General features: G+C 37.0%; 5 protein-coding genes across 5 annotated transcripts; 4 read left to right on the top strand and 1 right to left on the bottom strand.

Annotated features, from left to right (window-relative positions):
• The first annotated feature begins 24,178 nt into the window (after nt 1-24,178).
• Nucleotides 24,179-25,056, top strand: LOC133790954 (histone H2A.1-like). Its single transcript, XM_062228811.1, has 2 exons — nt 24,179-24,475; nt 24,602-25,056. The coding sequence occupies exons 1-2, from the start codon at nt 24,272-24,274 to the stop codon at nt 24,827-24,829; spliced, it is 432 nt and encodes a 143-aa protein (XP_062084795.1). The 5' UTR covers nt 24,179-24,271; the 3' UTR covers nt 24,830-25,056.
• A 1,278-nt stretch (nt 25,057-26,334) lies between these two features.
• On the top strand, nt 26,335-36,223 carry LOC133791494 (uncharacterized). Its single transcript, XM_062229419.1, has 3 exons — nt 26,335-27,455; nt 27,542-28,473; nt 36,157-36,223. The coding sequence occupies exons 1-3, from the start codon at nt 26,613-26,615 to the stop codon at nt 36,221-36,223; spliced, it is 1,842 nt and encodes a 613-aa protein (XP_062085403.1). The 5' UTR covers nt 26,335-26,612.
• An 18,960-nt stretch (nt 36,224-55,183) lies between these two features.
• LOC133790953 (histone H2A.1-like) lies at nt 55,184-56,048 on the top strand. The gene is made up of 2 exons (XM_062228810.1): nt 55,184-55,488; nt 55,627-56,048. Exons 1-2 carry the CDS (start codon nt 55,285-55,287, stop codon nt 55,852-55,854), a joined length of 432 nt encoding a protein of 143 aa, XP_062084794.1. The 5' UTR covers nt 55,184-55,284; the 3' UTR covers nt 55,855-56,048.
• A 136-nt stretch (nt 56,049-56,184) lies between these two features.
• Nucleotides 56,185-60,973, top strand: LOC133790951 (putative protease Do-like 14). Its single transcript, XM_062228808.1, has 11 exons — nt 56,185-56,517; nt 56,610-56,706; nt 56,877-56,996; nt 57,104-57,271; nt 57,375-57,502; nt 58,086-58,297; nt 58,632-58,713; nt 58,827-58,969; nt 59,077-59,197; nt 59,963-60,055; nt 60,442-60,973. The coding sequence occupies exons 1-11, from the start codon at nt 56,515-56,517 to the stop codon at nt 60,556-60,558; spliced, it is 1,284 nt and encodes a 427-aa protein (XP_062084792.1). The 5' UTR covers nt 56,185-56,514; the 3' UTR covers nt 60,559-60,973.
• Nucleotides 60,974-63,335: 2,362 nt separating this feature from the next.
• Nucleotides 63,336-66,506, bottom strand: LOC133790952 (autophagy-related protein 18a). Its single transcript, XM_062228809.1, has 4 exons — nt 65,605-66,506; nt 65,101-65,308; nt 64,477-64,603; nt 63,336-63,700 (listed from the first exon to the last, which is right to left on the bottom strand). Exons 1-4 carry the CDS (start codon nt 66,388-66,390, stop codon nt 63,610-63,612), a joined length of 1,212 nt encoding a protein of 403 aa, XP_062084793.1. The 5' UTR covers nt 66,391-66,506; the 3' UTR covers nt 63,336-63,609.
• Nucleotides 66,507-70,184: the final 3,678 nt, after the last annotated feature.

Below are 70,184 nucleotides of genomic sequence, written 5' to 3'. Positions count from 1 at the left end.
AAGCGACGAATGATCTTCAAAGTTTCTGAGCTCTGAGATGAAGTTCTTGAGGGTTCTTGGCAAGAAAATGGCAAGTAAAAAGTGAAAAGGAAAATTTGGGGATTATTTATAGCAGCTGAAATATGATAAAAAAGGGTAATCATGAGTTACCTTTTCAAGGCATGGGGGAGTGTAATAGCCGTCAGAAGGATTACTTAGAAACTGAAAAGGTGTGATTGGACGTGATTAGGTCACCTTTTTCGAGGAAGCACGAGTGACTCTGACAGATTTCGTGGGGCATACGAAAGGTTAGTTTCCTAAGTTTACTTATTGCTGGTCGCAATAAATAAACTTAGGGGGCAAATGTTTATCCAAAAAACAATTGTGGATGACGTGGCAAGAATTGTCAACACATGGCTGACACGTGGCAGAGATGTTGCTCGCCTATCGACCAGAGATACTTCCGTATGCGAGGTTCAAGTTTTGTATACGACCAGCCTGGCCGTATACTCCATTTATTTATGTATAAATTTGTAATGATATCCGAGAATATCTCTTCATTATAACATGAATATCCGTTTATTAAGGAAAGATATGATTAATTGACTCATGTAATCCTCCTTAAGCCTATAAATAGTCAAGAAATAGCTCAAGGGGGGATCCTTTTGATCTTTTTTCGAATTGTATTGCTATTATCCATCATCTGTATTGTTTCTCCTTCTAAGGTCTGTGAAACTCAGGAACCCTAGTTCTTTGATCAAACCTTTGAAGCTCAATATTAATAATAGTATCAAGTGGACGTAGGTCATTACCAATCACTGGGGCCGAACCATTATAATTCTTGGTGTTCTTTACTTTCCATTAGATTGTATTCTCAAGCATCATACTAATTTCCTGTCGTATACTTGACTCCGTATCGTTGGCCAAAACAAGGGTCAACAGAGTACAACATAGCTGTTAGGAAAATATATGTTGTATCAATGGAAATTGGTAAGAAATATTACAACTCTAGACAAAATAATACAAATAAACTTTAGATTGACTAAATAGTGTTACAACTCTATAACTAAAAATACAAATAAATAAGAAAAGGATTAGAAGAAGAGAATGGTGAAATACAACTCTATGCAAAATGATACAAATAAAGTAAAACAGTTTGTAACAAAAGAAATGAGAGGATTACAAATCTAAACAAAAATACAAGTAAACAGAACAAGAAGAATAAGAAGAAAATCAAATGTAGAAAATATAAGAACAAGAACAAATAACAAGAAACTCTCACTCATACAACCAAAGTGAAGAGTGTTGGGGATCACCAACTTGAACAAGGTTTGAAACCTTTGTCCAAAAGCTTATTTCCCCATAACTAAAGCACTAAGGGATCTCTCACTGATTTTGGAAATGCTTTCTGGAATAATCAAGCCTCTAGGTGTTTTCTAGCAAAGTGCTTTAATGGATAGAAAAGTTGTGTCTTACAAGTGAGCAATAGACTCCTATTTATAGAGTTTAGAGACACCCTTTGAATTTCAAATTCCACAAATCCCCATGGTTGTTACCAATGATTAATTGGATGTTTATGGAATTAAAAATGAGATTTGGGAGTTATTTTGGTTTTTGGAGCCGTTAAAAAAGGTTGGAAAAAACTGAAGAAAAAAAATTGGTCAATCAAGCACCTGTGGCCGTGGCTAGGAGTATCAGTGGCCGCGGCCACTAACCAATTTCAGCGCACAAAAATGTGATGTTTTCCCAAACGGTTCCAATCCACTCCCAATTGATTTTGTAGCCCCCAAAACACATTATTAGGGTTAAAATCATGTTATAGCAACCATTTGACATATGACTTTAAGAAATTCATCTCAATATTGTGTAACATCAAATCTACACAATAATTGGCAATATTTGGAAGTTACAAATTTGTGACTGAATTTGTAACACCAAATATGTTACATATTTGGATATTCACACATATCTAAATATTGTAACTCTCTATTATATGTTACAATATGTGACACTCTTTGTAATGCCCTGGTAACCTCAAGAACGTTACGGTAAACTTTGAACAGTGAATTTAACTCCCTAACCGAGTTCTTTGGTTAAAAACGTGATTCTAGGTGTTATTAATAGGTTAAGGTGGAAACCCAATAAAAAATAAAGGATATATTTTATTTAAAACATAAAACTGTTCATGGGACCATAAAAACGTTTACAGGTTATTTACAATGCAAAATGGTCAATTGTTTAACGCTCAAACGTGACTTCCACTTAGCGGTAGTCGTAGTATAGATGGGCGATCGATTCCACAAGGAGGTAAAGAAACAAGTTAATCAATAAATAAATGTTAGAGATAAATAATGTGAAGAAAATAGAACAAGTGATATTTTTGTTGTTTTTGAAATTTAAAGATTAGAAATAAAGATAGAATAAAGTGTGATGTAACAATAGGTAACAAATAGGAAGCATCAAGAGTCACCAATATGCATACTTATTTATTTGGATCTTTGATTCACAAAAATTACACAAATGGATAGTTCACATCCCAACTATTTATTTGGAAGATTTAACATTGAAGCACAAATATATTTCACAAAAATGCATTCAAGTGATTAATATTCTTTACCATGGAAGAATGAGATAAATCTTATGAGAAATCTAAAAATGACACTATATCATTGGCAATAATACAATAAAAGATTGGACATAAAACCTAACATAAATATTACTTTTACTATTTATAAAACACATAGACAGAGCATGACTAATTCTATATAGATTTTAGCAAAAGTAAATATATATGAATGAGATGGAAAAAATGATAAAGATATTACCTATATTATTTTCACTAATTTGATAATACATAGAAAGTGCTTGACAAAATCTATATACTATTAGTAAACATAAATATAGATAACAAGATGAAGAAATAGAGATGAAAGAAAATAAATCACTCAAATATATAAACTTTAAGCACATGGTGAATCAAAAATACCAAATAAAGTCATAGTGCATATAGGATCATCCTAACCTTCCTAAGAATGTTAGCCTATTATGCTAGACATTCTCATGAAATTCTAGAGAGAAAATATGAGAAATGAGACTAAAATTTGATAGAGTTTTGCTACCTAAAAATTACATACCAATTGTGAAGAAATAGTCCTTATTTATAGAGGGAGAAAATGACTAAAAAGAAATTAAACAACAAAATAGGGTTTACAAAATAAATCTGAAATATTAATAATAAAATATGATTTTGAAAAATCAAATATTATTATTAATATTACCCTAGCTATTTTGGTGTATGGTCAATATGCCATTTTTCTAAAGCACCAAAAAAAGATGAGCTTTAAAGCTCAAAATGGCAATTTTGCAAGGCCCAAAGTGCACAAAACATGGGTTGAAGGGTGGTTGTGGCAGAGGAGACTTTGACTCAGGCGCAGCCAATGGGAGTGCGCCATGTCGACAGGTGGAGCTGAAGGGAAATGGCTGCTGGGGTGTTGGGCCTTCAGATGCGTTGGGCCTGTTGGGGGATTATGTTGGGTTTGGGCCAATGGCTAAAGAGAAATGATGCTTCGGATTGGAGAAGCTTCAGCGTGAAGGAGGCAAGGGCTATAGGTGACAAGTGGCGCGCGAGCAAGGCGACACGTGGTGCTGGATGTGGAGAAAGAAACCAGGCGGGCCTGGGCTGATTTGGGCCTAATTTTGGGCTTCAATTTTGCAAAAATGCCAACTTTTCCTCATTTCTTCAACTTTATTTATTTCTTTCTTCTTTCTTTTCTTTATGACAAAATGCATCTTTAATTCCTACAAAATAACAATAAATTAAATCATAATCAAACATTTTCATTTATAAAATAAATTATATTAATTCAATGAAAATATTAATTAAACTTAATTTATTTTGGCCATTAAAATCAATAAATAATGCATTTTTCACCACTAATCATCAATACAGTGTAAAATTTACCACCCGCCGATCTAAGCGGCAAAAATAGGGTAAACCCCCTAGTTCCCCTGAGAACTCCTTGGACGTGGTGGTCAAGCGGCCACATATGTACACATCACCACCTAAGCTCTCCACTCAAGGCTGGATGAGATTTTCTTTCCCTTTACCTCCACCACATAGCACCCATGAGTCAAAGCCCAGCAAGAAAACACAATAATGCATATAAATATTATCAAATGATTATCATTATAATAATACAGAGCTTAGAGCTCTAAACAGATGAGTGAATATCATTTTGTGGTTACGTTATCCATGAAGGAGCTTATAGCTCTCTAATCAGATGAGTGATTTAACACTTGAGGTTCTGGTAAACCATAATGAGTGATTGACGAACAAGTCACTAGCTTAAACAAATGAGTGACTGATGGGTAAGTCACTAGCTTAAACAGATGATTAACTGATGGGTAAGTCACTAGCTTAAACAGATGAGTGACTGATGGGTAAGTCACTAGCTTAAACAAATGAGTGACTGATGTGTAAGTCACTACGGGGCTCGGCACCTATAGCCATGTGACTAAACAGTCACCAGGGCTCGCTGGCCTTGGCTCTAAATGACTAGCCTTTGGCTAGACAAGCGCTTTTAGTTTTCATCGAACTTGAGGTCGGTCCGGCATTAATGTTCATTTGAGTCATTCATTGCAATCTTTGTCGGCTTGCGTTAACACGCTAAGACCGTTCTTGACTTATGAGTCAACACTATGTGACCAGTGCTCAGTACTACTGCCGAACTTGACTAATGAGTCACAACTTCACAGTTGATACTAAGACCATTGCCAATTCTGACTATTTAGTCTATGGCATACACAAGTGAGCAAGATTTTCTAAGCATTCGATATTCAATCAATGTCCACATTTAAACATTCAACATGCCTCATGAATCACCATGCATGTCACATATGGGGTGCATTTTTCTTACCTCTGGTTCGAGCGAGAATTAGTAAAAGAACGACCATTGTGAACGATCTGTCTTTTACTTCCTTAGCGGTCACCTAGTCATAACCAAATATGAGATTCCATCAAGAAAATGAATAACAAAGGTTCCCGAACCAAGACCTAGCCTCCGGGACATCGAATCCCACTAAACCGGGTAGTAGGAACGATCCCGAGGCCTAAGGTTTGAGTTCCCATGATCAAAACACTATTTTGCCCATAAAAACCCTCAAGAGTTGCGGCTCCCAACCAAGACAGGGGCACCAGGAGCAAGCACTGTGGCCCACCTTCCCCAGTGCCGCGACCCCCAAACTTCCTCAACTCCACTGCCATCAGCATCATGCTCGGGCCGTGGCGCCCAAGAACAGGGCCGTGGCCCCACCTGGGAAACCAGTCATAACCCCAATTTTCCACTTCTAAATCCTTCCAAAAACCTACTTAAACATCTCCAAATCCAAAAATCAAAGTTCTCAAACATCTCAATGATCCAAAATCATCAAATCCCAAGGCTCAAACAAATCAAAAACTCATCAACACACAAAATCTAAATCAAAGCTTAGAAACTCTAAAACTAAAAACTTAAAGCTTGGATTACCTTTTATTAGGTTGTTTCTCGCTAAATCCTTCAGTCAAGAAGCTTCTAATCTTTCCTAGGATCGCTATGCCTTGATCCTCGCTTGATTCCGACTCCTAAAACCCAAGTTTTCTTCGAAATTGCAACAAATGGTAAAAAAAGGATAACGGAAGAAAGAGAAAGGTGTTTGAACGTAAGTTTATTTCTGACAGGTTACTTCAAGCTTAAGTAACCTCAAATAAATCTTATTGCTCGAGGTCCCAAAAACACCCCCGGGGAAAAAATAGTCAAAACTACCAGAATTTCCTCATAATCTCACTAACTCTCAATATATCATCAAATAACCATTTTCATTATCCAATATCCCAATAATCGACCCCATTATGACAAAACTGCTAACTTGTAACCTAAGACAGTCTCATGCCGAATAGCTCAAATATATTCACATAATGAAGGGATCTCATTCATAAATCACAAACATGCACCAAAATATACAAATATGCCCTCAACTGGCCAAATTACCAAATGCCCGTATAATAAAATGTGGACCCACATGCATGCATTTAACATTATATTATAATATAATTCACATAAACATGCATATAATAATTTAATGGCATAATAAAACAATTATGGCCCTCCCGACCTACTAATCCAACCATTAAACCGCATTAGAGATTTCAGGGCATTACAATCTTTGTCATGTTTATTTAATCTAAAACATTATACTATAAAATAATGTAATATTACATTATATTATAAAATAATATAACAATAATTGACCAGTGGATTAAATTGGACTCTATAGCGACGACATAGGCAACCGACTCTTGGCGGTTAAGTTCCCTCCCTATTCTACTGCGTCGACATGTCGTCGCTCTAGAATAAGATATTTCCCTTCTTCTTTTTTTCATGATGACTCTACAGTGACAACTGCGACAACAAGTCGTCGCTATTAGGAGGTGCAAATAGGCAACCAACTTTGGGCGATTGAGTTCCTTGAGCATCCTACAACGATGGCAGGTCATCGCTATAGACAAACACATTTCCTTATTTTTTTTCGATGAAGACCCTACAGCGACGACATGTCGTCTCGCCGTAGAGTCACTTCCTGCCTCGTGTTCCCTCCACGTCGTCGTTGTAAGGTATCGGGAATTTGGAGGGTCTAGTTCTGTGTTGTGTGACGACCCTACAGCGATGACATGTCATTGCTATAGTTTATTTTTTAAATAAACTAAGAAAAAATAATTTTTCGTGGATTTTGCCTACATACAGCGACGACTTTGGAATCATTGCTATAGATGTCATCGCTGTAGAGTGTTTTTCTTGTAGTGATCACCGTTCAAAAGAAATAATTATTTTATATTACATTATATTATAAAATAATATAACAATAATTGACCAGTGGATTAAATTGGACTCTATAGCGACGACATAGGCAACCGACTCTTGGCGGTTAAGTTCCCTCCCTATTCTACTGCGTCGACATGTCGTCGCTCTAGAATAAGATATTTCCCTTCTTCTTTTTTTCATGATGACTCTACAGTGACAACTGCGACAACAAGTCGTCGCTATTAGGAGGTGCAAATAGGCAACCAACTTTGGGCGATTGAGTTCCTTGAGCATCCTACAATGATGGCAGGTCATCGCTATAGACAAACACATTTCCTTATTTATTTTCGATGAAGACCCTACAGCGACGACATGTCGTCTCGCCGTAGAGTCACTTCCTGCCTCGTGTTCCCTCCACGTCGTCGTTGTAAGGTATTGGGAATTTGGAGGGTCTAGTTCTGTGTTGTGTGACGACCCTACAGCGATGACATGTCATTGCTATAGTTTATTTTTTAAATAAACTAAGAAAAAATAATTTTTCGTGGATTTTGCCTACATACAGCGACGACTTTGGAATCGTTGCTATAGATGTCATCGCTGTAGAGTGTTTTTCTTGTAGTGATCATCGTTCAAAAGAAATGGAGGAGAAATGTTAATTAAGTCGACTACAGTTCTCGTAGCCCCCCCCCCCCCCCCCCCCCAAACAAAATGAATTAGGTAGCTTGGCATGGGAAAGCATACACTTAATCCTTTCTGTTGGGAATATATTTATTGGATTATACAATATTTTCATGTATGTTTCATATATTAAACAAATTAATATATAAAACATCCTAGAAACATGTTTCTAATGAATTTCACAAAGTAAATCAAATAACATAGTTTAAGAATCTTACTTTTACGCAACGAATATTAAGACTCCTTCGTTCAAATAAGAGAGTGAACTGGATCTTCAAACTACACAGTCTTCCACAATTTCCTTTGATCACCTAGACTAGCATGGGCAATTCCAACAAATGAGATGGAAAAATATGGAGAAGAAGATAGAGTATGTCGGGCGGCCAAATCAGGTCTTTTGTGTCTTTTTTTTTCTCAAAGAATAAAGGCTCTTAGAAAAACTTTCTGCTCTTCTCAAAAACCCTAGACTTAAGTACCTATTTATAGCAACACTTGAGGGTTAATTTTATTTAATTAAATAATTAAAATAATAGCTTAAAAATGCCCTATGTGGGCGAACACCATAGTGTTGTTGGAAATTGCATATAAAATTATCTTTATTTATTTTCATGTAATTTACATATTATCAAACAAACATATAAATTCATAGAATATTCTCTTAGGAAATTGATATAAAATAAAGTAAAATAAAGAAACTTTCATTACACACCGGAACTAGAAACTGTTGGGGTTTTATGCCCTAATTAAAACCCAAATTCTTTGTAATCTCATTTTATTATCAATAAAAGAATAGGAATCATTTTTGACTTGGTCAATCACTTTGCTCACATATTTTATTGTCATGATTATTTGTTTAATATAAACTTCTATTAAATCCCGAGCATATAGCTAATCTTATTTATAGTGACGTTATCACAGTGGAATATAAATATGATTATATGTTAAAAATAAGTTAGTCCTAAGATTAGTCAGTGCACCGGATTTACACTGACTTGCCAATCTACGATATGATCTACTTACACATTACAGTGTTATGTTCTTTCCAGAACATTAGCAAAGTATATAAGATCAGATGTATTTGTTACATCGAACATGACCGATATTGACAGTTGATAAGATAAGTAAACATACCGTTATTATCTATTCTAGTCATATCATATAGTTGACCATAGGTCAATTCAATCTCAATTCTGAGTGGTTAGTATTATAGCTGATTGTATTATTTGAGTTCTTTGACTTGTTCGTTACCAGCTTACCCTACGGACTAGCCCATACTTACATCTTGGGAACTCAGTAGTATAATTGAGTGGGAGTGTTAATCATAGATATGAACATCTATAGCTTCTGATGAAGAAGTGAAATGATGGTTTCCTTTTAGTTTGGTTCAAGTTGTTAAATGATAGAGATCTCATTTCAGTAATTAAATTAGTTTACTGAATATCATTTACAATGAACTAAGTGTTTTAAGGATAAAATACAATGAGGGGTAAAATGGTATTTTAGTCCTTTCTCATTGTAGGCCGTCTATAGAGGATTGTGTAATGACCCACTACTCTAGACTATTTGGACCATTAACGAAACTATACCTAAAACTTACATTTTTACGAAAATACCATAATTTATTGAGTAACTTGCAAAATGAGAGTTATTTACAAACAAACAGAATACTAAGAAGGATTATGGGATCCCATTGTTTTAAAACAAAAGATGATTTAAAAATGAAAGACATTACATATTTGTTGCGGAAAATACACATAAAATCATCAAAATTTAAAAGGAGACTACATCCTCGAATCGAATAACGCTCGGCCCCTTGACTCCATTCACCATCGATACACATCCTCCAAGCGTCACGAATCTTACCGCCTCTAAAGCTTATTTTCCTGCACATAAACAGAAAGGAGTGAGCCTAATGCCCAGCAAGGAAAATCTAACACATAGTCATACACATAAATTTCATAATGAACGTAAAGACATATCATAACACATAATACACTTATTATAATGGCCATTATTACTTGGGGTCCCATAGACTAAACAAGCTTATGCCCATGAGATTAGTGGGGTCCCACCAGCTAAATAGGCTTATGCCCACAATCTTTTTGGGGTCTTGTTAGTCAAATAGGGCATATGCCCAAGCCTACAACATACACATCAATAACATATTCATAACATATGAAAACATAACACATAAAATAGCATAAACATAAACATATAGATTCTAGCCTATTTTCCTTACCAAAGTTACCGAGATTATGGACTGAGTTGGGACTTTTGGAACACTCCTAAAACCATAAGAAAGAGTGAGTCTAAAGAAAGGAGATGAAATGAAAGAGATGGAAAGACTAAACCAAAAAAAAAAACATACTTACCGACTTATATGCTTAAGAGCTTGGATTCCCTAACCAAAATAAGAATAAGGTTAGGGGACTGAGTAGAAGGTTTTGAGAAAGGAAATAACATAAAATGCAGAAAGGAACTAGAGTTTTGGGTTTACCTCAAAGATTGCAAGATCAATCTAACCTCCACCGAAAATACTATAGAACTCACTTCCCAAAGTGTTTGATAAGCTTATAGTTTTTCCCCAAACCAAGTGTTTACACTCTCACACTCACTTAACACTAGCAGCTTCTGAACTTAGAGCAAATGGTGAATAATGGCTGGGTACTAGGTCCTATTTATAGAGTTTGGGAATGAAAATATCTTGATTTTACTTGAATAAAGATAATGGCTTTTTAGGTGAAAATCATTTGAATAATCGTTCAGCAGAGGCTGAAGACTCGTTCAGAAGATGCTGGACTGTTGAAGGAGTTTGAATGGCTGAAAGGAAAAGAATTCAAAAGTATTTGAAAACATGCTGGTGGAGGCGATATATCGCCCCCTATAGGCGATATATCGCCTGGACCTTTGCTCTCGAGGCGACCGTGCATCGATTCGTGTTTTCCGTATCTACGTGCTGCGATATATCGCCCCCTATAGCTGCGATGTATCGGCATACGCTGAATATTTAAACACGAATTTACACATTTTTAGCTAAGTTTGAATGGAGTAAACAGCCTTGACTAAGCCCTCAACGTGCTCAAAGCTGCTGATTGACCCTATAACATTCAAACTTTACCCTTATTTAATTTAATCCTCAAAAATACTTAATCCTTAATTACCATTCAAAACATGTGCTTAAAATCCTATTGGTTGATGTCTAAACCTTATAATATAATAATATAATCCTTAATATCAGTCACATTAATCAAACCTTAGGTTATACTTAATATTCTTAAACTATAGGTTAAACTTAGAAAATCTATAAGTACTACTATGAGTGTCCAAATAACTCCCGGTCTGAACCAAAAATCCAAAGTAACAAAGATAATGCTATAAATACTATCATACTATTATCTATCTTAGCTAAGTAAAGTTCTTGGACTCTACAATTCTCCCCTACTAAAAAGAATTTCGTCCTCGAAATTTACTTATCACATAACTCCGGATACCAGCCTTGCATGTCCTCCTCTAACTCCCACGTTGCCTCGCGTTCAGAACTATTGCTCCATAGGACTTTGATTATAGGAAGGTTCTTGGACCGTAACTGCTTCATCCCTCTATCTAGGATGCTAACCGGTCGTTCCTCGTAACTTAAGTCTTTCTGGAGCGCTATCGTATCGTATTTGAGGACGTGAGATGGGTCTGACACATATTTGCGTAGCATCGAGATGTGGAAGACGTTGTGACTATCGGCTAGTGCTGGCGGTAGGGCTAGTCTATACGCAACTGTTCCCACTTTGTCCAATATCTAAAAGGACCTATGAATCGGGGACTAAGCTTGCCTTTCTTCCCGAACCGTTTGACACCTTCCATAGGAGATATCTTCAAGAAGACTTGATCTTCAACTTGGAACTCCACATCGCGTCGCTTGGTATCCGCATAGATTTTCTGACGGCTTTGAGCAGCAAGTATACGCTGTCTAATAAGCGTTACTGCTTCTTGAGCTTTCCTAACAGCTTCGGGCCCTCGAAGCTGCCTTTCTCCTACCTCGTCCCAGTGCAACGGTGATCGGCACCTTCTTCCATATAGCAACTCATAAGGTGCCATCCCGATCGTCGACTGGTAGCTGTTGTTGTACGAGAACTCGATCAGCGGTAAGTACTTGTTCCACGATCCTCCGAAATCAAGTATACACGCGCGTAGCATATCCTCTAAGATCTGAATCGTACGCTCAAACTGCCCATCTGTCTGAGGATGGAAAGTTGTACTAAGGCTTAACTTAGTACCCATATCTCTCTGTAAGTTTCTCCAAAATCTTGACGTAAATACTGATCCTCTATCTGACACTATCGTCTTGGGGATTCCATGCAATCGTACAATCTCTTGGATGTAGATGTCTGCGTATTGGTCTGCCGTGCATGACGTTCTAACAGGCAGAAAATGAGCCGTCTTGGTTAGTCTATCTATTACTATCCAAGCAGAATCATGCTGCTTGTTCGTCTTTGGTAGCCCCGTCACGAAGTCCATGGCTATATCGTCCCACTTCCACTCTGGTATGCTAAGCGGTTGCAATAATCCTGCAGGCCGCTGATGCTCCGCCTTCACTTGCTGGCATACCAGACACTTAGATACATACTCCGCTATGTCCTTCTTCATCCCTGGCCACCAATAGACTGCCTTGATGTCATGAGTCATCTTGGTAGACCCTGGATGAACTGAGTATGGGGTGTTGTGCGCTTCTTCTAGGATCGTCTTCTTAATACTTTGATCGTCTGGCACGCACACCCGATCCTTATATCTCAATAAACCTTGACTGGATATTGAGAAATCTGTAGTCTTGCCTTCTCTGACTGCATCCATGTGCGTTGCTAGCGAATCATCATGTCTCTGACCATTCCGTATGTCTTCTAGCAGATTCGATTGGATAGACAAGTTAGCCAGCTTGCCTACAACCACTTCTATTCCGGCACTGATAAGCTCCTGTTGTAGTGGCTTTTCTATTCCGGATAAGGCTGCTAAGTTCCCATAACTTTTTCGGCTAAGTGCATCGGCAACTACGTTTGCCTTTCCCGGGTGGTATAGGATTTCGCAGTCGTAATCCTTTACTAATTCCAACCACCGGCGCTGCCTCATGTTGAGCTCCTTCTGCGTAAAGAAGTATTTTAAACTTTTGTGGTCCGTGTAAATCTCGCACTGTTCTCCATAAAGATAATGGCGCCAGATTTTTAACGCAAAGACCACCGCTGCCAACTCCATATCGTGAGTTGGATAGCGTTGTTCATACTCCTTTAACTGACGTGAGGCGTAGGCTATCACCTTGTCATTTTGCATCAGTACGCATCCCAATCCTAACTTTGATGCATCACAGTAGACAACGAACTTGTCGTTGGGTGTTGGGACACTAAGTACTGGTGTTGAGCAAAGCTTATCCTTAAGCAACTGGAAGCTTTCCTCACACTTATCATTCCAGTTAAACTTTTGTTGATTCCGGGTTAGGTTGGTGAGTGGAGTGGCTATCTTAGAAAAGCCCTCTACAAACTTTCTATAGTAACCTGCTAGCCCTACGAAGCTTCTTACTTCCGACGCGTTCTTTGGTCTAGGCCAATCCTTCACGGCCTCTACCTTCGATGGATCTACTGCAACTCCGTCTTTTGATATGATGTGCCCGAGGAACGCCACTTGTGAAATCCAAAACTCGCATTTCTTGAACTTGGCATAAAGTTTATGCTCCTTCAATTGCGTCAAAATAATCCTTAAATGTTCCTCGTGCTCTACTTCATCCTTGGAGTATACTAAGATATCGTCGATGAATACAACAACGAATTTATCTAAGTAATCCTTGAAGACTCTATTCATTAAGTCCATAAACGCGGCTGGTGCGTTAGTAGGACCAAAAGACATAACCAAGAACTCGTAGTGTCCATAACGAGTCCTAAAGGCTGTCTTAGGAATATCTTCTCCCTTTACCTTGAGATGATGATACCCGGACCGTAAATCGATCTTAGAAAATACAGTCGCGCCTCGGAGTTGATCAAACAAATCATCAATCCGAGGTAGCGGGTACTTGTTCTTAATCGTTACTTTGTTCAGCTTATGATAGTCTATGCACATCCGCATACTTCCGTCCTTCTTCTTCATGAATAGTACCGGAGCTCCCCATGGTGAATGGCTTGGCCTAAGTCTAGGAGTTCTTGTAGCTGCGTCTATAACTCCTTGAGTTCCGTAGGTGCCATCCGGTATGGTGCCTTAGAGATAGGCTCGGTGCCTGGTACTAATTCTATCGTGAAGTCTATTTCTCTAGTTGGCGGCAATCCTGGCAAGTCATCGGGAAATACTTCTGGAAATTCTTGTATGACTCGAACATCTCCAACTTTGAGTGATGTCTCCTTCTCCACATTCGTGATGTTGGCTAAGAATGCTTGACATTCTTTCTCCATCATTCTCTGAGCTTTGAGAGATGACACTAACGGTGTGCGTAGTCCTGAAGCTTGTCCCATGAAGCATCGTCTCTGGCCGTCAGGAGTTTCGAACATCACCTTCTTGCGTTTGCAGTCGATCATTGCGCCATGTCGTGCTAGCCGATCCATGCCTAGTATTACGTCGAAGTCCTTGATCACTAGCTCTATCAGGTCTCCTTCTAGTTCTATGTCCGCAATCTTGATTGGTACGCCTCGTACTATTCGTGATGATAGAACTACTTTGCCCGAAGGCAACTCGGTTACAAACCTAGTTCTAAATCTTTCACTAGGTTTGTCTAGTTTTTCTATCATTCCTAACGAGATCTACGAGTATACAGCTACCAATCAAGCGATACTAGAACATATACTATCGAGGATAGGATCTGACCTGTAAATCCTTGTTACTAGCATGGGTTCCTCCTTGGGTCAATGCAAAGACTTTGGTCTGGAACCATCGTTTAATCCTTCTTCTCCTCTCTAACATTCATCAGAATCCTTTCTACTTCGATTGCCGTTTCTAGAACATTGGCATAGGTAGTGGTTCCTAGGTTTGCTAACTTAACCCCTAATTCCATCTTTGGTCTAAGTCCTCTGACGAACTTGGTCAACCTCGTAAAGTCGGTTGGGACCAACTCTGGTGCAAACTTGACTAATCTGTTGAACTGACGAGCATATTCTTCTATCATTAGCGATGACTGCTGAGGTGTAATACTTCTTGTGGAACAGCTCCACAAATCTTGTCCATATTATAGTGGTGACATCGTTAGTCAGGTGAACTAAGTCCCACCATATTTTGGCATCCTTCTTGAGTAATGACGAGACGCAGGATATGCGGTTTGCATTACTAAGATTCATGTGCGTAAGAATTGGCTTCACATTCCTTAGCCACTCTTATGCCTCAAAGGGGTCTATAGTCCCTTCGAAGTTTGGAGCGTGCTGCTTGCGGAACCTTTCATACACTGACTCCATATTCGGTACTGGATGTGGCGCGTAGTTCGTCACTAGCCATCCCCCATATGGACCAACTTGTTGGGGTGCTAGGGCCATTTGTTGTAGCTGCGGCTGCGGTTGCGGCGGAGGCTGAGGTTGAGTCTGCGCCTGTTGACGTTGTTGCTGCAAGAGTTCCTCGACTTGTTGTCGCCGTCTAGTGATTTCCGCGGTGTTGTCAGCTGTCGGTGTCGGCGCGTTGCGGCTAGTAGTAGCACGCACTCCTCTTCTCCGAACTGGAGGGCATCATTGGTCGTTGGAACAACGTTGGAGGCGTTTCCGTTGGTGCGTGCAGATCTTCGGAGCGACATCTTCACCAAAAGTTCTAACAGTCTTGAACTTGTTAGAACTTACCCTAATAGGCTCTAAGGCAAAAACTTATTCTAAAACAAACATATCTCGGACCTATTTATTATGACTTCTTATGAAAAATTATATAGGTCTTTATTTATTATTAGAGTGGGTTTCTATACTTAGAAAAGCAAGTCATCTTTATTTTCTAGGTGTGTTTCTAATCATCCTATATGACTTAATTCTCAGGCTCGAAACTTATCTTTGTTCCAAAGTTAACCATATTGAGGGAGGGCTGGGATCAGTAAAATCGTTCCCACTACTAAGGCCCCCTAACTCTCAATAAGGAAACTTGGTTCATTGATTTGTATCCACCTTCACTGAACTTAGTCATTATTCATTTTATTTATTACTTATTATGATTGCGAAAATAAAATCAAACTCATACATGATGATAAAATAACATGAAATTAATTTGGAAAAAATAATTTTCACTTATTACAATCATAAAATAAAGAAATAAACAAAACAAACAATGAAAAACTAGCTATTCTTAAAAATCGGGATCTTCTACATCCGATCCTTCATCTAGCATATTATCATCTATCTCCTTATAGTCATCGTTGTCTTGAGCCTCAAAATTTCCTCGGGGAAGATTCAAGAAGATCCTATGTTGTTGCTCATTAGTGAATTGAAACTCTAAATCATAGGTGAACTTAAGTATGAGAGAATAATATCTTAGGGCTGCTTGTAAGTCATCATCATTATTTATATTCTCCCATATTTCTTCTAAAGTTAAAATTGCTGAAGGAAAATCTTTTAAAAGCCTAATTACTAGGACATATTGTTCTGCAGCTCTCATCATGATTTGCTTAGACTCTTGAATGTGACCTATCTCTTTGTGGAACAAGATCAATCTTTGAGTGATCCTTTCTAGTGCTCCTACGGTGTTCCTTGGCTCCCTTATTCTTTTTAAAGCCTTAATGGCTCGGATATCCTCATTGCTTAAAGCTCCGTTCATTCTTAACTGAAAACATAAACACTAAAGGTGTTAGCTATACACATAAGTAACATAACTAGTAACTTAAACACTTACTTGGCGGTCTGATTCGGAGCTTTGAGCGTGTGTATCGAGGAGAACTTCATGCAAAAGAACCGTTTTCTCTGATACCAACTGTAATGACCCACTACTCTAGACTATTTGGACCATTAACGAAACTATACCTAAAACTTACATTTTTACGAAAATACCATAATTTATTGAGTAACTTGCAAAATGAGAGTTATTTACAAACAAACAGAATACTAAGAAGGATTATGGGATCCCATTGTTTTAAAACAAAAGATGATTTAAAAATGAAAGACATTACATATTTGTTGCGGAAAATACACATAAAATCATCAAAATTTAAAAGGAGACTACATCCTCGAATCGAATAACGCTCGGCCCCTTGACTCCATTCACCATCGATACACATCCTCCAAGCGTCACGAATCTTACCGCCTCTAAAGCTTATTTTCCTGCACATAAACAGAAAGGAGTGAGCCTAATGCCCAGCAAGGAAAATCTAACACATAGTCATACACATAAATTTCATAATGAACGTAAAGACATATCATAACACATAATACACTTATTATAATGGCCATTATTACTTGGGGTCCCATAGACTAAACAAGCTTATGCGCATGAGATTAGTGGGGTCCTACCAGCTAAATAGGCTTATTCCCACAATCTTTTTGGGGTCTTGTTAGTCAAATAGGGCATATGCCCAAGCCTACAACATACACATCAATAACATATTCATAACATATGAAAACATAACACATAAAATAGCATAAACATAAACATATAGATTCTAGCCTATTTTCCTTACCAAAGTTACCGGGATTATGGACTGAGTTGGGACTTTTGGAACACTCCTAAAACCATAAGAAAGAGTGAGTCTAAAGAAAGGAGATGAAATGAAAGATATGGAAAGACTAAACCAAAAAAAAAAACATACTTACCGACTTATATGCTTAAGAGCTTGGATTCCCTAACCAAAATAAGAATAAGGTTAGGGGACTGAGTAGAAGGTTTTGAGAAAGGAAATAACATAAAATACAGAAAGGAACTAGAGTTTTGGGTTTACCTCAAAGATTGCAAGATCAATCTAACCTCCACCGAAAATACTATAGAACTCACTTCCCAAAGTGTTTGATAAGCTTATGATGTTTAAGCTTATAGTTTTTCCCCAAACCAAGTGTTTACACTCTCACACTCACTTAACACTAGCAGCTTCTGAACTTAGAGCAAATGGTGAATAATGGCTGGGTACTAGGTCCTATTTATAGAGTTTGGGAATGAAAATATCTTGATTTTACTTGAATAAAGATAATGGCTTTTTAGGTGAAAATCATTTGAATAATCGTTCAGCAGAGGCTGAAGACTTGTTCAGAAGATGCTGGACTGTTGAAGGAGTTTGAATGGCTGAAAGGAAAAGAATTCAAAAGTATTTGAAAACATGCTGGTGGAGGCGATATATCGCCCCCTATAGGCGATATATCGCCTGGACCTTTGCTCCCGAGGCGACCGTGCATCGATTCGTGTTTTCCGTATCTACGTGCTGCGATATATCGCCCCCTATAGCTGCGATGTATCGGCATACGCTGAATATTTAAACACGAATTTACACATTTTTAGCTAAGTTTGAATGGAGTAAATAGCCTTGACTAAGCCCTCAACGTGCTCAAAGCTGCTGACTGACCCTATAACATTCAAACTTTACCCTTATTTAATTTAATCCTCAAAAATACTTAATCCTTAATTACCATTCAAAACATGTGCTTAAAATCCTATTGGTTGATGTCTAAACCTTATAATATAATAATATAATCCTTAATATCAGTCACATTAATCAAACCTTAGGTTATACTTAATATTCTTAAACTATAGGTTAAACTTAGACAATCTATAAGTACTACTATGAGTGTCCAAATAACTCCCGGTCTGAACCAAAAATCCAAAGTAACAAAGATAATGCTATAAATACTATCATACTATTATCTATCTTAGCTAAGTAAAGTTCTTGGACTCTACAGATTGAGTGACAATTATGGTTGTAACAATGGATAATTAGTAGCATATCTATATTTGTTATAGAGCGTTCTATGAATTCAAGAGTGCAATTCTGAGTCTATAGTGGAGTCACGAGGAATTAATAAGTTAGTAAATTTATTTGTTAGATTTATGATAAATTATTGGAGCTTGATTTCATAGGCCCATGGTCCCCATTGTACCTTGGATAAAATCATCTAGATAGTCTAAATTAATTGATTTAATCATCAATTAGAATTATCAAAGTTGACCAGGTCAATTTTGGATAGTTTCACAGAGTTGTGTAATTTTGAGAAGAAAAGAGAAATTATGGCAGATTTATTAATTAAGATAAATTGGTATCTAAATTAATAAATAAATTTAAATCAAGGTTCAAATTATAAATAATTAATTTGATAAAGGATTTAAATAATTATTTAATTAATTAAATCAATAGAAAATAATACATGCCTTGATTTTAAGTCCAATGGGCTTATAATCAAATGGGAAATTTCACGGGCCTATAGCCCATGATAATTTCGACCTAGGGCTTCAAAATAGCTATTATTTTATTGATTTTTTAATTAAATTAAATGGCCTAATTGAGTCTATAAAAGGAGTGCTTAGAGAGAAGTCAAAAGTGGAAGAAGTTTGAGAAGTCACAAGTCAGATTTTCTGATAGTTTTATATTCTCTCTAAACACAAGTCCTTTTCTAAGCCACTTTGTTATTTTCTCTTCTTCTTTCTATATCTATCTCATGTGTTGAGAATTGCCCACACTAGTCTAGGTGGTTCTAAGGATACATTGGAAGATTGTGAAGAAAATAGAAGATCGTTCAGTTTCTTGATAATACTCTGCGACAGAAAGGATACAAGAGTTAGAGAAACTGAAGGAAGGACTCTTAATTCCGCTGCGTATACTGTAAGTATTATATTATTTGTTTCTCTTTGAATTCAATTTTGGAAACATGTTTTAGGCTATCTCATATTAATTTGTTTAATATTAGATATACATGAAAATAAATAAAGATCCTGTATAAGCTTTTCCAACATAAACTTCTTCCTTCAATCTCAACATTTGTTCTTCTAGATGGTGGTTGTGTATGACAATAAACTCTATGTGTTTTTCTAGCTAAGCAATGATCACAAGTTTTAAAAGGCGTGCCTTGCAAATTCGGTAAGAAATGCTTTCTAGCAAGAGTTTGAAGTCCTTTCTCGCTAATATGACCGAGCCTCTAGTGCCAAAGATCAATGCTTGCATCTTTCTAAACTACATTAATCTCACCTTTGTGTACCTTAGCTTCCATGACATAGAGAGTATTCATTTTCTTTCCTTTCTCCACAGTAAGAGAACCTTTGGTGAACTTCCATTTACTTTCACCAAACTAGTTTGTGAACCCCTCATCATCAAGTTTGGCAATAGATATCAAGTTAAGGCGAATGTATGGAACATGCCTAACATCCTTGAGAATCAATTTGCTCCCAACACTAGTTTCCAAGCAAATATCTCCAATACCCACAATCTTTGATGCACCACTGTTTCCCATTATTACATTGCCAAAATCATCGATAGTGTAAGATGTGAAGAAATCTCCATGAGCAGTAACATGGAATGAAGCACCAGAATCGATATTACCCAATCGCAATCTTGGGTTGCGAGGCTAACACACCCATCATCACAAACAATGACAACATCACCTTCAGTGGCAACTATACTAGCTAGTCTTTTTCTTATTTCGCTTCCATTCATTCTGCTCCCTTTCCATATTATGCAATTCTTCAATATGTGGCCTAACTTGTTGCAATGAAAATACTTGATATGTTTTCGAGAATTGGATCTCTCTCTAGAACCATGAGGATTTCTACTCTTACATCTTCCCCGCCTTTCTTGTTTTTCAATAACAAGTTCCTAAAAGAATATTCAACTTGTGCTTTCCTTATAGCCTCTTCATTAAGTAAATTATCTTTAACCATGTCCATGGTCATAATCCCACCTGGCGTAGAGTTAGAAATCATTATCATCAAAGTTTCCCAACTTTTAGGTAAGGAGCTAAGTAGTAATGATGCTTGCATCTCATCATTCATCTTCATTTTTATGCCCTTTCATCGTCTAATATAAGCAATGACTTTTCTATGTTGAACCTCTTATTTCTTGTAATGCCCCAAATTTCCTAATAAGGTTTAGGACATTGATTAGGAGGTCGGGAGGGCCATAATTGATTTATTATGATATTTAATGATTATATGCATGTTTATGTGAATTATATTATTATATGATGGTAAATGCATGCATATGAGTTCATTTTTAATTATAAGGGCATTTTTGTAATTTGGCCCGTTGAGGGCGTGATTGTGTATTTTCATGCATGGGGGTGAATTATAAATAATACCACAGTATATGTGGATTGGTTTGAGCCATTCGGCATGAGACGATCATGGAATGCAAGTTTTCGGTCTAGTCATAACGGGATTAAGTTCGGGGATCGGAGTGAGTCTCGGGGTAATTTGGTGATTAGAACGCTGCCGGGAATTAGAGGGTAATAGGATATGAATTATTAGTATTTGAGAATATTGAGAATAACGGGAATTGAAGGGTGTTAATTATAATTAACGAGATAGGCGTGAAAGGACGGTTTTACCCTTGGAAGTCTTTAGAGGGATTTAATTGACCTAGGGGCAATATGGTCATTTGGCAAAGGATATGTATCATTTAGAAGGCTATGGAATTGTAAAAAACAGAGCATCATCCTCGTCTCTTTCTCTCTCGTACATGTTCTTCCCTCCCTCTTCCTTTCAATTTTTGAGAGCCAATTTGAGGATCCAAGCTAGGAGAGCAAGGCTTGAGGGCTTAGGACCTTGGTTCAATCATTGAAGGATATCTAAATCAAGCTTGAGGTAAGGAATTCAGCCATGAAAATCTTTGGTTTATAACCTGTTTTTCTAATAAGTTTCAGTTGAGGATTTTGATGTGTTAGGTGGGAATTAATGGAAGTTCTTGAGTTTGGTTGCTTGGGTTTTGATGAGGGTGTGTTGTAGATGAAGTTTAGGGGTTGAATTAGATGTTTGGATGATGTTTGTGATTGGTTTTGAGGCTTGGTTTCAGGGGGAAATCACAAGGAGGGAAACCAGAAAAGTTTATGGTCTGCTGATGGCACCCCAGCACCATTCCTGGTGCCCCAGCGCTAGGCAGGGCAGGAGCTGGGCTTCTTTGACTTTGGGGCAGCGCCCCAGCGCCAGTGCTTTTTCTAGCAACCTATTCTTAGGGCTCAGGATGACTTTTAAGGCTCAGGGGTTGGTTCCTTTACCCCGTTTGGGTAGATTGAGAGTCCCAAGAGTGCGAGATGGATCCCGGGAGTGAGGTTTTAGATTATAAACCTTTCTATGATTTATTTTATTGATGGGATTCCATATTTGGTTATGACTAGGAGACCGCTAAAGGATTGATCGTTCTCAAGGGTCATCCTTTTATTAATTCTTGCTCGAACCTGAGGTAAGAAAATTGCACCCTGTGTATATGACATGCATGATTGTTATTGAGGTATGTTGGTTGATAAATGTGGACATTGATTGCATATTAAATGCTAGTGGATATTGTTTACTTGTCTATGGTACTGACTAGTCAGGGACACTGACCTAAGAGTCAGAAACGGCATAAGCGTCATGAGCGCAGGGCTGGATGAAGATTAGATCTAATCGATATCAGCATTGAATGACTCTAAGGCATTAATGCTGGACTGACCCTAAGGTCGATGAATCTTATAAGCGCTTGGCTAGTCTAAGACTAGTTACTCAGAGCTAGGGCCTAAGGCCTAGGTGACTGCTTGTCACATGGCTAGGGAACAGAGTTCCATAGTTATGACTCTAGAGTCATGAGGAAGGTTATGTTGGTGACTAGTCATCATGCACCTATCTTGTTTAAGCTAGTGAAAGGTTCACTTATCTATAAAGCCTCGGTGACCCTATCGTCACATGACTATTGGGAATAAACCAACCTTAGTGACTATTACAACTGTCACTCTTCTATTTGAGGCTTAAAGCCCTGTATGATTATTATGATCATTGGTTGATGTGTTATACTCAACAATACGTGAATTCATTTCCCTGCTTGACTAGGGCTATATCTGCTAGGCGTGTGCCTTATGATTTGATGACATGTTATTATTGTTCATGAGCATATTGAGTTTTTTTGCTAGGCTTCGGCTCACGGGTGTTATGTGGTGCAGGTAAGGGCAAAAGAAAGCTGGACCATCCTTGAGTTGGAGAGCTTAAGTGACGATGTGTACATATGCAGCTGCTCGACCACCACAGCCGAGGTTTGAAGAGGAACTAAGGTTAAACCCTGTTTTGCCGCTTAGATCGGCTGGTTGTAAATATTTTCTTGTAATAAACCTTTAAATTATAATTTTGTGATCCCAATGTATATAGTAAACGTTCTAATGAAACATTACATCTTAACTAAAATTTTGAATCCCTAAACCGCTAATCATACTTAGATACACGATTTTGGCCAAATGACTCGATTAGCGAGTTTAACACTGTTTATAAGGCACACCGTAACGGTCCCTGGACTTTGGGGCGTTACATTTCTCATCATCTATTTTAGACGACTTCTCACTAACCTTAATAAGCTTATATAAATTTTACAATAGAGCAGATCTTCCATCAATCGCTTCCAAGTGGAATAATTTGATAAGTTCAATTTTATCATTCCATCTAATTGCTCCATTTTTCAACACACAAGAAAATTAACACCAACCAACATTGGCTCTTGTTACCACTTGTTGGGAAAACCTATTGAAATAATCACAAATTTTGTCCTATTTATATGTCAAAAATAAGATTATTTATTAAACAACACAACTAGCAATATCAACAAAAACAACACAAGCAATATAAATCATAAGCAACTATAAAAGTGAGACACCAAGATTTTTACGTGGAAACTCAATGTAGGAAAAAACCACGGGGACTGTAGTTCGCTTAAATCATCCATCATCACTAAAGTTCAATAATGAGATTACAATGTTTTTCTCTAGTATAACTAGAGGCTCACAACAACATGAAGAATACAATCTTGGTTCAACGTTACAAATAGGCATCATCTATAAAGTTGGATACACTAAAGAAAAAGTTTGGGTCTCACCTATGAGTATCAAGAGTACAATCATAAGTAATTATTAAGGATAAAACTTATTTTTTTCCTATAAATCTTTGTTATGATTTTGTGTGTATTCATATAGGTAATAATTACAAGTAATTATTAAAAATTAAATTTACATTATTTTTATGTATACAGTAGTCATAGTTTAATAATTTTGTAAATAAACTTTACATTATGTTTTTTTTGTATATATTTGTTACGATTTCGTAACTATTCACATAAATAATAATCATAAGTAATTATTAAAAATATTCTATACATCATTTTTTTGTAAACTCCAATTACAATTTCGTCATTATAGAGAAAAGAAAAGTAATTATCATAAAGTTTATATTAATAATTCTAATAGTATTGTTAAGATTAAAGAATGAATATTGTAAATTATATTTACATAGTTCTAATAGTTACAACATTTGGTGCCCACTCACTCTTAGTAACAAAACTTCTTACATTTAAAGAAGTATGTGGCTTTTCTAAAATATATAGAAGAAAAGAAGTGTGACTTATTACTGTTTGAGTCCTTTTCACCCCAATAGTGGAGGCCCAAGTGAAATTATTATTTATTTTTCATTTAAAATATAAAATAAAACTAACAAAGCAACACATTGCAGGTGAGTCCTTTTCTCCTCAATAGTGGACGACTTCCACTAAAATTAAACCTCGCGGATTGCCAGCGTGGCAGATCTCTCCCATACCAACCCTATATAAATTTGGCTCCACCGCTCCCACAAACTCATCATATCCAGAACAAAGCAATTCGCAATCCCTCCAAAATCGAATCATTTCGATACCTTTTCCAGAGAACTTCAAACATTCAGCAATGGATTCCACCAAAGCAACCAAGGGAGCCGGAGGAAGGAGAGGCGGCGACAGGAAGAAATCCGTGACGAAGTCCGTTAAGGCTGGGCTTCAGTTCCCTGTCGGTCGCATCGCTCGTTTCCTGAAGAAGGGAAGATACGCTCAGAGAACTGGTACCGGTGCTCCGGTCTACCTCGCTGCTGTGCTTGAGTATCTCGCTGCTGAGGTAAATTTATGGATTTCATTTCTGAATCTCGAGAAAGGCCATTCGAGCTTTCTTTCTTTGGTTTTGATGAACAACTTGTTCGATTTTTCAAGATTGTTAATTTTGGTTTTCTTGAACAAAATGCAGGTTTTGGAATTGGCTGGAAATGCAGCCCGTGACAACAAGAAGAACAGGATCAACCCCAGGCACGTTCAATTGGCTGTGAGGAACGACGAGGAGTTGGGGAAATTACTTCACGGTGTTACCATTGCCAGCGGTGGTGTTCTTCCCAACATCAACCCAGTTTTGCTACCAAAGAAGTCTAAGGCTGCTGAAGCTGAGAAACCTGCACCCAAGTCTCCCAGAAAGGCCTAAATGCTGGAAGAGAATAGATTAGGGGGAAAAAGAGTGCAGAGATAAACTATTCATATTGTAATGCAATGTAGTTTTTGCTATTCTGTTGGGTTTTGTATTTTTCTCCAGTTTCTTTTGTTTTTGGTTTTGGTGCAAGTATGTAGATATTACTAATTCAGTGTTGTCAACAAGCCGACAGACGAATGGACTGTTACTAATGGAAAATTTGTCTATTTATTTGATGGCTATTTATCTCTACAGCTATTTTTTTATTGAGTTTCTGAACTGTATGTTTTGTTTATGCAATTGCGTTATTGTAAGTTAAATTCGGTGACTATAAGCTAATATGTACTTGGGAACTTTTTCTGAGATCTTTTTATTAGTAATTCATAGTTACAAACTTATAAATGATAAGTATGATACATCAATAAATAACGAAAATGTATTTTTTTTTATTCAAAATTATTCTTCATGAAATATAATTAATTATTACGATATATATTTTAACAAAAAATTTAGTGACTAATATGAGAATTCAGTAACTTATAGTTACAAAACTTTTGGTGATTATTCTAATAATTGATGTCAAAACTCTTTAAACCCGTACTATTTGTAATGGTAGCTCATTGTGGGCATTTTGTCTCAAAGAAACTAAGTTTGTAACTATTAATACAAAATCATCTTGTCTCATTATATTTTTGTTGATACCATACAAAATTTTTAATATTTTATTAAACTTATTTTTTCTATAAACTTTGCTTACAAATGGTAGTGATTTGGATAGGGAAATTTCACTTTTTATCTCTAATAATACCTAATATTACCAAAAAATCCCAACATTAATAATATTTTCAAATTAATGCTAAGCTTTTCCCTCCTACCGAAAATACCCTTCCCATTCAATCTCAGCCTTCTCTCTCTCAGTCTCGGTTTCTCTCTCTTTCAGTCTCACAAAAACCCCCCAAAAACCATCGAACCCCCACCTCCGTCGAGCCGCCATCTCCGTCGAGCCGTCGAGCCCGCATTTCCGTCGAGCTCCCACCTTCTCCGTCGAGCCCCCACCTTCTCCCATTTCTCAGGCGATCTCGAGCCCACTGCAAACTCCTATTTTTTTGTCAAACCCGAGACCCACCGAGCATATTTCCTTCAAAGTTTAAAAAACTAAGGTAAAATCTTGAACCCAAGTCTATATTTGCTTTATATCGTTGTTGAATCTGTGATTTGTGGAATGGGTTGTCCGATTTTGTGGGAAATTTTTTCTGGGTTTGAACCAGTGGCTCGATAGGTTCGATTATGGTTCGATAGTAGGCTCGATAAGGTAGTTTGAACAGTTCGATGATGGATCGATTATGGCTCGATATGAGCTCGACATGAGCTCGATAGGAGCTCGATAAGAGCTCGGTAGGATATGTTGTATTATATTACAAGGGCTCGATAGGTTCGATATGAGACTAGACTGTAGCTCGATGGTTATTTATCTAGACAGACAGATTTTTCCTAGCTCGATAGGTTTGATAATGGTTCGATATGAGACTAGACTGTAGCTCGATGGTTATTTATCTAGACAGACAGATTTTTCTTAGCTCGATAGGCTCGATGCTGGCTCGATAGGCTCGATAAATCTAGGTTGTTGATATTTCTCGATGGAACTCGATAGTTTTTCGATAGTGTTCGATAGGGTATGTTGCAGCTCGATGATAGCTCGATAGAGATCGATAGAGCTCGATGACAACTTATTTCAGTGTTTTTTTGAAATTTTTTTTATTCTGTTTTCTTACAAATTTTTTTTCATGTGTTGTTACAGATGCCTAAGTTGCTTGTTCCGTTCAGTGATCACTTTCCTGGTCGAGTGACATATCGGGGTAGTAGTACTTTAAATCACATCAAGACCAGGTTTTTGGAGCTCGGGCTGCTTGAAAGGGCTAAGGAATCCCCTTTTAAGCAATTCTTTTTGGCTTCGGAGTTTAATTTCTCCGGAGTCTTGGTGCATCAACTGTTGCTGAGGAAAATCGCCAGCAACAACGAAGATGAGGTGCATTTTTTCTTGGGGTCGAAGTCTTGTAGATTCGGCATGGGAGAGTTTGCCCTGGTGACGGGGTTGGATTTCAGTGCCTTCCCGTCACCAGAAGAGTTGGAAGGGCGTAATCTCAGCGATCGGTTGATAAAGGAGTATTTCAACGATGCTGAGAAAGTAAAGCTGTCACAGGTGGACCATGCTTTCAAGACTTGTACGGTTGTGGAAGATGTGTACAAGCTTGGTCTATGTCTGTTTGTTGAGGGGGTTCTGAATGCCATTGAGGGAAAACTGCACATTTGGCGAGATATTCTAAAAATTGTTGAGAATGTAGAGTACTTCTTCAGCTATCCATGGGGGAAGTACTCTTATAAGAGGCTATTGCATTCTTGTAAGAAGGACATGGTGAAGCAAAATGCCAAGAAGGATGCCAAGGTGCAGCAAGAGTCCAAATACAGTATGTATGGTTATGCCCCCGCCTTACAGTACTGGGCATATGAGGCTATCCAACAGCTTGCGGTGGAGCTTGTTGTGAGCTCGGGAAACATGTTCCCGAGGATGCTTAGCTGGTCGCATCGGAGGAACAAGGATTTCACCAAGTCCGTCATCGCACCGATATTATTGAAGAAGAATGTAAGTTATGTTGTTTTTTTTTTTTTATCTATATGCTTATCTTTTATCATTATTTGAGTTAACCAAATGTTTTATGTTGTTTGCAGTTAATTGTTCTTCCGATGTTGAAGCCTCGGCCAGCAGAAAAAGACTATTACTTGTCTTTGACTGAGGGAGATCTTCCCCTTTATCCTGGGCTTGGCCAGGATCCCTCGGAGACTGATGAGGAGGAGGATGCGACTTTTGAGAAAATGGCAGAGAAAGTTTCTCAGGCTGCCGAGGCAGCCAAGATATTTGTTGATGCTGCCCCGGGGGAGGAGGTTGCAGGTCCCACCCCTCCTATTCCCCCAGCCTCAGCCACAGCCTCAACCTGTGCCCCAACATCAGCCCCAGCCTCAGCCCCAGCATCAACCTGTGCCCCAACATCAGCCCCAGCCTCAGTGCCAGCCCCAACACCAACCCCACCACCAGCCTCAGCCTCAGCCCCTGAGCTGGCCGACTTGATTGAGCGGTTGGACAGAGTCGAGGGTCGACAGGAGACCCTCTTGAAGAACCAGTCAGTGATCTTGGACGTACTCAGTCAAATCCTGACATTTGTTAAGGAGAAACCGAGGGGGTCCAATGAAGATTCAGAGTCAGAGTCATTGGATCTTCCGCTAGACTATGTTGATGATCCAACGACGCCCCCTACCATCATTGTGACACCAGATGCTGAGACTCCGGGAGTCGTTATTGTCAACCCTGAGGATGTTGCTGGGGTTCAGTTTCAGAGGGCTAGACGCCAAAGACGCAAGCCAGATTGGTTTGAGGACTATACGGATCCCACGAGGAAAAGACCTCGCACTGCTGCAGCTGCACCAGCAGACGAGGCTACACAAGAGGCTACACATGTGCTGGACCCTCTCAAGAAGCCAGATCCCAAACAGTATAGGACAATGTGCAAGTGGCTTCTTGGAGACATGCCCAACAAGACCCCGCGGGATGTAAAGACTGGGAGTCACGATCCAGCATGGTTTCTGACGTTGAAGACACCCCAGTCGTGGCTCAATGATGGGGTAAGCAATTTATACCTAATTATGGGCTGTTTTCAATTTTACATGTTTTATTTTTACTGACTCGATGTGAGCTCGATAGGAGTTCGATAGTAGTTCGACATGGATGTTAAAATAGGGGTTGTTCTTTACTATTTCAGAGTGGTTCGATGTGAGCTCGATGGAGCTCGATAGGTAGTTCGATAGGGATGTTAAAATAGATTGTTTTTTTACTGTTTTAGAGTGGCTCGATGTGAGCTCGATATTAGTTCGATAGTAGTTCGATAGGGATGTTAAAAGCTCGATGTGAGTTCGATATGAGTTCGATAGTGAAAATTCCCTTAACAAAGTGGCTCGATGTGAGCTCGATGGAGCTCGATAGGGATGTTAAAATAGGTTGTCTTTACTATTTCATGATGGCTCGATAGGTAGTTCGATAGGGATGTTAAAGTAGGTTATTTTTACTGTTTCAGACTGGCTCGATGTGAGCTCGATAGTAGTTCGATGGTAGTTCGATAGGGATGTTAAAGTAGTTTGTTTTTTTACTGTTTCATACTGGCTCGATGTGAGCTCGATATGAGCTCGACATCAGCATTTTATGATGGTTTTTGCTAAATTTTTTATCGTACTCTCTTTTGCAGCATATTGATGCGGCAGAACACATGCTTCGTATGCGTCGCAAGTATTTTCCCAATATATATCGACAGAATGCAGTTGTGATGAACAGTTATTTTTCACAAGTGATACCTGCCCGATATGATCAGTTCAAGAAAACAGCCGACAAAACAAAGTATTATTGGGATGCTGACATTATGTCCATGTTGACCGGCATCGAGCAGCAGTTTCTGGCATCTTGGGGAGGAGTTGAGGATGTATATTGGTGCCAGAACTATGGACAACAACATTGGTTTGCCATTGAGGCTTCCATTTCTAGTTGGACTCTGACTGTTTACGATTCAGACAACTCGGTGATTAGTGACGCAAAGCTTGAGGATATTATGAGTCCATGGTGCTTTATGCTACCTTCTCTGTTAATGCAGAGTAAACTGTTTACTGATAGCTTGATGTTGAAGATTCCATTAGCAGGAAATAGGCCGCATCAGTTCACATTGCGTCGCAAACAGAAACACGAGCTCCCTCAGTCAAAGAGAAGGTAACAAACATCATCTTCATACTAATTTTGTTTCTAACTAAATTTATAGTAATGTGCACTTAATATATATATATTTTTTTTACAGTGGGGATTGTGGTGTGTATGCTATCAAGTATATTGAGCATCTAATGGTCGGTCTTCCATTGGAATCTATCTGCGATGAAAATATGGAGGTGTTCAGGAACAAGTGGACCACAGACTTGTGGTATCAAAATTTGTTACCTTGATGATTGTATATATACAGGGTCTTTACATGTACAGTTTGTTGTTCACATTTTTTTATAATTTTCATGGGCTGTTATCGAGCTAATATCAAGCTATATCGAACTGTTATTGAATTATCAAAATTTGTTACCTTCATAAAAAGAGTTTATTAATACAACAAGTTCAAATGGGAAAAAAGAGTTTAAAGCCTAGCTTTGCCATAAACATAACTTTTCAGAAAAATCAAATAAAAAGAGTTTATTAATACAACAAGTTCAAATAGGAAAAAAAAGTTTAAAGCCTAGCTTTGCATGTAGCCCTGTTGTGGCCAAGACCACCACACATGCTACACTTGCGATGACTGGGAATGATTTCTCCATTCGATGGAGTGCGGTTTGTCTTCCTTCTTCCCACCTTATTCTTCTTCGGTCGACCAACTGGTTGTTTTTCAACGGGAACCCCAACTTGCATTTTCTCTATGTTCTCGGGAACTTCCCAATCATCCTCATTGCCAGTTGGGTAAATTGTTTCTTTGTAAGACTCCCTCCACATCTCAGTAGTGTAATATGGTGAACACAGTGAGTAAATGTTGACATTGCGCAACATGGCCGCAGCCACACCATGAACACAAGGGTAACCCATTATTTGAAACTGACCACAAGAGCATGATTTGGTCATCAAATTCACCTCACCATCACCTTCTGGGTCTACCACATGAAATTCAAACTGTCCAAGAGGATGGACTTTCAAGTACCTTGCATCATCCGCAATGCCTGAGACATCTTTCTCATATGTTGTTGCTAATTTCGATGTGCACTTCTCTACCTCCTCACGACGCGCGGCAAACCATGACTGAATTGTGAAACGAATGAATTCCACAAAAGTAGTGACTGGGAAGGTTCTTGCGTCTCTGGTTTTGTTGTTGAAACTTTCAGCGTAGTTGCTTGTCATTACATTGTATCGATTCCCAGGAAAGTATACACGAGTCCACTTATCGAAGCCAATACCCTCGAGATATTGAGCTATGGCAGGATCCATTTGCTTTATATTATTGAAGAACCTGTGAAATTTTGACTTCCGAAATGCATATGCCGCATTATACATCTCCTTGTGACAGTGATTGGTCTTGAACTTAGCGATTACATTCATACTTATGTGATGGTAGCATGCGCCGTGGTAGGCATCAGGGAAGACCAACTCAAGAGCATGAATAATGCTAGCATGCCTGTCTGAAACAAAAGACAGATTATCAACAACTCCAATGGCTTCCTTCAATTTCATCATGAAATACTTCCAAGAAGCATGATTCTCACTGTCAACAATCGCGAATGCAATTGGATAAATGTGGTTATTCGCATCCAATGCGACAGCACACAACATGTGGCCACCGTACCTTGACTTTAAGAAAGTGCCGTCCACACATATAACAGGACGACATGATGTAAATCCCCTTCTACAAACTCCGAGTGAGAAGAAACAGTAAAGAAAGCGACCGTCATCTGTGACAAAATCAGTAATTGTACCTGGATTCTTTTGCTGCAGCATGTACAGGTAAGAAGGTAACTTGGAGTACGATTCTTCAGGTGTCCCCCTAACATAACCGAGTGCCTTCTCTCTGCATCTCCAAGCCTTAATATAACTCATATCGATCCCAAAATTATTCTTCATATCCTCCTTTATGCTGTTTGGTGGATAGCTAGTGCCATCAGTAGCATATTTGTTCTTGATAAGGTGCCCAATGACAGAAGGTGCTGCTTGACGGTGGTCTTTTTGTCGCAATTCTAGTGAGCAAGTATGTACACTATTATAAACAGTGATCTCAAACATCTCTGATCGCGCTACTTTTTTCCCTCTTATTCTCCAACCACAATCAGGATCCTTGCAGGTGATATACAACACATCAGTACCAGACTTCTTAACCATAAACTCAAAATTATTCTTCATTGCAAAGAGAGCCGCTTTGGTTTTCAATTCCATCTTGTTCTCAAATGTCTTCCCAAGATGTAATTCCCCCAACGCTATACCGGATGAGGGTGATTCAGAACGACTACAAGCTATGATATCTTCTTTTGTAAACATGGGAGCACTCCATTTTCTGTGATCTTCTGTTGAACATATTGAAATGTTCCCTGTATAGTTATATTCTGTTCCACCATGACGACTAGAGCTGGTGCCAGGTGTTCGGCGTCCTTGACTTGGTGGGTTCGTCCGTGCAATATGATGTATTGGTTGTTCTTGTGCTTCTTCTACTTGCAAATGTTCAGCTAATAGATCATCATCCACCGAATTGTCTCCTAATTCCTCATTGTGTTCGGCTACCGGATCATCATTCACATAGGGGTTGTACTCATACTGGTTGTCCCTCAGGTCACCAATAGGAAATCCTAAAGTACTGGCTGCTCCCTCAGGTCCGGGAGTGGAATATGGGTCTGCAATGACAATCTTTTTAACAGGAGTGACACACAAGGCCAACCTTTCTTTAGATGTTACTCCTATGAATGCACGGACACCAAGATCACTTTCAACATGAACGGGTGTAAACGGTTGGTCGCCGCAAGTGTAAGGAACCTCCAATTTCAACTCATACATCTGTTTATCAACTTTAAGTTCCTTGTGCAATATGTCAAGAAGTTGCAAGTACGTTACAGTATCCTCCATCGGTATCACCGTGCATTGAGGGTCCTTGAAAATCCACTTATTCCCTTGTAATTCCCAAACACCATTGTAGGATACAAAAACGTAGACAATAGAGCCTGTGTTGGAAAAAAAAACATTAACATTGTCAGGAAAACTGTCATTTTTCCAGAAATGCAATAAAAAATAACATTATCGAGCTTTATCGAGCTATTATCGAGTTGGAATCGAGCTACCATTTCTCAAAACAGAACACAAACCTAACCAAACCCTCCATCGAACCCCTATCGAGCTATTATCGAGTTATCATCGAGCTACCATTTCTCAAAACAGAACATAAACCTAACCAAACCCTCCATCGAACTCATATCGAGCTATTATCGAGTTAGCATCGAGCTATCATTTCTCAAAACCGACCATAAAATACAACCAAACCCTCAATCGAACCCTATCGAGCTCATATCGAGCTACTATCGAGCTCACATATTATAGATCCATTCGACCCCTTATCGAACCCTTATCGAGTTTCCATCGAGCACTAAACCGAACCTATCGAGCTATTATCGAGCTAACATCGAGCTACATCGAGCTCTTACAAAGACCTTCTTCTACATACCATCGAACCGTTATCGAGCTTCTATCGAGCAAAAAAATTGCAGAAAACCCAGAAAAACACAGATCGCGGAATCTCTCAAAAAATCCCGAAAAATACACCAATATAGGCTCAGATCTGTTCAAAATAGCCAAAAAAATGTAAACAAATAATACCCAACACAAAATGTAAAATCTCATTACCCATGGTTTTTCTCCTCCAAAAACTCTCAAAATAGATGTTGCCTTTGATATTAACGAATTCACAGAAACAATGGAGATAACTAACAATGATTTTGACAAGAAAATTATACAAAACTGTAGGTTTTATGGAGATTTCGTGAGAATTAGAGAGAGAGAGGAAGGAGAGTGGAAGAGAAGGTTTTGTGAATTTTTGATATAATGGGAGGGGTATTTTGGGTATGGGAGGAAAGTTTAGCATTAATTTGAAAATATTATTAATGTTGGGATTTTTTGGTAATATTATGTATTATTATAGATAAAAAGTGAAATTTCCCTTTGGATAATGCGCTAGCCTTCAAAAAAATACTTGAAGCAAGTAGTAATTATTAAAAATAATACTTACATAATTTTGATGTATACACTATCTATAGTTTCGTCCCTTATTCTCATAATAATTTTATAAATAAAATCTACATTATGTATTTTTGTAAATCTTTGTTAGGAACCCGTAACTATTCTGTTAAACAATATTCATAAGTTATTATTATAGACAAATTATACATAATTTTTCTGTTAACTCCAGTTACAATTTTGTTATTACGCATAAAAGAAAGTAATTATCATAAAGTTTATGTATTTTTCAAAAATATGGCTTTTATAATATTAATGTGCAAAAATATAGGAGTTATATTTTTCTTAATTTGTATGGGAAATTTATTAAAAAAAAAGTTAAACTATTGAAAACACAATTAGTAGCTAACTAAAATATGTAAATGTCACATTTTTTTATCATAGTTATGTTTTCTTTGATTTTGAAGATAATTTTATTTTTATTTTTTTCCATCATTTTTTTTTCTTTACTTGTTTTTTCTTCCATTTTTTTCCTTTTTCTTTTTTTTTTTTCTACCAATTTTTTCCTTCCTCTTTTTTCTTTCTATTTTTTCATTCTTCTTTTTCTTTTTTTCATTTTTATTCATTTATCTATTTTTTTCTTTCGTTTGTATTGTTTTTTTTTTTTATATTTTTTTCAGTTTTTTTCTTCATTTTTGTATTTATTATTTTCTCCTTTTTTTTTCTTTTTTCACACATATGAGTTTTTTTTCTTCTTCCATTTTTTTTATACCAATTTTTTCATTCATATTTTTTTTTCTTTTCATTTTTCCATTATTTTTCTTCTTCTTCTTTGCATTCTTATTTATTCATCTTTTTTTTTTCATTCATCATTTCTTTTGTTTTTTTTTTCATTTTTGTACTTATTATTTTCTCATTCTTTTTCTTTTTTTTCACACATATATTTTAACATTACATAATTATTCTACTATTTTTTTATTTATTATCTTTTATTATTGTAATTTTTTTATAGTTTTTTCCACTATATGTAAAAAAAATCAAATCAATTTTTTCAGCATTTTCTTTTTACTGTAACACTTATAGGAATACCAAAATTTGGAAAGAAAACTAATAAAAATATGAAAACGTAAATGGGTTGGTTACCTTCACATTCTTTGTATGTATATTTCTGAAGGTAACTGGTTACTTTCACGTTCTGGTGTGTGTATATTTATAGTTTCTTTATGGTAACTAGTTACTTATGTTACTAAAATCATAGTTACTTCTTATTCCTTTTTTAATGAAGTGTTCTTCCATTTTTTTTCCTCCAAATTTGATGTTTCTTTTCATATTTAATATGAGTAACTCGTCACCCCTCTTACGTAACTGGTTACCCCTCTTATGGCAGAAAGTTACTCATCTCAGGATAACTGGTTACCTCTCCTGGTGCATGTTATTTAACCTAGCTCGAGGATTTCTTTTTAAGATCAATCAAGTAACTGGTTACCCTATCCAGGATTTGAAAAAAAAAACGTACAATCTTAAAAAAAATATGTTTATAATAAATAAATAATAATTTTAAAAACAATTCATATTACAAAAAAAATTTTGCAAAACAACCAAAGAAAAATTTAATATAAAATTAGTAATATAAAAACAATATAAAAAAACAAATAACCTAAAAAAATAATAATCAAATTACAAACATACCCTTCCAAATTTAATTAAGAGTAAAACTATGGCATAAACCAACTTTTATACAAGAATATGGGAAAATAAACCCATAAAAGTGAAAATTCTTAAAAAAAACCATATTTTTGCACACTCTATTAAAAATCTCATATAAAATGTAATTTTCTCATAATTCTAATAGCATTGTTAAGATTAAAGAATGAATATTGTAAATTTTTCTTTGCAAAATGGATAACTATCATTACAATATAATAACTTTAGTTACAATATCTGATGCCCACTCACTGTTTTAGTTACAAACCTTTACAACTAAAGAAGTACCTGACAGTGGATGGCCAAGTCAAATGATTTTTTTTTTTTTTCATTTTTTTAAGTAGAATTTACATAGTGTATGGCTTTTTTGGCATTTATCTATTTTTTTTATGGGAAATTTGAATTGCTATCGTTTATTTGGTTTTTTTTTAAAAAAAAAAAAGTTTAAATATATAACATTTAAATTACTACAGAAATACATAACATTTGAAATAAGCCATAGTTTTCAGCACATTTAAGTTGTATTATTTTTAATGATATTTTGGTCATTGTGTTTTTATTTAAATTTAAAATAAAAAAATAAACCTTCTATTTGCTAATATTCCTTATTTTCCACTTGTTTCTTTTTTAATTTTATTTTTAAAATAAAATAAAATCTATTCATTTTTTTAAAGACACTGTATCATGTTCTCTTTCAATTTTGACTTCTCAACTACCCTATCTCCTTCTCAATTTTACTCTTACCTTCTCAAACATGGTTATATTTTATCTCATCCTTTCTATTTTCATTTTTTTTTCTTTAGATTTCATCTATATATACCTTAATCTACTTTTCGCTTTTGCTTTAATCATCGTTGTTTTTCAATTTTAGATTTTTGAAATCCTCATTTGCTTCGGTCCCAAGGTCATTGATGATGGTTATAGCTTCATTTCGATAAGTTTCTTTGATTTTTAATCCACTTCAAGTTTTGTTGCATCTTTTCTAATTTTTAAATATGTTGTTATTGTGGTTTTTTTTTCCTTCAATTTTTTCTTCTCTTCTAATCCCATTTTCTTATTGCATTTAGATTGATAAAATAGTTCATCCACAAATACTATATGGTGCATTCTTCTTGTTGAGAGATGTAGTGGGCATTACAAGGAGTTCTAATTCTCCTTACAAATCTCCATCTCATGATGCTTCTTCCTCGAAACAAAAATGTAAAATGGATGAACCTCAGTTCACCTAAATCTAAGAAAGTCTTTAAAAATATAAGGGGATGTTTGGTATCGTATAAATTTTTCATGGGAATTATAATCTTCAATATTCTCATTTTTGATATGATGATTTTTTATTTATTTTTTAAATGTGATTACTCCATGAGAGGGTTGTTGGAAATACATATTATATGATTTTTTTTTTATTTTCATGCAATTTACATATTATCAAACAAGCATGCAAATTCCTAGAACATGCTCATATGAAATTGATACAAATACAGAGCAAAGTAAACACTTACATTACGCAGCAGAACTGGAACAACTCCTTCTTTCAATCTCTCTAACCCTTGATTTCTTTCTGTAGCATAGTATTATTAAGATATTGAACTAGATTATCAACACAGTCTTCATCACCAAGCCTTTGATTAACCTAAAACTAGTGTGGGCTGGTTCTTAGCACATGAGATAGAGATCTAGAAGAGAAGAAAAGATAGTGACTAAGAAATTATTAGAATGTCAAGTTTTTCACTTACCCAACAAATCAACTGAGACTGACTTTCGTATGCAAACCCTAGAAATCATATTCCTTATATAGGCAACTTAATGGGCTTTATTTAAATTTAAATTAATTAAAAATAATAAACAAAAATAAATAAAAGTCTTGGGCTCCCACAAATGGACTTGGGTTCAATCTCTTTATTTTAAATTTAAATCTCAATTGGGCCTAAATTCAAAACATTTGATTTATTTATTTTTCTTAATTAACTAATTAAATTCTTATTCAAATTGACTAATTATAATTTGAAATTTTATTTATATTGACACCAATTTATCAATATTAATAAATTTACCCAAAGATTCTCTTTTATTCTCTAAATCTCATATCTCTGTAAATTTTCAAAAATTGACATAGTCAACTTTAAAAATCCTAATTGATAATTAAATCAATTAACTGAGACATTCTAGATGATTTACTCAAAGGTGATGTTGGGACCTTGGATCCATGAAATCAAGCTCAAATAAGTTACCGTGAATTTATTTACGAATAATTTCACTACCTTATTAATTCCTCGTGACTTCACTATAGACACATAATTGAACTCTTGAATTCATAGAATGTATTTTCCAATCCATAAATATGTTATCCATTGTTATAATCATTACACTCAGTCAATCCTCTAACGATGACTTACTAACGAGCTGGGTGCAAATTACTATTTTACCCCTCATCAGTATTTTATCATTAACTCCCACTAAGTTCCTTATAAATTATATTTTCGTGGACTTAATCACGGAATTGTGATTTCAATCATTTGACCTTTTGAACAAAGCAATTAAGGAAATCATCTTTTCACTTCTCATACAGAAGTTATAGATTTCATATGTATGAATAATGCGACACCCCTAAGGTAGGGTACGTCTACCACATACTCGTAATTCCAGGGTTTACGAGTATGTTAGGCACTTGACCAAATGAATTAAATAAAATGATACTAGGAAATACATAATGTTATCCCCAAAAAATGGAGATTGATGACGTGGCAATAGAGGTGACAAGTGGCAGTACATGGTCCGTAAAAGACACATTAAATAGTCAATAAATACATTGACTCCTCAGAGTTGTGATAAAATTTTGACTGGCTTGAGAAGTGTCATGACCGACCAGGCATGACCTTGTCCGACCAGTCACGACATTACTGCCCAGGAGTGACATTGCTGCCCAAGAGTGGCATGCTAGACCGGTGTAGAGTCCAAGAACTTTACTTAGTCAAGATAGATAATAGTATGATAGTATTTATAGCATTATCTTTGTAACTGTGGATTTTTGGTTCAGACCGGGAATTATTTGGACACTCATAATAGTACTTATAGATTTTCTAAGTTTAATCTATAGTTTAAGAATATTAAGTATAACCTAAGGTTTGATTAAAGTGACTGATATTAAGGATTATATGTATTATATTATAAGGTTTAGACATCAACCAATAGGATTTTAAGCACATGTTATGAATGGTGATTAAGGATTAAGTATTTTTGAGGATTAAATCTAATAAGGAGTAAAGTTTGAATGTTATAGGGTCAGTCAGCAGCTTTGAATACGTTGAGGGCTTAGTCAAGGCTGTTTACTCCATTCAAACTTAGCTAAAAATGTGTAATTTCGTGTTTAAATATTCAGCGAGTGCCGATATATCGCAGCTATAGGGGGCGATATGTCGCAGCACGTAGATACGGAAAACACGAAACGATGCACGGTCGCCTCGGGCATACTGGCCCAGGCGATATATCGCCTACAGGGGGCGATATATCGCCTCCTTCAGCATATGTTCAATTGTTTTTGAATTCTTTTCCTTCCAGCCATTCAAACTTCTTCATAAGTCCAGCATCTTTTGAACGAGTCTTCAGCCTCTGCTGAACGATTATTCAAATGATTTTCACCTAAAAAGCCATTATTTTTATTCAAGTAAAATCAAGATCTTTTAATCTCCAAACTCTATAAATAGGATCTAGTACCCAGCCATTATTCACCTTTTGCTCTAAGTTCAGAAGCTGCTAGTGTTAAGTGAGTGTGAGAGTGTAAACACCTGGTTTGGGAAAACTATAAGCTTAAACATCATAAGCTTATCAAACACTTTGGGAAGTGAGGTTCTATAGTATTTCGGTTGAGGTGTAGATTGGTCTTTCAAGTCTTTGAGGTAACCAAAACTCTAGTTCATTTTTGTATTATGTTATTTTCTTTCTCATAGTCTTCTACTCAATCTCTAACCTTAATCTTCATTTTGGTTAGGGAATCTAAGTTCTTGAGCACATAAGTTCGGTAAGCATGTTTCTCAAATGGTTTAGTCTTTCCATCTCTTTCATTTCATCTCCTTTCTTTAGACTCACTCTTTCTTATGGTTTTAGGAGTGTTCCAAAAAGTCCCAACTCAGTCCATTATATCCCGGAAACTTTGGTAAGGAAAATAGGCTAGAATCTATATGTTTATGTTATCTTATGTGTTATGTTATGATATGTTATGAATGTGTTATGAATTTGTTATGCATGTGTTTGTTGTAGGCTTGGGCTTATGCCCTATTTGACTAACAAGACCCCAAAAAGATTGTGGGCATATGCCTATTTAGCTGGTAGGACCCCACTAATCTCATGGGCATAAGCTTGTTTAGTCTATGGGACCCCAAGTAATAATGGCCATTATAATAAGTGAATTATGTGTTATGATATGTCTTTACGTTATTATGAAATTATGTTTATGTTTATGACTATGTGTTAGATTTTTCCTTGCTGGGCATTAGGCTCATTCCTTTCTGTTTATGTGCAGGAAATAAGCTTTAGAGGTGGAAAGATTCGTGACGCTTAGAGGATGTGTATCGATGGTGAATGGAGTCAAGGAGCCGAGCGTTATTCGATTCGAGGATGTAGTCTTGTTTATGTTTTTATGGTTTTAAATGTATTTTCTGCATTTTCTATGTAACTCCTTTTAGTTTTTAAGTTATTTTTGTTTTAAAGACAATGGGTACCCATATCCTACTTATTTTATGAAAGTAAACTTTGTTTCTACAAGTTTCTGATAAATTATGGTATTTTCGCAAAAATGTAAGTTTTATGTATAGTTTCGTTAATGGTCCAAAAAGTCTAGAGTAGTGGGTCATTACAACCGGAGTGCCATGTTAGAGGAGAGACATGGCATGCTAGACCAGAGTGCCATGTTAGAGGAGAGACATGGCATGCTAGACCAAAGTGCCATGTTAGACCAGCATGCACATGTCCTAAAACTTGCATGTGTCCAACATGCATGTGTCTGACCAGCACTTGCAATGTCCAGCATGCATGTGTCCGACCAACACTTGCATATGTCCAGCATGCATATGTCCTACCAGCAAGTGCATGTCCTACCAGCCAAGTGCGTGACTGTCCAGTAGAGGTGTGTTCGACCAGCTTGAAGGAGATATGGGTCGACCAGAGAGAGGAGGACTAAGTCAAGATTCCCATAAACGGCTTCAACAAGAACTGGTCTGGGCACACGCGAGAATATCTCATTTTTCCCACAAATTGGGTGTTCTGTTAAATTTTGAATATTTTTGTAATTTAAATATAATAAGAATAATGAAATATCCCGATTCTAGGGGATATAAGATGTATGATCCTAAGCCTATAAATATATGGCTTATGGGATTAGAAAGGGGTCTTCTTCTTTTGGGACTTTTGGGAAATTTTGGGTCTGAGTTTTCTAGAGAGAGAAAGTGCTTGCATCTAAAAGAATTATTGTATTCTTGTAATCTGTACTGAAGAAACTCAGTTGGCTCAGTTTATCTGATCTTGAGTACAGATCTATAATCACAACTCTAAGTGGATTAGGCTATTACCAACATATTGGGGCTGAACCACTATAAAAATCGTGTGTGTTATTTATTTTCTTTATTAAACCGTCTATGTCGTTTGAATTCTCTTGAAGATTTGTCGTTTTTTACGTTCTCACGTTGTTGGCCAAAAACGCGGTCAACACATAAAAATTTAAAAATTTTATATAAATTTATTAATAGAAATTATTACACGTATGAATACTTTAAATTTAATGTAGCAATATGAAAAACCCTAAACCCCTATTGCATTGCTACTGAGTCCGTGCTCCACAAGTTGCTCAACATCTAAAGCCACACCTGGAAAAATGCTGGAAAATAACATAATGAGCTAACGCATACGCATACACATGAATGTCGTGAGTTTGAAGTACACATACTAATAGGCTGACTTATATACTTATGCATTACATTTATTACTCATGCACTTTCAAACTTTACTTTTATGCTATTTCTTTTACTTTCACATTTTTATGGGCCCGATTTCACTTGTGCACACTGTTTGATTCAGCTAATGCTTGCAGGGCTTGTTACACATATCATATAGAATCCCATGGGTTCTCCTCCGGCAAGCCATCATCGCAGCTAGGCTCATCATAACACTCATTTCATCGTTGTCATAGCTGTCATGCTTATTTACACATATGGAGGAGAAAGACAGGAACATGACAAACATATATGAATGGTTAACTCTGACCTAGCCCACACTAGTGGGCAGCCACTATAAGTCTTATAGACCTCTGTCTTCTTTACTGAACTTACTTAATTACTTCATCGAAACAGTGGCACCCTTTTTAAATGGGTACTTAATTTTGTAATGGTGAATCATGCAACATTAATGTTGATGAGTTTCAAGCTATAAAATGGGTACTTAATTTTGTAACTATTTTTTGTTGATGGTTTTTGTACAACCTATTTCATATCTTTCATTGAAATTTTTTGTAACTGGTTTTAGTGTAACTCGTTTATCTTAATGGTTTTAGTGTAACTGGTTACATCTTCGAATTCTGTTATAATTTTTTTTTTGTAACTAGTTTTTTGTTAATTGTTTCAGTGTTGCCAGCTGCAAAAAATTGATCGAAATTTGATGTAAGTGGTCTAAGTGTAAACAAACCAATTACAGTTGTTTTAGTATAACTTGTTGTAATTAGTAACAATGGTTAATACACTAATAATGAAAAAAATCAAGAATAATTAGTGCATTTATCTTGTACTTCTTAGTATGTTATTTGTACGGATTATATAAGTTATTCCTCAAAATTTTGAGAGCAATGTTGCATTGTTTCTTAAAAAAAAAACAAAACTGAAAGAATCGATGTAACGCCGTACTTCCTTAGAGTCATTACCAAGTGAGTTTAAAATGTGCATTTAACTCGCTAATCGAGATTTTAGGCCAAAAAGTGTAATTAAATCATAAGTTGTTTAACGCCCAAAATGTGACTACACTAAGCGGTAGTTGTAGTAAGATCGGGCGGTCGATCCACAAGGAGGTAACCTAAATGTAAGGCCCCGAATTCTCCGATGTATTTAATGGCGTGAACAGTAGGCCGGGAGGGCCATACTTGCTTAATTATGTTATTAATTGATAAAATGCATGTATATACTGATTATATTATGATATGATGTGAAATGCATGCATGTGAGTCCATATTTCTTTATACAGGGGTGTGATGGTAATTTGGCCCGTTAAGGGTAAATTGATTATTTGAACGCATGTTGGTAATATAGATTGAGACCACATTATGATGTGGGTTTGCTCGAGCCATTTGGCATGAGACGATCAAGGAATGTTGATTATCGGTTTGGTCATAACAGGCATAAGCTCGGGGCTCGGGGTGAGTCTCGGGGTGTTTTAATGATTAGAGTGTTACCGGGCATTAAAGGGTAACGGGATGTGAAATATTGGAGTTTGAGAATATTGAGATTAGCGGGAAAAGGGAAGCGTTACTTATGATTAACGGTGTAGGTGGAAAATGTCAAAACTACCCTTGAGTTGGTTTTAGAAGCTTTAAAGACCTAGGGGGTATAATGGTCATTTGGGATTTGGATATATATGGTTTAGATGGCTGTAGAGAAAACATAACCAAAATAGAGTTTTGCTTCTTCTCCTTCCCGTAAGTTCATTTCTCTCTTCTTCCTCTTTGGAGTTTTGAGCTCAATGTGTGGAATTAAGCTAGGGAACTTGGAGGTTGAGGTTGTAGACATAGCTCAGTCATTGAAGAGGGTTTGGTTTCGAATTTGAGGTGAGTTTTATCCATTGTTTTACTGGTTTTGCTCTGTTTTCGTTCATAGTTTTCAGCTTTAGATTTTGGTATGGAAAGTTGGAATCAAGGGGAGTTCTTGGGATGTTTTACTTGGGTTATGATGAGGGATAGTTATGGGTGATGTTTGGAGGTTTAAATGGGTGTTTGAGAGAGGTTTGGGTGGTGTTTAAGTTGGGTTTGAAGGGTTGGTTTCAAGGGAAAACGCAAGGGAGGAAAAACAGGGGTTTTGGCTAAAATGGAGCTTGCGCCGCGGCATGGCAGGGGTGAGCCGCGGCCCTTGGGGGCTGCTGGGTTTAGGCGCCTCTGTCTGAGGGGCGGGCCGCGGCATGGCCAAGGAGGGCCGCGGCCCTTAAGGCATTTTTGGCCAGAATTAGCTTTTTGGCTCGGGGATGCAAGCCTAAGGCCTCGGGATTGAACCTACTACCCGGTTGAGTAGTGTTTGAGGTCCCGGAGGTTAGGTTTTGGTTTGGGAACCTTTTATTATTCATTTTATTGATGGAATCCCATGATTTGGTTATGACCAGGTAACCGCTAAAGGACCAAAAAGTTGATCGTTCTCAGGGTTGTTCTTTTATTCGTTCTTGCTCGAACCAAAGGTAAGAAAACTGCACCCCAAATGTGACATGTGTGGATATTCATGAGGCATGTGATTGTGAGAATATGGACATGGATTGAATACAGAATGCTTAGCATATGTTGCTCATTTGTGCATGGTACTGACTTATTAGTCAGGTTTGGCAAGGGTGCTAGTATCAACTGTGAAGCTGTGACTTATTAGTCAGGTTCGGCGGTGGTACTGGGCACTGATCATGTTGAGCTGACTTATTAGTCAGGACGGCCTTAGCGTGTGTCACGCAAGCCAACAAGATTTGATCAAATCAATTATCAGCATTGAATGACTCAGAGAGCATTAATGCCAGACCAACCCCGAGGGTCGATGAATGAAATAAGCGCTTGGAGGCTGGTGGCTTACTTAGCAGCCACTCTCCCATCTGAATTAGTGACTTGCTTGTCAGTCACTCAGTGTGGTTTATCAGGACCTCATGTGGTGTTTACTCATTTGTTTGAAAGCTTTATGCTCAGTGTGATTATTATGATAGTCATTTGATAATGTTTATATAAAGTGTTATGTTTTCTTGCTGGGCCTTGGCTCATGGGTGCTATGTGGTGCAGGTAAAGGGAAAGAGAAGCTCACCTAGCCTTGAGTGGAGAGCTGATGTGGTGGTGTGTACATATGCAGCCGCTTGACCACCACGGTCAAGGTGTTCTCAGAGGAACTAGGGGGTTTACCCTATATTTGCCGCTATGGTCGGCGGGATTGTAACTTTACAACAGTAGTGACCATTTTGTACTGAGAACAGCTTGTAAACGTTTTGTTTAGCTCTGCAGAGCAGTTTGTAATAAAAATCTCCATTTCTTTTTTTTTATTGGTTTTATGCCTTAACCTGTTAATTACACTTAGAGCACGTTTTTGACCAAAGGACTCAGGTAGTGAGTCAAATTTCCGGTCCACCGTTCACCGTAACTGTTGTGGGGTAGCCAGGGCGTTACACTAAAATCAAAAGGTTAGTAGAAAATAGCACAAAAAGTTAGTAACAAGAAGTAAATAAAATTGTAAATGGAAAAATGTTTGAGATTTTGGTATTGTATTTTGATAAAGTGATGATGAAATGAGATAAGTGAAATAAAGGTAAGATGTAATCAAGAGTTTGAGAAAATGAAAGGTTTCAAGAATCATCCATATGCTTGTTTAGTTACTTGGTTACTTGATTTACAAAAATACACAAGTAAATAGTTCACATCCCAACATTTACTTGGAAAATCTAACATTAAAGTCCATAGTTTTTCTAACAAAAGTTCATTTGAGTTATAAAGTTCTTTACTTTAAAAGTACAATGTTAATCTTATGAAAAATCTAAAAATGACAAAATACCCAAGGGCAATAATGCAATAGAAGATTAGACATAAAATTATGTATCAATATTTCTTTTACTAATTAGAAGCACATAGAAAGAGCATGACTAATCCTATATACTATTAGCATAAGTAAATAGAGATAACAAAATAAAGATAGAGATGAAAGAACATAAATAACTCAAATATATTACATTAAGAACATAGTAAATCAAAGTAGCAAAATAACATCACTTGCATATGGAATCATCCCTAACCTTCCTAGGAAGATTAGGCCATTATGATCATGATTCTCACAAAATTCTAAGAAGAAAATATGAGAAGAAAGTGAGTGGAAATTTTTCTATAGTTTCTCTACTCTAAAAATTATATTCCAAATGTGAAGAAAGTGTCTCTATTTATAGATGGGGAAAATGACTAAAAAGAAATTAAACAACAAAATGGGGTTTACAAAATAAATCTGAAATATTAATAATAAAATATGATTTTGAAAAATCAAATCTTATTATTAATATCACCCTAGCTATTTTTGTGTATAGTCAAAATGCTCTTTTTCTAAAATACCATAAAAACATAATCTATAAAGCTCAAAATAGCAATTTACAAAGCCCATTACCCACAAAACATGGTTGGTGACACAAGAGGGTTTTGACCCATTTTCAATCAATGAGAGAGTGCCACGTAGGCAGCCTTGGGCCTTGATTGGGTCGTTGGGTGCCTTGGGCCTTTGGAGGGAATTGATGCATTGGGGAGAATTGATGTCTTGGGCTTGTTGGGCCAATGGCTGAAGAGAAATATGCATATATGCATAAATGTGGGCTGATGGTCACGTCGTGGAATGGCTGAAGGAAGGAGCTGAAAGCTGAAGGAGTTGAGGTGAAGAAGCTGCCTGGGACGCGTGGCAGGCGTGGAGCGCGCCAGGTGGCGTGCAGAGGTGATGGGAGCTTCAGCGTGGGCTGCGGATTAGGCTGGAGTCTTGGGCCGAATGCTTTCAAAAATACCATTTCCTTCATTTTCTTTTTCAGTTTTAACAACTTCTCTATTCTCCATTTTTATTAGTGTCCAAATGCAATTTATTTCCTGAAAATTAAACATAAATTAAATTTAAATTAATATTTTCAATTATAAAATATATTACAATAAATTCATGAAAATATTAATTAAAACTTAATTCATTTTACACTTTAAAACTAATAAATTTGCATTTTTGAGCACTAATCATAAGTAGAGTTATAAACTTTGAAAATAATTCCATTTACTGAAAATCATAAAGTGTTTGACACTTGGGATCCCAAATTACTGATTAGAAATATTTACAACATATAGTTACAAACCAAGTCGACTAGACGACAAAATCTAAGTTTTAATACAATCATCTCTCAAAACCACTGGTTGTGGCAGCCAGGCAGGCCAAACATGTACGCGCCGCTTCACGCTCTCCGTCCTCATGGTTGGTCGATTTTCCCCCTTGCCCTTACCTGCACCACAGGGCACCCGTGAGCCGAAGCCGAGCAAGAAAACCCTCACAAGCAAAAACATATGTATAACAAATTCTTAGCATATAAACAGGCCATCAAAATGCTAAACACGTACGACCATGCCGTCCCAGGCGCTTTACCAGGCCCTGGGTTTGCGGTCCACACCGTGAGGATATCCTAGGTATCCTTTAGGGTCTTGCCCTGGAAACTCGCACTCCACGTGCTCAACGCTGCTCCCGGCCCCTTGCCGCACTCGGCCTCGCACTCAACGTGCCTAACGCTGTTCCCGGCCCCTGCCGACCTCGGCCTGCGCCGTTCCCGGCTCTTGTCGAACATTTACACAAATTGCATTCATAGCATCATACAACATATACTGAACATTAACAAATTCAATCAAAGGGCTATGCCCTGCAATTCAAACATATTGGGCTCTGCCCTACATATAAGCTCTATGGGAACAGTGGTTTTCTTACCTGCGTCCCGAGCTCTTCGAGCACCGATATCACGAGCACAGTCCCCTAACTGTAGCCTCACCAAAACCCTAGTCACAACGCATTAACAATATTCAACCATCAAGTTCTAATCCGATAATTAGTCTCAAACCATAATTGTAATCTCCGGGGCTTTGAATTCTATCAATCCAGGTGATAAAATCCGTCCCAAGCCTAAACTATTGAGTTCCTGAGCCTAAAACCCCTCTAGAACCCAAAAATACCTTAAGCGCCGCGGCCCAAGGGACCTATGCCGCGACCCCCAGCTCAACCCGAGGCTTTGCCTCAAGATAGCCTACACGCGCCGTGGCGCGCCTCCAATTCCTGACGCACCAAGATCAAGGGGGCTGCGGCTCAGCAAGAACAGAGTCGCGGCCCTACCCCTTGAACCCAGAAAAACTCAACCTTTCCACCTCTTAAATCAGTCCAATTTCCCCCAAAATCAAGCCAACAATCCATACCAGCTATCACAAAGGTTCTAGCACAAACTCAGCATCAAAATCTAGCAAAGACTAGCCCCAAAACTCAGCCAAACAATCAAGAACAAATTCAAACTTAACTAACATGAAAACTCTAATAAACCAGCAGAAATTCCAACATAATCCTTATAATTTAAAGCTTACCCTTGCTGGATTGAATCTCTGAACCAGCTTCCTAAGCTCCAAGCTTCAAGCTCCCCTAAAACCCAGCTGAATTCCTTAGCCTCAAGTTAGCTTCACCAAGTTTTCCCTTGCTAAGTCTTAGATAAAGATGAAGAGAAAAGAAAACCAAGTGATGAGGGAAATAAAGGTTGGTTCTGAGTGTTCTAAGCAATTCTAAGTTTTGTTTTATTCAACTTAAGTCTATAGGGTTACCTCAAGGCTCGGGGTACCAAAATGTCCCCGAGGGCAAAATGATAAATTTCCCCAATATTCCCTCCTAGACATTCTAATCTCAAATATATCTCCAAATATTTATTTCCATAACCCGATAACCCCATAATACATCTAATACCCAAAATACCCCTCGACTCGCCCTGAGTCGGATTCTCAACCCCGTTGCGACTTTCTGGCTAACCGCTCCCCAAGACCGTCTCGGATCGTGCTACACAGATAAACCTCATACATATCGCATTTATCACATTTATGCCCTCAACGGGCTAAAATCACAAACATACACCTAATATCCAAACGAGGCCCACATGCATATTTAATTCAACTAAACATGCATCTCTATCACATATTCACATAAATTCTCATATTAGCATATTAAATCATTTATTGCCCTCCAGGCACGCTAATCAAGGCCCTAAGCCCTATTAGCAAATTTGGGTCGTTACAATCAACATATAGGTTTTCTTAGCATTTTTATGTTTTAGTTGCATCGGGATTGGTCGATTCCTGCAAGTTTTTCAGCAGTGTCTCCTCTCTTCCCATCTTCCACATTTTTTTTGAACTTTGGCTTTTCTTCTTAATCTTATTCTTCTTTTTCGAGGCTCTCTAGGTGGTATGGTTGTAATGCCCCACGTCACTATGACTGCTTCTTGGAATGACGACTGGCCCTGCAAACCAACACGAGTCTTTCCAGTGTGCTTTTACCTCACTCGCACGCGTCTTGGGAAAACTTCCCTAGAGGTCACCCATCATGAGACTACTCTAGGTCAAGCATGCTTAACTTTAGATTTCTCAAGTGATGGACTACCAAAAAGAAGATGCATTTTGTTGGCATAGGTAGTATCCATCAATCCATTTAAGCCCTCTTCAACTGTGTAGTCCCATACCTACACAGTCTTAGAATCATCACACTTGACCTTCCCTAGGCGATGTGGGGTTGCACAAATTTTTACTCGGTCTTTCCCCTTACGGATCATAGGATTCTGAATGTCACAATCACCCCCCTTAGGGGTCCAACCTCCCCATCAGCCACACTTCCGGCTGGGTTAAGGCTCTGGCACCATTTGTAACGCCTCATGTCTCTATGGTTGCTTCCTAGAATGACGACTGGCTCTGCAAACAAACACGAGTCTTTCCAGCATGCTTTGTCTTCACTCGCTTGCTTCCTGGGAAAACTTCCCAAGAGGTCACCCATAATGAGACCACACCAGGTCAAACACGCTTAACTTTGGAGTTCTCAAGTGATTGGCTACCGAAAAGAAGATGCATTTTGTTGGCATAGGTAGTACCCATCAATCCATTTAAGTCATCTTCAATTGTGTAATCCCATACCTACACAGTCTTAGAATCATCACACAAGACCTTCCCCAAGCGATGTAAGATTGCATAATTTTTTACCTGGTCTTTCCCCCAACAGATCACGGGATTTTGACTGTCACAATGGTTCCTTTTGGTGGTAACACTATTGTTTATTGATGATCTGATAGTTTCCATTCACTTTCATTGGGTAGCAAGTTAACATTTATTTCATATGTTTCTCTCATTGTGGTTGTTTAGTAGTAGTATTTGGAGCAATATTCGTAGCAATTAGTCTTCATTTTGCAACTACAATTAATGCATGGCAGGAATGTATCTCGTCTTCTTGGAACTTTTTGCAACTGTATTTCTCTTCATGCATATTGACCAATAAATTTCCTTTTTTTTACATAGCCTCACACAACACACTATTGATAGCGTTTATTTGTAACCAGTTTCATAAAACACAAGAGATTATGTTAGATTTACATCAAATATTGAGTGTTAGAACTTTTGGTTTTGGTTTTGGTTTTGGTTTATTTTTATTTTTACTTTTTCTTTTCTCTAATATGTGTAACCGGTTACACATATCATGTATGCTTAGCCTATTTTTGTTCAGTTTTTTATGTAATTGGTTTCAATAGTTTTTATGACATAAATTCAGATTATTTGGTTTTATCCAAAAAAAATTAGGTTCAATTGTTACCTCAAATTTGAGGCATACAACAACATTGCTCCTCATTTTAGTTTCAACTTTTTTTGAAACTTGTGTGAATATTCCAACAACTTCATTTTTGAACCATGCTTCTTAGGCCTTTGACCAATGTAGTTATTGGAAGTCCTCTTCCTATTTTGTTTGCTGAGTTTACAGACTCAGCTACGTTTGAGGTCATCATAGTGTATCTTCGTTGGTGTGCGTATGATCTTACCCAAAGTTGATACTGAATAGTTTTCTAAGTAAGATTTTATTCTTATGTCAAGTTTGTTCAGCTGCTTCATATAATGCTCAAACTCTAGCATAGTGTAGACTTTTGCTATAGCTATAAATGATTATTTTTTTTCAATTTTTCTCCATGGCCTCTAAACTGTGTTATGAGTTTGTTTAGCAAGTGGAAAATGCATGCACCATGAAATACATTTGGGTAGACTATCTCCACCACATTTTCAATAGTTTTGTGATTATCGTATATTATTGTTAAACTCGATAAGAGAGGACAAGCATTGTAGTTATTAGTTAAATGAGTATTGTTAATCCTATAATTGGCAATTTTATAGAAATATCTTTTTTCTTAAAAGATAAATTGGTTGATTTAATTGTTTCCTTTTATTATTTTCGGAAATAATTGTTTTCCTTTTATTATAATTTTCGGAAATATTTGTTTTCCTTTATTATAATTTTCAGAATTGTTTGGTTTCCTTTATTTCAAATTTCGGAAATCCACTTTCCTTTTGTGTGAATTTTGGTCAATAATGTGCTTCCTTATTTAGCATATATTGTCTCATTTTGTTTATAAAGGAAACAAAGTATATTGCAAATATTCGGTACTTACCCAAAGTTGTTTTTTGATTATTTGCTGATATATTTTCGTGCAGCTCAAGGATTGAAATCAGGAAACTGGTTCTTAATATCATTAATTATTGTTTCCTTTTTGAGCTTGTTTTGATCCGACACAAGTCTGAGCTGTCCCCACCGATATCGCATCTGTCGGATCAGCATCTTCTAAATAAGGCAACTCTTTGATAATCAAGAATATCTTCTGTGATTCTTGCCTTTATTAGAAGAATTCTTTCTCTGCCTTTGTGAGCACGAAAAAGACTCTATAAATAGGGCTCTAAAGGCAGTGAGAAAGGTAAACTCTTTGGTGCATTATTCGTGAGCTTTATTGTAATATTTGTGAGAGTTTCTCTTTGTATTCAAGATCATAAGTATTCACGTGATCTTGTAGAATTATGTGTGTCTAGATTTTAGTGGTGAGTTTATACCATGTTCATGAGTGAATACACATTGTAATTTGAACACAGCATTTGTAGTCTTCGGGAGAAGATTTTTTACAAGCCTTGCGTCGGGAGGATGCAAGCACTCGCTGACCATTGAAGGGAGTTCAAGTGGTTGAGCGTTTCAATCAAGATCAGATTAGTGAAGAGAAGTACAACAAGTTGCGGCAAATCTCAAGAGGGAGTCTTGTTTTGTTTAAGTCAATGTTTTTGTACTTGTGATTCTTTATTAATTGGTTTTATTCTCTGGGCGTGGCCCCAAGGAGTAGGTTATCTGAAAGGGTTTCTGAACCTTGTAAAAATTCGCTGTGTTCTTTATTGGTTTGCACTGTCTTTTTATTGTGTTCAGTTTCTGTCGTGACAAATTTGGTTTCTGTCCCGACAGAACTGTAATCTGTGTAAACAGTTAATTACCATTCCGCACTTTAATTAATTTACTTGGCTTAATTAATTTGGTAATTACTAAAAACGGAATTTCAAGTATTTTTTTATAGGGTTTTTGTGTCCAAACAAAAATTACATAGCAAAAAAGTGCATTAACAATCATATTATTGTCTTGTAACTAGTTATAATTTGACTATATCGAAGTCAACTTTCAAGATAGTAACGAGATTTTATTTTTTATCATATATTGCTGTAAAAAAATTATATTAAATTACAAAGCAATAAAGTGCAAGAACAAGCTGATTTTTGTCCTCTAGTCTCAAGCCTCACGTGTGTGGAAAGGAATTGTGAGTGTCAAGAATATAATCACAAGAGGTGGCTTAAGTATAATTGGTGATGGTACAAAGATCGACATTTGGCATCGACCTTGGATACCATGGATGGAGTATAATAAATTCAGGGAAACAATGGAGACACTTCGACAAAGGGCACCTCATTTGAAGGTAGTCACAGACCTATTTATGGAAAATCTCAGAGAATGGAATGCTCCCCTTCTGTATGATCTTTTTGGAAAAAATACGAGTGAACAAATAAGCCAAATTCAGATAGTGTCGCAATAGGACCAAGACTCGGTGGTTTGGAAAATGTCTCACAATGGATCTTTTAATGTAAAAGCGGCCTATTGGGACGACCAAGGCTACAAATTTAATGATTGTGAACCAATTTGGAGGAAGATGTGGAAACCACACTTCCACCCAAGGCATTGTATGATATTGTGGAGGGATATTTCGGGAGCTCTTCCTACAAAAGGAAAACTCGGTTTTCCGAAAGATCACACTTGTCCCACGTGCAATGAGGACAGAGAAACGGAGGTTCACCTTTTCGTCAAGTGCCCCTAGCCAGTGCGCTGTGGTTCTCGTGTCCTCTTGATTAGTGCTAAAAAATATCAATTTATTAGTTTTAAAGTGTAAAATAGATTAAGTTTTAATTAATATTTTCATAAATTTATTGTAATATATTTTATAATTGAAAATATTAAAATTTTTTTTTGAATAAAATGCAATCTTCATTAACTAGCAATCCGCCACCAAAACAACCATAAGGTCAGTGGGAATATCGTTCCCACAAAATATACGGTCAGCATACAAACAAGAGGTTCTCGCTAAATAGTGAGCAACCTTGTTCGCAGACCGCTTAACAAAAGACAAAGTAACATTTGGTAAAGTAGACAAAATGCATTGAGAGTCTTTAACTAATAAACCAAAATAAGAGGGCATGGAAACACTACTCCTAATAGCTTGTACAGCCACTAGACAATCAGACTCCAGCACCACACGACTCCATCCCTTCCTTTTAATCCAGCTCAAGGCCTCCTTCACGCCAATAGCCTCTGCCACTATAGGAGACACTACCCCTTGTCTATAGCAGACAATAGCTTCTTGCAGAACCCCTTCATGGTTTCTGGCAACACAGCTGAAGCCAAAATGATTATCATTGAGAAACAGGGAAGCGTCAACATTGACTTTTATAGATCCCACTTGAGGCTTGGTCTAGCGATCATGACCATCACCTGCCACAACAGAACTGGAATGCAAAACCACTTGGTTATCCTGAGCTTGAAGCCATTGAGACAGGGAAGATGTAGTTAGAATCACCACCTGATCCACTGAGAGGTGCTTCTTACTCCAAACCAGCTCATTACGAGCCTTCCAAAGAGCCCAGCACAATGACCCTAAGAGGCCTCTGCTGCTGTCTGAAATCTGGCCAAACGCATCCTGAAGCCAACTAGCAAACACTAAGGACGCAAACCCTGGGATGCCTATCCGCACCTTCTCCCAACATCTTTGAGCAAACAGACAGTTAACCCGAATATGAATAACAATTTCAGGTGCTCCTTGACACAGCGGGCACAACGAGTCCACCTCCACATGCTTAAGTCTAAGCTGGACACGAGTGGGAAGACAGCCTGAAGCTGCTCTCCACAGCAGATTTCGAACTTGAGGGGCTTTCAACTTCCAAATCACTCGCCAGAAAGCTGCGTTCCCATCCTCTTGCCATCTACCATTGATTAACTGAGCTAGCTTATAGGCGCTCTTGACTGAATACAAGCCCGAGAATTCCTTAGACCAGTACCAAGAGTCTGCACCTGGTTCACCAGCTAGAGGAATACCCAGTATTAGATCCCTATCCCTGCTTTCAAACAGATCATTTAATAGCTCACCATCCCACATACGCTGCCCTGGGTAGAACAAGCTAGCCACCTTCTTATCGATAAGGCCTGGGTGCCTAGAGGTAACAAACGGGTGATCATCATTAGGGAGCCACGGGTCTTTAAGCACATCGATCTCTACCCCTGAGCCAACACTTCTCCGAACCCCCAGTCGAACCAAACTCTGAGCTTCCCAAACACTCCTCCAAATGAAGCTAGGATTGGGGCCTAGTTCTGCAATCATAAAATCACCACGTGGGTAGTATCTAGCTTTGAAAAGCTGACCAACTAAACTATTCTTATTAAACAATAGACGCCAGCCTTGCTTTCCCAACAAGGCCAAATTAAAATCCCTCAAGTGTCTAAATCCCATTCCGCCATTAGTTTTATGAGTACTAAGACGATCCCAGCTCATCCAACTAATGCCTCTCCTTCTGTTTTTAGGAACATTCCACCAGAATCTACTCATCATACGCTCAATATCCTTACAAATAGACAATGGTATCAAAAAAACATTCATTGCATATGATGGAAGAGCTTGAATGATAGTTTTAATAAGGATCTCCTTACCTGCTCTAGACAAAAACTTCCCTTGCCAGTTTTGTAACCTCTTCCTAACCCTCTCCTTCAGAAACCCCAGAAGAAGTCCTTTATTTCTTCCCAACATATTCGGCAGGCCCAAATACATACTGCCCGAACCAACTTCCTGCATTCCCAACTCCTCACAGATCACCCTTCTCAATTTAATTCAAATTCAGTTTTTAAGATTGTAACCATTTCAATTTCTTGTAGTACCCAGTTTTTTCCACAAACTCAAATTTTTCAATTTTGAAATTGTAGAATTTGAAACTACTAAATTAAAATTTAAACCATTATTTTCGACAATATAAAGTAAATATAATTTTTTTAAAAATTTAAAGAATGCTTTAAATAACTACAACTACTTGATTATAAAAAAATTACGCAAAAAACTATCAAAGTAACGAAAATAGGACAGAATGTGTACCGATGCATCCCTTTTTAAAATATGTATATCAGAATTAGACTATACTTTTTGATGTAATTTTTAGTATTATAATTAGAATAGAAAAAAAATTGGGTGTAAAAATTAAACTATGTTGGTTTTATGGACAAAATGTCTTTTGCCATTGGAGTTGATTTGTGCATTTTCTTTCCACTGAACATCATTCCTTTAAATTGTTAAAAAAATAAAATAAACATCACTCCGTTAAACGTATTTAATTAATATTAATTTAAAGACAAATCAACGTGGCAGCCATCTATTTGAAGGACAGGGATTGGGACAGCGTCTTGGGACAGATGATTTCTTTCCATTAAATCGTGTAAAAAACATCGTTGCTTCCACTAAAACTAAACCTCACGGATTGCCAGCGTGGCAGATCTCTCCCATACCCGCCCTATATAACTCTGCTTCCACCGTTCCCACCAACTCATCAAATTCAAAGGAAAGCAAATTGTATTCCCTCCAAAATCTAAACCTTTCGATACTCTGAATCAGAGAAAACTTCGAAGACTCAGCAATGGAGGCCACTAAAGCAACCAAAGGAGCCGGAGGAAGGAGAGGGGGCGAGAGGAAGAAGTCTGTGACGAAGTCTGTCAAAGCTGGGCTTCAGTTCCCTGTTGGTCGTATCGCTCGTTTTCTGAAGAAGGGAAGATACGCTCAGCGAACTGGTACCGGTGCTCCGGTCTACCTCGCAGCCGTGCTTGAATATCTTGCTGCTGAGGTAAATCTGTGGATCTCATATCTGAATATTGAGAAATGCGGTTCGGGCTTTCTCTCTTTGGTTTTGATGAACTTGTTGTTCGGTTTTTTAAGATTAATAATTTTAGGGTTATTTTTTGCTTTCTTGAACAAAATGTAGGTTTTGGAATTGGCTGGAAATGCAGCCCGTGACAACAAGAAGAACAGGATCAATCCAAGACACGTTCAATTGGCAGTGAGGAACGACGAAGAGTTGGGAAAATTACTTCACGGTGTTACCATTGCCAGCGGTGGTGTTCTTCCCAACATTAACCCAGTTTTGCTACCAAAGAAGTCTAAGGCTGCTGAAGCTGAGAAGCCTGCACCCAAGTCTCCCAGAAAGGCCTAAATGCTGAAAAGGAAAAGAACGGGAAAAAAACCGAGCCCAGAGATAAACTAATCTTATTGTTATGCAATGTAGTTTGGTTATTCATTTAGGTTTTGTATTTTCCTTTCTTTTTCCTTTTTATTTTCCTGTCTTGGTGCAAATATGTAGCTATATTAGAAACTTCTTGCCAATGGAAATTTTCTCGTTTTCATTCATTTCTTTCCTTTTATGTTTATTTTTTACTCTCTATTCTTAAATTTTATATCAAGCTGTGTGGTTTAGTTGGTATGTAATTTTTTTAAGTTTGAAAAGCCAAATAAAATTTTGACTGGTCCTTCGTACGGAAGGTGTAATTAGGTATCTGGTAATCGGTCAGATTTAACATGGTTAATTTTAAATTTGTCTGGCGTTTCAGCTGAATACCATAAGAAGAATAAGTTAATACTGTTCTCGAGTTCAAGTTAGGTATTGGTAATTGGATATTTATGAAAACGTTTTTCTGGATTAGTGTTCGTGAATGTAAAGTTTTGTGGGCTTTGCAGTATTGGGCTTTTGTGAGGCCCACATTGTAAGTAATTCTGTAAGATGATTCAAAACTGGTTTCAGGGGTTTAAGCTGGGTTTTTGATCTTGACTCAATAGCAATTTTCTTCTGGAATTTTGGAATCATCTCCCAGCATCCATGGTATACTTTACTTACTAATTCTCTTTTGCATTCTACGGCAAACCCGTTTCTGAATTTTAATGTGTAATTTCTTTCGGATTGGTTTTTGGTAGAGGAGGCTTTCTGCTTTGAACTACAACCTAGTCACCCGGATTGTGAGCATCGCTGCGGCCGGGTCTGGTTTGTCGTATTTGTACACCTATAACAATGGTGATTTCCGTGAGCATTAATATAACAAGATCATATTAATACTGATTTTGTATTTTTATTGTTGGTGAATCTGAAAACCCTTTAGTAATATTTCGTTGAAAATTGCTTTAACTCAAAATTTTGATTTATAAACTTGGAATATAACTGGTAATTTTCTTATGAAACTTTAGAAGTGAGCGTAGGAGTGTCTATTCCCGTGCCATGGCGCGAATCAGTATCTCTGCCGTGGAAAATTGCTGAAAGAGTGCCTTACTGCCCTTCAGTTTCCTCGTCAGTTAACTCCGAATTGGGTTTGTCCCTCATTATTTCTTATCCAAGTTTATTGACTTCTTAAAAATTCTTCTTGTAATCTTGATTTAGTTATTCATGTCCATCTTATTTGAGCTTCATAGTGTAGGTTCATTTCAATTATTTTCTTTGAGTGCTGGTTCTATTCCATCATCGGAATCTTCTGGGGTATCGGATGGTTGCCATAAACATTCTTGTGGATGCTTTGGTAGAGATACGTTTGCCAAAGCAGCTGCAAAGGTGGGACCTGCTGTTGTTAACATCTCCCTTCATCAGGGTATACTCTTTTTTGTTTGTTTGTTCACCATCTTCATTTTGAGAACTGTTTCAGCCGTTGGTATTTAAGGATAGAGTTTGTTAATCTTAACTGTTCTATTTAGGTATGTATGGGGTCTTTGGTGGGAAGAGTATTGGCTCGGGAACTATTATTGACAAGGATGGTACTATTTTAACGTGTGCTCATGCGGTGGTTAATTTTCAGGGAAGGAGTATTTCATCGAAAGGAAAGGTAGGTTTAGTGGTTTGATTGTATTTTCATAACGTGTTCTGATGATTATTGCTGTGAAAATTGCATTCAAGTGTTCTTTTAGAGCGGTTTAGTCATTGTTTGTGGTGATACATTTATTTGAGTCATTCTCATAGTTATATTAGATCATTATAATCATCATTTTTTATGTTTGAGTCATTTTTAGATCATATGGACGCTTGTTCAAGCTGTATGACATGATGTTTTCCTGAATGGGTTATAATGAGTGTCATTATCCTATTCATCTTTACAAGCTCTTTGACACTGTATTTGGTTGTTTTTGTATGTCCGCGTTATATTTTCTTGAGCTATGTGCATTATGGAAATGACATTATCATCACCTGGTAATATGTATTGTTGATATTCAATTGTACTTGTATCTTTTAAAGAGTTCATTATGACTGCTAACTTAGATTCATCCACATGTTGAAGCTATTATTTCAAGTTTGTTTGACTCCATTGTCTTGGTGCTACGTATTTGTTCTAATAAACTTATTTTTCAACTTTCCCACTAAATGATGTCTTGTTGTCTGCATTAGGTTCTTAAGTATGTTATGTGTTGCAGGTTGATGTTACTTTACAAGATGGTAGGACATTTGAGGGTACTGTGTTGAATGCTGATATACATTCTGATATTGCTATTGTAAAAATTAATTCCAAAACCCCACTCCCAACTGCAAAAATTGGCTCTTCAAGTATTCTTCAGCCTGGAGATTGGGTGTTAGCCGTGGGCTGTCCACTTTCACTTCAGAACACTGTAACTGCTGGTATTGTGAGGTTGTTGATTTACTCTGGAGTAGTAAACAATTTATTTCATCTTATGAATTGTCATAAATACTTCATTACTGAGTATTAAGCATTTAAATCTGTATCTCTTTTGTCCTGACAATTTTCACAGTGGGTAGGGTACAGTGCCGTGTCTTTTTTTAGGAAAGATTGTTATACTTGCATGCTTGTTCAATGTATAAAAAAAGGATCTTTTTATTTTACATTGCTTTGTGGGTTTGCAACCTGTAATAGATGTATTTTTATACTGCTTGTGTATTTCTCATGTATTTACCTGTATTTTATGCCTTTATTTAGCTTTTTTTTCCCACTCTCTTCAATGCAGTTCTATAGACCGTAAGAGCAGTGATTTGGGTCTTGGTGGAATAAGGAGAGAGTATTTGCAGACAGATTGCGCAATTAATCCAGTTCCTCCATCTTTCACTCTCTCCAATTAGATAAATAGGCATATTTTTTTTTGCATCTCTCTCATTTTCCAACTACTTTAACATTGGTCTTTTGCACTTCATATCCAATTTAGGGAAATTCTGGGGGGCCTCTTGTTAATGTTGATGGAGAAGTTGTTGGTATGAATATTATGAAAGTGCTTGATGCTGATGGATTAAGTTTTGCTGTACCAATTGATTCAGTCACCAAAATCATTGGGCATTTCAGAAAAAGCGGGTAGGTGTAATTTCAAATAGAACAACACTTTCACAATGCTTGAGAACTTCACTTTTTCCTTTGGGGTGGTGATGTTATTCGTAAGACATTATTTTTGAGTGTTACAGGAGAGTTGTTCGACCTTGGCTTGGATTGAAAATGCTTGAACTTAATGACATGGTTGTTGCTCAGCTTAAAGAAAGAGATGCAGCTTTTCCGGATGTCAGGAAAGGTGTTCTTATAGTAATGGTACGTTCTAATGTGGCTCGTCCTGTAAGTTGCAAATATTCAAATAGTAGCTGATTTGACTGTAAGTAAACTAATATGCAAGTGTTCTTTATTTACTTCTACAATACTGCAATATGTTTCGGCAAGGTAAGTTTTTTGCTTTAATATTATCTATATATATACGAATCTATTTTTTTTCTTCTAGATTTTGGTTCCTTAATATTAATCTACATCTTAACGGGACCATAAATCTAGATATGACAATAGAAAGAAACTAAGAGATAGTCATAGAGAAAGAGAGAACAAATGAAAGAGAAAGTGATAAGAGCTGAATGATTTTCAGTATTTAATTGGTAAAACTCAGGTTAAGGCTTAAAGGCGATTCGAAGGACCTAAATTCTTCAATACTCAAGTGCCTTCACAATCTCATAGGATTGTTATTATACTCCTAATGTTTTAGCTGGAGTATAAAGAACCTTCTAAACCAACTAATTCCGACAAAATATATCAACTCACCCATATGCCTTTCTAAAATCCTTATCCTATTAATTCCCCCCTTCATAGGTATCCATCACATCTCTACTTTTTCCCTTTTCTTTTACATTTATGTTAACTCAGTTTTCTGCTTAGATGGCAATGCATATTATATATATTCTTGTATATTTGCTGATATGATGCCTCCTTCCTGATGAAGAGGTTATTTGTGCACCAATCTGAAGACATACAAATTTCAAAGAATTTGATGGTGTGTTCATGTTTTAACAATTTCTTAATTTTCATGAGTAGATAACTCCTGGATCACCTGCTGATCTCGCTGGGTTCCATCCTGGTGATATCGTTATTGAATTTGATGGGAAATCTGTTGAAAACGTCAAGGAGGTATTTTTTTTTTGACATTCTATTTTTATTACTTATGCTATTATAGTTTTGCATGGTGAAGAGTAAATTTTTAGCTAGCAATATAAGCTCACCAAGGCAGCAAATGAGTAGAGGTTAGAAGCAGAGTCTGTTATAAGCCTAAAAGTAACTGAAAAGCCTTCAAGATAGCTAAAATTTGCCAAAGATAGTCAAGTATCATTTTATACAAGTATTAGTACAATTTGTTTGGTTGAGAGAGGAACCTTCCCCCATTTCCGATCGAAAGTACAAATAAAAAGAGAGGAAACTTCATTTGTCTACTGGCATGGTTTTTGTTTTTGTTGCTTACGGTTGATTTGGCTATGTATTGTTTGTAAGGCTTTTATGTGATGAATTTATTATGACAGGTGCTTGACATATTGGGAGACAGACTTGGGGAACCCTTGAAGGTGGTCGTTAAACGAGCCCAAAATAGATTAGTGACTCTGACTGTGATCCCTGAGGAGTCCAATCCGGACATATGAATACATTCAACACCAACCGCTGTTTTTTTTTATTTTTTTGTTCTTCCCAAATACGGAACAGAAGAGGTATTTGTATCCATTTCAAGAGTAACAAATCAGCTTGCTAAGAGAATAAACAAGCTTTGAAGTTGCTGGTTCTGTAATTTTTACTATTTAAACCAGTATATTCATACCAACCCATGTGATCAAACCGAATAATCATTTTAGCTTAAAATCATATATTGCACACAAATAAATATGTATTTCTTTAACACTTTTTTTCTCTCACACTAGTTTTTCCCTGGGTAATTTTCGTAGAAATTTTTATACTTTGTCAAATTTGGATTGAAAATTTTATATACAAGAAAATTCTATTGTAGGTTACCTCTATATTCTTAAAAGTGCCTCCATACTACTTTTCTACATTAACTTGTCACTCTGATAAGCTCCCATAAATTCCAAATTTTTAACACCATTAATCTCCAACAAGTTATGAAACAGGGAAAAGAAAAAAATTTAACTCGAATAAATAAAACCATTATTACTCTTATTAGAAATAAACCCTTCATTTGTCTTCGAGATTGGTATCGGATAAAGCACTTTATCCTTGGACTTGATTCAATACTGAAATTTTAAATGGCAGATTTTTCTAGGAGTAATAGAAGTAGTACTAGCATTGAAATTCTCATATATGCAATGCTGCCTTATGGGTCTTTCACGCATGATTGGAGACTAGATTAGACTGGAAATGAATAGGATTGGTGTAGATAAGATTAAGTTTTTTTTAAAATTCAGTTAAATAAATAATATACATTTTTAATTATAAAGTTAAAATAATGAAAATATTAACATTTTAAAATAAAATATTTTTTAAGTAAAAGATTGATTTAATTATTTAAAATATTATTATTTTAAATTAGGGTTATTTGCGGCAATAATGCTTATGTAGTTCATTTTGTAGGGCTTAAATGTTTATGTAAAATTTTTGGCGGCAATAATGCCTACCGTTAATGTTTTGTTGCAGTAATAGGTCCCTCGTCGTTAATTCTAACTGAGAACCTAGTTGGCGGACACATGACAACATCTAATTGGTGAAATTAAATTTAGTTTATTTAATATATTAAAAATCATTAAAATATTATTTTTAAAAATATAATTGATTTACAATAATAAAAAATTCAATAAATTAAAATTATAGATAACTAAAAAAATAAATTTTAACTAAGAAATTCTTGAGAACTAAATCTGGAAAAGAAAAAAAAATGGGTTCATCTTCAAGGGCAAACCTCGACTTTTTCTTCTTCCTCCCGTCCTTCTTCTTCCCGTCTTCTTCTTCTTTTCCAGCAGTAGATCTCGACTGCAACCTTGACTATCTAGGCAGAACTTTGATGGCCAGCGACAGACAAGTTCGAAGCTTTGAAGTTCTCAGCGGCGATTTCGAAGCTTTGGGCAGATCTTGATGACGACTGCAACTTCGACTACCTGGGCGAAGCTTTGAAGACCGGTGTCAAACGAGTTCGAAGCTTTGACAGCAACGACTGAGACGGCAACGACGACTGAGACCTTGGGCAGATCTGGGCGACTGAGACCTTGGACAGCAATGACGACTTCGAAGCTTGGGGTAGATCTGGGCGATTGAGACAGCAACAAGATTTGGGGGATGGAGATTTCTGGGTATCTTAATTTATTCTTTGAAAAAAGTTACTGGGTTTTTTTTAAAAAAAAAATTGTATTTTGATTTGGGTATTGAAACTTCTAGGATTGTATCAAATTTGAGTATTAATATTTCTAGATTTGTATTTGATTTGGGTATTTTGTAATGGTATTTTCTGAGGTATTCTTGAAGAGTTTTTGGTTAATGATTTGGGTGTTCTTAAACTTTGGAGTTGTTTTCTTAAAATTCAATGAAATGATTATTGATGAAAAATGGTTTGATTCATATCTCTGTGATTTTTTTAGGCTACATGGATTCAAATTTGTAGTATATTACCAGACTTTGGTGATCTTGAAAACATGATAAAATTGTGTTGATTGTGATATTAAGATATTAATTAGTTTTTAATTTTTCAATTAAATTTAGTTTTTACGTTAAATTTTTTTCAATTAGTTAAATTTTCAGTTTTTATTCTTTTGATTTATTTATTTTGATTTTATTAATTTTTTTTATTATTTTAAGTCATTTATATTTTTAAAAATATTTTTTGTAATGATTTTTAGTATATTAAATAAACTAAATTTAATTTCACCAATTAGATGTTACCACGTGTTTGCCATCTAAGTTATCAGTTAGAGTTAACGGCCAGGGACCTACTACTGCAACAAAACATTAACGGTAGGCATTATTATCGCCAAATTTTTTACATAAACATTTAAGTGCCACAAAATGAACTAGATAAACATTATTAGCGCAAATATCCCTTTAAATTATGCATTAAAAATATTATATACATAAATTAAAAATATAGTTAACCGTCTATTTTAATAAAATAAAATAATATTTTATATCTTCTCACGTTCTCCTAGAAATAATGCCCATATTTGCATTAATGTCTAATCCAACATAATACCACCATTTTAGTAGGAGATATTTATCGTACAACAACCGCCGCCCGGCTTATTTTTTGTCGGAGAGTATTTATCCAATCAGATTATAACCAAACACAAGACTCTGATTATTTATCCCAATCCCACTCTTAATCCGGTAAGCCAAACGGGGCCTATATGACGTAAACAGCGCATTAAGTGTACTATAGTAACAATAGAATAGGCTTACATAAATAAAAACAAAACAACGAGAATAATAAACAATTTCTTCCAATAAGACTTGAGAACAAGCCAAATCCAGATTTCTGGAATTTAATATTAAATATGTACAAGCAAATGAAACCAACCAAAGTTTGATTAGATACAGCCCAATCATATCAAATCAGCGATTGAAAAATTGTTGTTCATTCAAATTTTTCCCGTATATTTACATTGTAGATCAGTCCCTAGAAGATATTAGAAAATATAAAACAAAGAACTTAGTATTAACAGAAATATAAGATCGCATGTATATATACCAATCATTACTCAGAAAGTTTGTTCTGGTTTCAGAAAATTATAATATTCAAGCTGATTCATCTCTCCGCCATTTGTCGGGTTGAATTCGCATCGATAGAAGCTGCAAAAGTCCACCCATTTCTTCATTTTTTTACAAAACTTTAAACATAACTTGTGCACATACAGTCAAAGAACATAACAAGTTTATAAATTCAAATAAATAAATGGATCATGATAGAAAGGCCACATCTTATCAACTTCTCTTACACGCACATATATCATTATAAAAAAAAAAAAAGCTCAGTCGATTGCAAAAGATGACATGATTAAAAACCGGTTGCTGACTCCATTTCTCTAGATCTCTATACAGCTTAAAGTCTCACATTTTAAAAAAAAAAAAAATCCTGCTCTAGTGCTCTACAACAAGGTGCATAAACCATCCCGATAAAAGATACCAATCCTGTACATGATAGGCAAAAAGTTTCTATAGCAGCAACTCCTAATTAGAACCGAAAAATCATTGTTAAAACTGTAACATATTAAACATTTTGTTGAATCCTCTATTCATATTCCCCCTATCCTAAAGTTCATATGTAGCCTAAATGCGGCAAAATGAAGTAGTTTATGTTCAAACCTTCTTATGTCACCAACAGAGAAATAGAAGAAACTACATGAAAGGTTGACCCTCATACACCCCATGGGCCATGGCTAGAAGCCTCCAAGATAATAGATAGTGCAATATACGAGTTGCCTAGTATCCAGCTAGTCAAACCCAAAGCTAAGTTTTGAAACTTGTTTCAAATTTAATCTATTATCTACCGCAAAGCTCCCAGACTATAAGTTTTTACTTATTTAGTTCGCTTTTCTTATAAAAATTAAATTTCAATTTAGTTTTACCTTCCGTCCATGCCAAGGATCACAACTACGTTCTTCTGGTGCCCAAAGGCAACTACGTGCTGCAAACCTTCTTGCAAATGAAACTGTGCCACTGACCACTCTGAGCTGAAATATTTTGGCAACACACCTGCAAACAATAATGAAATTGGGAAAAGTTGAAACAAATAAATTACACCACCTTTCCTAAGTAACATATTTGGTAATACCCAACACTATGGCATGATTCAAAAAAGTTTGTATGCCCACTCCTAACCCTACAATACATGGGGATCAAGAAACTATAGCAATTGCCTAGGAGGAACTCAAACGTTTTAAAGCAAACCACATGTCTGAGCATTTGAGCTATTCCTCCTGGGTTTCTATTTATTAAATCTTTTAGTCATACTACAATTACATCTAAGCTGGTAGTACTACCTGTGGACTACAAGTTGAAAGCATTTTCATTTTATTTACTTTAGTCAGTATAACATAAATTTAAAGATGCATAAATTTGGGATGGAATTGCTTTTGGGTACTCATTTTTGTAGCATTACAAGAGAACTTCAATATTCTTAATTAGTAACTAAATAATAGTCCATTCATTTCATTTCAAGCAAACTATTAATACACAGCAAAATGAATTACCTTTCATAAAGGAAAGAGACGGAATGGCTGATGGATTAGAAAGACTGGAGTCCGGCGTACTACGCGATAAATCATTTGCCAAAAGTCCTGAATCAACCTTCAGACTAAACACATGAACAGTCCCTTTGTCACTTGAGACAGCTAACCACTGGGCAGTAGATGAGAAAGCAAGACTATATATCTCTGCTCGATCTGCACCTCTCCTTACCTGCATCAAAGGCCAAAATTTTAGAGTTTTCAATCACACATTTAAGCTCGACCAAACTTAATCATCAATACTTCCCATCTCTTACACCCAATCACATCCTCAACATTATTTAACAAATATCAATCGACAATGAAATGTTTTCACACAACTTTAAGGTCTCAGATATATATATATATAAATATATATGTACGTATGATTAAAATCACAAAGACCCTACTCCTAGTCCTACCCTTTATGCAAAACACACAAAATGAATAAGTAAGCTAAGAAAAGAACAGAAAAAAATTAATTTGTACCTCTTGAAGCAAAGAGCCATCCAATGTATTGTAAATTCTAACCAAAGTTCCTTTACTACTAGCCGTAGCCAGCAACCGGCCATCCTGGGTGAGAGAGAAGCACGCAATTCTCGAATCGTGAGCCATTATGAACTTGGTTCGCTTCGAACCATAATGCTCGACTCGAACCTGACCCTTCTGGAGCCCAGGGCATACGAGAACCACAGGACTGGACACGTGCGAGACCTCACAGAGTCCTTTAGGGTTCGCAATAGTCTCAATTTGATGCAAAAGCTTCAGGTCCGCAAAATTGTAGACGAAGATCTTCTGAACCAAAACCACCACAATTCGGTCACGCCTGAGCCGGACCCCCTTGACCTCAGACCGAAACGATAGCTCGCCGATGCAACGGGACTGATGGTCGTCCCAGATCATGACTTTGTTTAATGGGTACTGCGGGCAAGCTCCACCACCGACGAGGGCTAGTATGTTGCAGCGGAACAACATCTGCACCAATCCGATCCCGCCACGCATCCCAAAGTCCCGCCGGAAGATCTCACGGAACGGATCACAGTTGTAGATTCGAAACCCCATGTCGGTCCCCACGGCGAAGCAGCCATAGTCCTGGTTGAAGGAGAGGTGGAGGAGGGTCGGGGTCTGGGTGGGAGTCGTAATCAGATTCTGGTTAGGGTTTTGCGGCTCATCGAACGCAGAGATGGAATAGGCGGAATCGGTTTCAGACTCGGATTCTGGAAGAACTAGGGTTTGGGGAACGGAAGAGGAGGTAGGTTGGAGAGTCTGTGCCATGGGAGGTAATAAGAGAGAAAACCCTGAAGAGGTTCAGAAGAATAATTGAGAAGAAGACGAAGATAAGGGTGTTCTGGACATGGAAGAGGAAATAGTAGTATAGAAGAAAGGTTTTAACGTGGGTGATGATACGAAGCGGTGACGTTAGGTCAAGGGAACCCTTCTTTATTTTTTGGGTAAAAAAATATCTGTAAAATTTATTAATTTTTTTTTTAAAACTAATAATTTAACTAATACATATATATATATTTTAAAAGCTAAAATATTTGTTTTATTTACCGGTATTTCGCGGTAATATTTTACTTTTTTTTAACGCTAATTGTTATTATTTTCATTTATTTAGAAAAAAAAATATTTTAATATAAAAAATAATAAAAAGACACGAAAACATTTTGAAGAGGTGGAAGGAGCTATATTTGGTCCTAATAAATATTTAATATTAATAAATGAAGGAACAAAATAATAAAAAATATATGTAATTATTCTTTGCTTGTTTGTGTTGTTTGGTTACCCAATAATTAATAAGTCAATAAATGGATTGAAGATAACTCTTGCTGACCAATCAAATAAAACTAATGTTTTTTTAATTTTATAAACTAAAAATGAAGGAAATTTTATTACTATCTTCCAATATGATGTTTTATAGATGTTTTATAGTTTTATAGATAAAAGAATTAATAAAGTAGTTACATGTATCACATACTGCCCTCACATTAATAATGAGAAATGCCTATATAATAATATTTGACAAAAAAAATTAGTGTAGAAATGCTTATAGTTGTTCCTCATGTAGGCAGGTAGGTGCAGAGAGAATTTACATGTTAATAATTTATAATGATTTATTGAAGCAGCAAAAGTAATAAAATAGATGTGGGATTCATTTCTTTGAGTTGAGCGCAATTGTGTGAATTTAGCAAGCAACAGCATACATGGTTAACATCCTTCGAGACTTAAGGTTTGACAACATGAAGAATCTCCTTAAAGTCCATAGAAGAAGGATGGGATGATCTAGAGATTAGGGAAGTAGCCATATATAATCTTTTCCACAACAACAACTCCAATATCTTATCTTGTTCGTCTTTCTTGTCAAGGAGGCCCAATACTCTTCAACTTTTCAATTTTGTTTATTCCGAGTGTGTTCAGTGTTGAGGCAACAATTTGTCTTTCTATATCTAGAGATGCAATCCAACGATAGACGATGTTTTGTCAATATTCTGGTGATGAAGCTTGCCTTTGACTCGTCGGGGTCACCTGCAAGAAATACACTCTGATGTTTAAGTCAGTCCAAAGTTCAATCCCTTTACCCTTCTATGAATCTTATATTTATAGGACAAAATATGTAAAGCGGTTAGTTAGTTCAAGCAAACCTTAGAATGGTGGGAAGAAATAACCGAATTTCCCTCCAAAAATACTGTTTTTGAATGTCTCGTTCAGGGGTTAGAGGCGCAGACCGCCTCTGACCGGTAGCTTCTGCCTTCGGAGCTTCTGCATATCAAAACAGACCGTTTTGAATGTTCGATAAATGAGGAAAGGATTTTCGGGCCGAACATTTTGGGCCCAACAGATGCCCCCTGGCCCAAGCTTCGAACAGGTGAGGCATGCTAATCTATTCGAATCTTGGGCCGACTCTTCAATGCCAAAAATTTCGTCTAAAGCCGTCATTCTTCGCAGATCGAGGCAATTCGTAGGTACATGATCATTTGATCGCCTGACAAGCTACACTTAATGCAAACACAGTTACCGAGTGAAGCGTTTGGTTCAAAATTTTACCTCTCATTTAAATAGTTTTATTTCAAAATAATTTTCATTCAAATTTCCAAACTTTATTCTAACTTCCAGAAAAAAGCTCTGAGGAAGAAACCCTAAAGATACCCCTTTGTTCAATCCTACGACAATCATCTCAACCTGCATAATCATGTCTTCTCGTTCATCTCCCAAGCCTTTGGATCGTGAAGGATACAAGAATGCGTATGAACGCATACGCAAATCGTTCGACATTCCTGACAATGTCACAGTGAGGATGCTTTCGGATGCTGAGCTTCGAGAATGGCGATTCAAGGACGTAGTCAAGCCCACCGAAATCGTCATGAGTCTGAGACATATCGAATGGCTCCGCTTCCCTCTTCCTGCTCTGCTAGTTCAGATAATTTCAAACTCTGGAGCTCACATTTCTCAATTTCTCCCTAATGCTATTCAATCAATAGTCGGAGCTCAGATGATAGGGAGCCTCAGGAATGTCAACATTCAGTCAGACGACATTTACGCGTTCTTTACCAAGTCCACGAACAAGGCGATAGAGGGAAAACCTTGGAAAACCTTCTACCTTTCTCCCAAAAAGGATCGGACAATCTTTACCGATTTCGATAGCTCCCATCGAAATTGGGATAAATACTTCTTTGTTGTTGGAGGAGCGTGGTATCCTGAATTCCTGCCTCAAGAAAATTTTCCTTTGGCCAGGGTGTTTATAAAAGGTGAGTTACATTTTTCATTCTGTTCCTTATTGGTTTTAATGTGAATTAATCATATCTGGATGATTATCTGTTAGTTTAACTCTGTGTATTACTGTTTTGCTTCTTTGTATCCGATTTTTCTTGGCCTCAGGTTAACATGAGTCCTGAACGGCAGAGCATGCTGACAGAGAAGGAGCTTCTGCATGAGTCTAAGGAGAATGCCATTAGTATCAGGGGTGTGCTGAACCCCTACTGTATGCAAATTATGACTCGGCTTTGCTTTGTGGATCGAGTCGATCCTGGCACCGTGCGAGTTAGATCGCAGAAGGGTGACATGTCCCTTAACAAAATTACAGCAGCATGTGCGAAGCAGCTGGGAACTTTTATGAAGAAATCTCCTCCTACTTCTTCAACTCTGTCACTGTCGAAGACCGAGTGTGAAAGGGCGTGTTCTGAGACCTATGCCGCATGTGCCAAGCGTCAAGGGGTCCCAGAAGGTAAAAAGAAAGAGGGTTCTGGTCTAGCTTCTGCTGCGGATTCTTCCCCTGATAAGTCCAGCTTATCGAGTAGATCTTCCCGTATTCAAGGGCGATCGTCCACACATTCTGGCGCTCTCCAAGTTCAGTCTCTTCAACAAGTGCCTCTGCCTACGGACGCCTTAGGAAAAAGAAAGGAGCGTGAGGAATCCTCTGGTGAAGATTCGGACGATGGGAAGTGCATTTCGTCCAAGCTTCGGATCCCAAAGGGTTCTGTCTCCACAGCTCAAGGATCTCCCCTTGCAATCCCCAAACTTACCCCAGGAAAGTTACCAACAGGCCAGGCTCTAACGTTGTGCAAGAAGCCACGAGGATCTGCCCCCGCTGGATCTTTACCTGGGGCGTCTTCTACCTCACATGTAATTGGGTCTTCCGTGGAGGCAGGCTCAGAAGGGGTGGCTCATGCAGCGGGCGTTTCTTCTTCTCCGTCTAAATCATCAGAAGCGGTGACTGGAGATGGTGTGCAGGGTGGCTTACCAGTTGAGGCGAAGTCTCCTGTCGTCTGTATGAATTCGTCAGAGGCATTACCCTCTGCTTCTACTTTGGCTGGAGGGTCTGATACTGGCCGTAAGCATGGGTCAGAGGGGAGACGTCCTTCTTCTGCCTCTCGTAAGATCAGGCTTCTGGAGGATGCTTTCGAAGGGGGTTTTGAGTCTACGAACACCCCTCTTCTGCCGGTTGAGCCAAGTATGACCGCCGTTTCTAAAACTACCCCTAAATGTCAGGAATCAGGGGCTGCCGAAGTAACAGGTGTTGACACTCTCAATGTTGACGTTTCCTTATTACCACCTGTTGCTTCTGAGTCTCA

This window comes from Humulus lupulus, chromosome 7, assembly GCF_963169125.1.
Source record: "Humulus lupulus chromosome 7, drHumLupu1.1, whole genome shotgun sequence".
NCBI lineage: Eukaryota > Viridiplantae > Streptophyta > Magnoliopsida > Rosales > Cannabaceae > Humulus > Humulus lupulus.
This window is presented reverse-complemented; position numbering and strand designations above follow the sequence as displayed.

Bases quoted from the DNA above. Each gene is read 5' to 3' on its own strand.
- LOC133790954 (XM_062228811.1), top strand. From the start codon at position 24,272: ATGGATTCCACCAAAGCAACCAAGGGAGCCGGAGGAAGGAGAGGCGGC. The intron at 24,476-24,601 runs GTAAATTTATGG...AACAAAATGCAG, and splicing joins TTGAGTATCTCGCTGCTGAG to GTTTTGGAATTGGCTGGAAA.
- LOC133790951 (XM_062228808.1), top strand. The intron at 56,707-56,876 runs GTGATTTCCGTG...ATGAAACTTTAG, and splicing joins TTTGTACACCTATAACAATG to AAGTGAGCGTAGGAGTGTCT. The intron at 58,714-58,826 runs GTTCCTCCATCT...TATCCAATTTAG, and splicing joins CAGATTGCGCAATTAATCCA to GGAAATTCTGGGGGGCCTCT.
- LOC133790953 (XM_062228810.1), top strand. From the start codon at position 55,285: ATGGAGGCCACTAAAGCAACCAAAGGAGCCGGAGGAAGGAGAGGGGGC. The intron at 55,489-55,626 runs GTAAATCTGTGG...AACAAAATGTAG, and splicing joins TTGAATATCTTGCTGCTGAG to GTTTTGGAATTGGCTGGAAA.
- LOC133790952 (XM_062228809.1), bottom strand. From the start codon at position 66,390: ATGGCACAGACTCTCCAACCTACCTCCTCTTCCGTTCCCCAAACCCTA. The intron at 64,604-65,100 runs GTAATTCATTTT...TATTGTTTGCAG, and splicing joins GTCTCTTTCCTTTATGAAAG to GTGTGTTGCCAAAATATTTC. The intron at 63,701-64,476 runs GTAAAACTAAAT...GGACTTTTGCAG, and splicing joins ATCCTTGGCATGGACGGAAG to CTTCTATCGATGCGAATTCA.
- LOC133791494 (XM_062229419.1), top strand. From the start codon at position 26,613: ATGCCTAAGTTGCTTGTTCCGTTCAGTGATCACTTTCCTGGTCGAGTG. The intron at 27,456-27,541 runs GTAAGTTATGTT...TGTTGTTTGCAG, and splicing joins CGATATTATTGAAGAAGAAT to TTAATTGTTCTTCCGATGTT. The intron at 28,474-36,156 runs GTGGCTCAATGA...TTTCAATTTTAG, and splicing joins ACGTTGAAGACACCCCAGTC to ATTTTTGAAATCCTCATTTG.